General features: G+C 40.9%; 3 protein-coding genes across 3 annotated transcripts; all 3 read left to right on the forward strand.

Annotated features, from left to right (window-relative positions):
• The first annotated feature begins 30,565 nt into the window (after positions 1-30,565).
• Positions 30,566-32,106, forward strand: LOC133806900 (L10-interacting MYB domain-containing protein-like). The gene is made up of 4 exons (XM_062244997.1): positions 30,566-30,664; positions 31,188-31,532; positions 31,619-31,798; positions 31,897-32,106. The coding sequence occupies exons 2-4, from the start codon at positions 31,188-31,190 to the stop codon at positions 32,104-32,106; spliced, it is 735 nt and encodes a 244-aa protein (XP_062100981.1). The 5' UTR covers positions 30,566-30,664.
• LOC133803657 (uncharacterized) lies at positions 31,782-33,677 on the forward strand. Its single transcript, XM_062241765.1, has 2 exons — positions 31,782-32,931; positions 33,012-33,677. Exons 1-2 carry the CDS (start codon positions 32,728-32,730, stop codon positions 33,270-33,272), a joined length of 465 nt encoding a protein of 154 aa, XP_062097749.1. The 5' UTR covers positions 31,782-32,727; the 3' UTR covers positions 33,273-33,677.
• Positions 33,678-47,757: 14,080 nt separating this feature from the next.
• On the forward strand, positions 47,758-58,858 carry LOC133807179 (signal peptide peptidase). The gene is made up of 12 exons (XM_062245350.1): positions 47,758-47,948; positions 48,317-48,443; positions 49,091-49,206; positions 49,294-49,445; positions 49,558-49,643; positions 50,067-50,194; positions 50,502-50,552; positions 50,937-51,023; positions 51,132-51,201; positions 57,754-57,890; positions 58,066-58,143; positions 58,617-58,858. Exons 2-12 carry the CDS (start codon positions 48,404-48,406, stop codon positions 58,686-58,688), a joined length of 1,017 nt encoding a protein of 338 aa, XP_062101334.1. The 5' UTR covers positions 47,758-47,948; positions 48,317-48,403; the 3' UTR covers positions 58,689-58,858.
• Positions 58,859-72,089: the final 13,231 nt, after the last annotated feature.

Below are 72,089 nucleotides of genomic sequence, written 5' to 3' on the forward strand. Positions count from 1 at the left end.
TCCATAGAGTCCTCATTCATGGTAGGCCAGAAATACCCTTGCCTTAGAATCTTTTTGACAAACTCTGCCCCCCAGTGTGATCTACACAGAAGCCTTCGCGAACCTCTTGCATCAGTTCCTTGGCTTTCTCCTTAGAAACATACCGTAACAAAGGCATTGAGTACCCTCTTCTATACAAAATTCCATCGACCAGAATAAATTGAGTCTAATGTCTTTGAAGTGTCCTTTCTTTGTTTCTTTCTGCTGGCAGCAATCCCTGTTTGAGATATTCTATGATGGGCATCATCCACGTGTCTGTAGCTTGAATCACTAGTGAGGATTCTTGTATTTGAATGCTCGGTGCCAACAAATGGTCAACTGGTACTATGCTCAAGGCGTCGGCATCTTTCACACTTGCTAACTTGGCCAAGGCATCAGCATTTGAATTATGATCATGAGGCACTTGTTGGAGAGTATACTTTTCAAATTGTGCCAATAAGTCCTTTGCTTTGTTCAAATAAGCAACCATCCTGAGACCCCTAGCCTGATACTCTCCCATAATTTGATTAACTACTAGCTGGGAATCGCTATATATTTCTAGTGACTTTATATCCATGTCCTTAGTTAGTCTTAATCTTGCGAGCAGAGCTTCGTACTTGTTGACGCCGCTTTTCATCAACAGTGAAAGAAGAGCACGTAAACAATTACTAGTAATGGCCAATTAAAATATGACAATATAAAGCACGATTTTTTACGTGGTTCAGCAGTTAAATCTGCCTAGTCCACGAGTCTCTGTTATTAAACTCAAGATTATCTTTGAAAATTCTTAAGCATGAATTCTTTAGAGTTTTCTCTCAAGGTTCAGAATTTCGATCCTTTACAATGGTGCACGACATCTCTATTTATAGAGAAGGATGCAGAATAATATCTCACATATTTTGGGTAGTTACTCTTTTTGGTGTAAATAAAATAAATGGCTTTAAATGCCTGCGATCCGATATAAAAGGAAATGTCCCCTGAAGACCAGGGGGCGTATAACTAATCGAATAATATCCCATGATTTTATGGGATTTACAATAATAAATGCAGAGCACGCCCCTTATAAACAACACTTATAGATATTCAAAGTCATTATCATTTATCTCCAAGGCCTTAATCTCCTAGGTTTCTCATCAGCTTTCGAGCTAATGACATCTCCCGAGGTCACATGGCTTCGAGGTCGCACGTGTGTCAGGCTCGGCACCCTTGATTCGAGGTCTTCTCTGAGGATAGATGCGTCTCGGGAGCTATCCTTCGAGATCGAGAATATTTTGAGGCCACCGCATTCGAGGTCGTCTCAGTCTTGCAGGCTCGATATTTAGTCCTGGAGCATACTTCAAACTTTACGAGTCCATTCGTTGCGAATCCAACTTTCGAGGTCACATTTAACATAGCTCGAAATCTGGGTATAACATCTTGCCCCCTCAAAATTATTTGTTCGAATCCTAAGAGAAGGAAACTTTTGAACTACTTTCTTCGGGAACTGTACCGTCATACACTTTGAAAATGGACACGCGTCAGCTGGGTATTGCTTATTTTTGGTACTTGAGTACCTTGGGAACATGCCCACGATCATCCGTCTGCCACCTTTTCGGCGCCATCTTGTCATTGACCCCTGTCCGTTGGATTTTATGAGGATTCTAGCCAATGGCCCAGATCAATCCTCTTTATCACTTTTCTTCCTTTATATGTTCAAGGCCTTCTTCTTCCTCTCATTTTACACGCATCAGAAACAAAGAAAAGGAAAAGACGAAACCAGAGGCCATCTCAGAGAATTTTTCTTCTCGCACATGTTCTCTTAGCCGAAAAAACAAAGAACCCCCGGTTTGTTCGAGTCCGTGAGCTCATATTTGCAGCCTCTCCTTCAGTCAACGATCACTCTGCAATCGCCATTATTGTGTAAGTGTGCAATTTTTATTTTCCCTTTTGCTAGTTTCTGTCCATAGTGTTCTTGTTATTTCTGGGAATGCGCTGATATATTTCCTTAGTATTATATGCTAGGAAATTTTTGATCAATAGGCTTCTACATTTACGTTCCCATATTAGGTGTTGAATCTCTGGTTTCAAATCCAATTTTTGTGTAGAACGAACCCAAACATGGCTTCTTCATTTTTGGGTTTTCAAAACTTGAAAAACGTATCTTGCACACCAAGATATTTGGGTACACAATCTTGGTTTTGAAAGAATGCACGATACCCCACGCTACCTTTTCTGAATAACCGCCACCTTTTTTTCCCTGATACTTCGGGATTTTCAAAAAGTTATGTCCACTCTCCTCCTTTTTCCCGTAGAATACACGTTCTGACTTTTTTATTGGGTTTTAGTATCGAGCTCATTTTGTTCCTAAACTCCGAGCTCGCTCTATCGAACTCATAATTCTTGCATGCATGGCCCTCACCATTTTTTCTTTCTCGCTAGATGTCACAGAATCTAGAAAAACGGTGGGGGTCGTTGCTGGCAATCCCTTACTCGCCAAAAACCCCGAGCCCGGATTCACTGTTCGCTCGGAATCAACGCCGGATTCGGGAGTACGAGCTTGCGCGCGAGCAGGAGGATATTCGAGCTCATTATCGCCGTCAGATAGACGAGGTTATAGAGAAGAAAAGGAGAACTCTTCGGGAGGCCCTTTATCCAGAATCCAATTCAGGGACTAGGCCGATTCCCCTCGACCCTGCACTAAAGGTCACTGTCGCATACAATCCAGGAGAACTTCAATTTTCACTAATGGGGGAACCTTCTTCCTCACAGTCGAGGAAAGAAATGTTCGAGGCCGAGCACTATTGGAGCTCGGTTACCTTGACTAGTCAAATAACTGACATCTTGGCCCTCCATGGCCTCAGCTTGTCAGGTTCTTTGAAGTGTCGAGCTCCGGCCGACCACGAACGAAGCTGTTTCGCCCCTGGGGGCTGCGACGCCAAGCTGAAATACGTGGCATGGAGCCAGGAACACATGAGGGCGGGGGCGCTGTTGCCTTTGAAGTCTATTTTCAAGGACTTCACGGATTTCATTGGGTTGGCTCCGTTCCAGCTCAACACCAATTCTTACAGGGTGCTGTCTGCCCTGAGGTCGCTATACCACGAGCTGACGTGGGAAGGGCCTTCGCCTCAAGAGATTTTATATCTCTTTTGTCTGAAAAGCAACCCCTCCCGAGCTCGGGGAGGAGATGGCTTTTATTATCTTTTGAGCTATCCCAAAGAGAAGAAGGTCTTGGAAGATCTTCCCAATCATCCACCTGATTTCAAAAAGGCCTTCTTCTGGACAGACGGTCTGTCCCCGTCTCGACACTACTCATTTAGGCGGATTCGTAAGTATTCCAGTTTTCTTTATCTTTGTGCTCGGGATTTTAGCTGTTATATCCGTACTTAGTTGAAATATGTCTTGTCTTTCAGCCAATCTTCAGCGTCCCACTCCTGACGAGACAATGAAGGGACATAAGGAGACCCTGCTCCAACTCCCTCATGGTAGGAGGTCTCTCCTGTACCTTTTACATGAGGATAAGCTCCGAAAATGCGGACTTTTGGGGGAGGGCCAGTCTACCTCTGACTGGTCCAGTAAAAAGTATGAACACTGGGAGTAGGTGCCTCTGCCCACAAGCGTCCTCCCTCCGAGGAGAGAGGTGAGGCCCCCACTTCCAGTTCGCATAAGGAGTTTGCCGTCGGGGAATGAGGCTAATGACGAAGCCTCGAGCTCAGACTCGGATGAAGGTAAAGCCCTCCATACTTCGAGAATGTGGTCCCCCACCTTACTAAGGCATAAGCCCAATAGGTTAGTCTTATGCCCACATGATAGATACCACTTCTACATATGGAGTTGGGTAGACGACTGTGTTCATAGGTTTGATAGTGAGCTCGGGAAGTATGACACCATGTATACTTCAGACGAGGTGTGGAACGGGATAGCTGTCCAATACGGGACCAACGATTATAGGGACCTTTCGAGGTTATCACCCACCTATAGGGAAGGTACTCCCCCTGCTTCTTCTGAAGATGGGGGAATTTCATGGTCCCCGAGCTCTAGTTCGGGGAAGAGTTCCAGTTAGGTCTTTTCTTCACTTGGTTTTTTTTTTTTTTCCAAGCTTATTATCATTATGTCTAACTCTGATTGGAACTGTGCAGGTGCCATGGACTCCGACCTTGACAATATCATCGAGAGCGGTGGTGCCAAAAGGACCAAGCGTCCCAGGGCACCATCGCGAAGGGTGGACCGACTCACCAAGGTTCCCAAAAGGACCGAGAAGACACCTCCTCCCCCAGCTCCTCCTGTTACCAGCTCCATCACGGCGCCGTCTTCGCAGGTCGGTGCCGCAACTGTGGTATCGACTTCGGAGATCGACGCCTCTAACACGACCGAGCCCCAACTTCCTGCAGTGGTTCGATCGACACTTGGTCCACCTTCTAGGAAGCCTTCGACTTCTCGAGCTCAAAAGCTGTCGATTTCCACCCATATGGACGCATATGTGGTTGACAATGCCGCTGGGTCTCATGGGTCTACGCTGGTCTCGGATGTTATGTCCCGGATCGGCCAGAGCTTTGGCAGTCTCGAAGCTCCCCAATGGCAATGCTTGAACGACACCCAAGACTGCACTGTCCTTTATGAGAAGAGTATCGAGCTCGCCGCCGCGGTAAGTGTCCCTCTACAGTCTTACTTCTTGGTTATAAACACACTGACCTGGAGCTAATGATAGTTTCTTCCTCTACCAGTCTCTTGCCTTTACTGCCCAGCTCAACTATAAGTTGAACCACGAGATCCACTCGAGTAAGTCTCATGCTCAGGAGGTGAAGGATCTCCACCTCAAAGCAAGCGATGAACTGAAGGCAGCCAATGCAAAGCTTGATGCAGGAGCTAAGGAACGTGAGGGCGTGGCCTCCGAGCTCGGGAAGCTGAAAGCCAAGCTCGAGGAGCTTGAGAAGGAGAATGCCGAGCTCACAGATCTTAAGAAGGACGTCACGCGGCTCCAGGAGGCCAAAAAGAAGCTTGAAGATGAAAAGGCTGCCACCTTTGACATCATGGAGGATGAAAAAGCTCGTCTCCTTGCTGAGTACAAAGAGAAGAAGGATCAGGCGGTTGACTCGGCCATGTACCGAATGTGGGCCAACAACGAAGATCTGGATACCAGCTTCTTAGGTCCTCACGAGGCGACACTTCTTGACAAGTGGAATGCTCGGCTCGAGAAGGAAGAGGCTGCTCGGGAGGCCGTTTCGGAGGGAGCCCAGGAGGATAGTCATGCTATTCGTCCTAAGGAGTTCGGTGCTGCTGATACTGAGAAGGCCAAGGAGACTCCTCCTTCTTAAATCTGATCTCAGGGAAATCAATTATTGGGGCTGTGTCCCCTTATTTTTGTAATTATTTTAATTTATGCCCACGGGGCTGATACAATTTCTCTTATGCTTTACATTTCTCTGCTCGAAATATTTTGCACATTTTATATTGATGAATCATTTATGTTTATTTATTCATACAAACATAGTGTGGATTTAGGCTCGAAACTCGATGCATTCATGCATAGTTTATTCAAATTATCCGCTCCCGACCTCGTTATTCATCAAAGTCGGATGTTACTTTAACCATGAACCCGAAAGTGCTTATATGGTATGTAATGTGAATGGTTTGGTTATCTTTTTTTTTTTGCTTAGTTACTTTTCCTCGTCCTCGGTTTTTACTCCAAGGTTAAGAGTTTGAAACTATTTTTCTTTAAGATATTCCAGCCTCGATCTCGACCTATCCCGAAGTAGGTTTAGGTTCCTACTTATCGTCAATTAGTTTTTTGGCTGGTTTGTTCCAAACCTGTTAAGTTTGCACATCTAGTTAACTCCAAACGTTTTCTGTTTTTGATAATTCGGTTATGTCCGAACTATCTAAGCTCGCGTATCTGGTTATATCCAAATACTTTATGTTTTTGATAATTCGGTTATGTCTGAACTATCTAAGCTCGCGTATCTAGTTATATCCAAACACTTTATATATTTTTTATTTTTTAAGCTGATGGTATATATACCAATGATGCCCCCTTAATATCCTATGAGTGTGACCATAGGTTATTAAATTAAGAGAGATTGCAAAAATAAAAAATAAAAAGAGATAATATACTGAACGAAATAAATCTTTATTTGATGGAATTCAAAAAGCAAACAAACTAATACAGATAGAAACTCATGGTTATAGGCAACACTTTTCCTACACTACTGATAGTAAGGTCTAAGGTGTTCGCCATTCCATGCTCGTGGTACCAGGCTCCCGTCCAATCTCGCAAGTTTGTACACACCGGGATGGATGATTGACTCTATCTGGTATGGTCCTTCCCAATTCGGCCCGAGCACCCCAGCTGCTGGATCTCGCGTTGCCAAGAATACGCGTCTCAACACCAGATCTCCCATTCCGAACTTTCGATCTCGAACCCTCTCATTGAAATACCTGGTAGTTTGTTGCTGGTAAGCAGCGTTTCTCAGCTGAGCCTCTTCTCTCTTTTCTTCAATCAAGTCTAAGGTTTCCTCGAGCTGAGTGTGGTTTGAAATTTGATCGTAAATCTGAGTTCGGATCGTTGGGATTTCGACCTCGATGGGCAACATTGCCTCGCAGCCGTATGCTAGAGAGAACGGGGTATGCCCTGTTGATGTTCGAGCTGTGGTCCTATATCCCCAAAGGACTTGGGGCAATTCTTTGGGCCACCGTCCCTTCACTTCCTCCAACTTTTTCTTCAGAGAACTTTTGAGAGTTTTGTTTACAGCCTCGACCTGGCCATTCGCTTGAGGGTGGGCTACTGATGAAAAACTCTTTATTATGTCGTTCTTTTCACAAAAGTTGGTGAACAAGTCGCAATCGAACTGGGTTCCATTGTCGGATACGATCTTCCTTGGTACCCCATATCGGCACACGATGCTTTTTACCACGAAATCAAGGATCTTTTTTGAAGTTATAGTCGCCAATGGTTCAGCCTTCGTCCACTTTGTGAAGTAATCCACGGCGACCACAGCATATTTTACTCCACCCTTGCCGGTCGGGAGAGAGCCTATAAGGTCGATGCCCCATACCACGAAAGGCCATGGGGAAGTCAACATGGTCAGCTCGGATGGTGGAGCTCGGGGTATCGTGGCGAATCTCTGGCATTTGTCGCATTTCTTCACGTACTCGAAAGAATCCGTTTTGATGGTTGGCCAGAAATATCCTTGGCGTATGATCTTCTTGGACAGGCTATGCCCCCCGGTGTGATCTCTGCAAAATCCTTCATGAATTTCTTCAATGATCTTCTTAGCTTCGGGAGGGGTTACGCACCTAAGTAACGCCATGGAATATCCCCTTCTGTATAGCTTTCCGTCCAAAATGGTGTAACGGGGAAGTTGATACATCAACTTTCGAACCTGGTTCCGATCTTTCGGGAGGACTCCATTTTCGAGATAATCAACTATTGGGGTCATCCAGGTTGGCCCTGTTTCGATCATACACACATCTTCCTCTTCTGGCTCGTTAATGCTAGGTGCTGATAAGTGTTCTATGGGTACAACATTCAGCTCCTCATTTTCGGTGGATGTGGCGAGTTGAGCTACGGCATCTGCATTTGAGTTTCGTTCTCGGGGAACCTGTTCGATTGCGTAAAACTCGAAATACTCCAATGCGGATTTTGCCTTCTCCAGATAAGCTGCCATCCTTGTGCCACGAGCCTGGTATTCTCCTAGGATTTGATTAACCACGAGCTGGGAGTCACTGTAGCAATGTATAGCTCTAGCTTTGAGCTCCTTTGCTATACGAAGTCCCGCAAGTAAAGCCTCGTATTCGGCCTCATTATTCGACGCTTTAAAGCCAAATCTTAAGGCAGAATGAAATCTGCTCCCTGCAGGGGTAACCAAAATGACCCCTACCCCCGCTCCGTTTTCATTTGATGAGCCGTCGACGTAAAGTTTCCATAGCTCGTGGGCCGTGGTTATTACCTCGTCGTCGGCTATTCCAGTACATTCCACTATAAAGTCCGCCAATGCCTGTGCCTTAATGGTCGTTCTTGGGTGGTAGGTGATCTCGAACTGTTCAAGCTCAACAGCCCATTTAAGAAGTCGACCTGAAGCTTCTAGTTTAGACAAGATTTTCCTAAGCGGTTGATCAGTCAGCACATGGATGGGATGCACCTGAAAGTAGGGGCGGAGTTTACGAGATGAATGAATTAAACTGAGCGCGAGTATCTCCATCAATGGGTATCTTGACTCTGCCCCCAGTAATATTTTACTGATGTAGTAAACGGGTCTTTGCACCTTCTCTTCTTCTCGAGCGAGCACCGCGCTTATCGCGTGTTCGGTGGTTGAAAGGTATAGGTACAGTATTTCTCCCGTTTCAGGTTTTGACAGGATGGGTGGTTCTACAAGGTGCTTTTTGAGCTCCTGAAAAGCCAGCTCGCATTCCTCTATCCATTCAAATTTCTTACCTCCCCTTAATAAGTTAAAAAATGGAAGACCACGGTTCGTAGATTTCGAGATGAATCTGCTTAGGGCTGCCATCCTGCCAGTCAAGCTTTGGACATCTTTGTGCCTCCGAGGTGAGGGCATGTCAATCAGGGCCTTGATCTTGTCGGGGTTAGCCTCGATTCCACGAGAGTTTACAATAAGGCCCAGAAATTTTCCTGAAGACACCCCAAAAGTGCACTTCTGAGGATTTAGCTTCATGTTATACTTCCTGAGCACGCCGAAGCACTCTTCGAGGTCATCAACATGGTTCTTGTTGAGTTGAGACTTGACAAGCATGTCATCAACATAAACCTCCATGTTGTTCCCTATTTGTTCTGAAAACATCATGTTTACGAGCCGCTGGTATGTGGCTCCAGCATTCTTGAGCCCGAATGGCATGACATTATAGCAGTATAGCCCTTTATCCATGATGAAGCTCGTATGTTCTTGGTCGGGGGCATGCATGGGAATCTGGTTATATCCAGAATAAGCATCCATGAACGACATCAGGCCATGCCCCGCCGTGGCGTCCACGAGCTGGTCAATCCTTGGTAACGGAAAACAGTCTTTTGGGCAAGCTTTGTTGAGGTCTGAGTAATCAATACAGGTTCACCACGTCCCATTGGGCTTTGGGACCAACACCAGATTGGCTACCCAGTCAGGGTAAAAGGCATCCCTAATGAATCGGTTTGCCTTTAACCTGTTAACCTCCTCCTTCAGTGCTTTCTTTCTGTCTTCGTCCAGCTGTCTTCGCTTTTGTTGCTTTGGGGGAAAGCTTTTGTCTATGTTCAGTGCGTGGCTTGCTACATTCGGTCTTATCCCCACCATGTCTGAGTGTGACCACGCGAAGACATCCTGGTTTTTCTTCAAAAAGCAAATTAATTGCTATTTTTCCTCATCTTGGAGGTGTTTTCCGACCTTCACCTTCTTCGAGGGATCAGCTTCCTCGAGCTGAATTTCTTCGAGCTCCTCTAAAGGTTCGAGGTCAACTTTCTCCTCAATCCTTGGATCAATCTCTTCGTCAATCTCTAAGACCGTTCCATCTTTGTTTTGTACGATGACGAGTGCTTGTGCGCTCGTCTGTTTCTTTCCTCTCAAGGAGATGCTGTAGCATTCCCTCCCTGCTAATTGGTCTCCTTTCAATGTCCCGACTCCGCTAGGGGTTGGGAACTTAAGGGCCAGATGCCTTACTGATGAAACTGCCCCCAGCCCGACCAGGGCGGGTCTCCCGAGTAGCACATTGTAGGCTGATGGTAAGTCTACTACCACGAACTCCATCATCTTGGTTGCCGAGACTGGGTAGTCTCCCAAGGTCACGGGAAGTCGATGGATCCCATGCAGGCGGTTCCTTCTCCTGAAAAGCCATACAAAGTAGTTGCACACGCTTTTAGGTCGCGAAGGGAGAGTCCCATCTTCTCGAGGGTTGCTTTGTAAAGAATGTTGACTGAGCTCCCATTATCTATGAGAACTCGGTGGACCCTTTTGTTGGCCAGCTGAAGAGTAATGACCAGCGGATCGTGGTGAGGAAACTGGACATGGGATGCGTCTTCCTCGGTGAAGGTTATTGGTTGTGTCTCAATCCTTTGGCTTTTTGGAGCCCTAGGTTCGGGTTCATAAGGAGACCCGTCCCCAGTCTTCAACTCGTTAACATATCTCTTTTGGGCGTTCCTGCCCACTCCTGCGAGATGAGGCCCTCCCGAGATGGTTATTACATCCTCTCCATCTATCGGCGGGGGCCTGTCTTCTTCCCGAGCTCGGGAACTATTGTTTTGTGTCGTCGAAGGCACGGCTACTCTCTGGCTCGCGGCCGCCTGACTAGTATTCTGGTTTTTGACATATTGCCGGAAGTAACCTCTCGAGATCAATCCTTCGATCTCGTCCTTCAGTTGTCGACATTCATCGGTTGTGTGGCCGGTGTCTCTGTGAAATCGGCAATACTTACTGGAGTCCCTCTTGGACTTTTGATTTCTCATTGGGTCCGAACGCCTAAAGGGGACCTGGTTTTCATTAGCCAGGTATATGTTCTCCCGAGACTCATTGAGCTTGGTGTATACTCTATACACGGAGAAATATCTCTCCCCTTTATTTTTCTTTCCTCCCTCGGCTTCGGGGTTACTACCTTCATTATTTTTCCTCTTGGAGGGGTTCTCCGTGGCAGGCTTTGGAGCTGCTGGGTCCGCCGAGGTTGAGGCAGAGTTGATGTTTATCGTTGTAGTTTCGGGCTGGGAAGTCGCATTGAGCGTCGACCTCGCTTCCTCTACATTGACAAACCTCTGCGCTCGTCTGTTAAACTCGGTTATGGACCTTACCTATTTCCTTTGCATGTCGTCCCAAAGGGCACTTCCTGGCATTACGCCAGCTCGGACAGCCATTAGGTGCCCACTGTCATCCACGTCCCGAGCTCGGGCGACTTCCAGATTAAATCTTGTTAAGTAACTTTTTAGTGTTTCGCCCGGCTGTTGTCGGACGTTAGTTAAGGTGGATGCCTCTGGTCTGACCCCCATCATTGCTCTGAACTGCTTCTTAAAGTCTTTAGACAACTGCTCCCAAGAAGTTATTGAGTGTCTCTTATATTTTTCGAACCAACTTTTGGCAGGTCCTGTCAATGATGCTGGAAACAACATGCACCTGAGCTCGTAACCCACGTTACTGGCTCTCATGATAGTGTTGAACGTGCTCAGGTGACTACACGGGTCGGTCTTTCCTTCAAATGTTGGGACGTGAGGGATCTGAAACCCTTGAGGAAATGGAGTATTGGAAATATGAGGAGCAAATGGTTCGAGCTCCTCGTCGGAGTCTTCATACCGATCATTCCTTTGCTCGTTTTTCAAAAGCTTAAAAGCCTTTTCAAGCTGGTCAATTCTTTCTTGGACTGGGTCCGCAAGAGGCACTGTCTGGAATCGGCTGTCATCGATCACAATCCCAGGCTCGCGTCTCCGCAAGGGATCTCTACGCCTATTCAAGCGATTCCTCAAGTCCGGATTCGTTTGGTCACCATTACCCCGACTCTGATTCAGGTGATCTCGCAGGTCATGACGATTTTTGCGGCTTTCGGTATTCTTACGACCTCGGTCATGCTTACTGACCGACCTGATATCTCCCGACTCATCACTGGTAAAACTCATTGCTTGGTTATTTCGTGATGGATTCTTCCCACGTCGCCTCATCTCCGCCGTGCGAGACCGAGATGTTTGACTTTTATCAGATGGGGCGCCTCTCCGCTCCTGGAAAGCCTCCCCGTTTCCTTGTCTTCCCCCCACATGCCTTTCCCCCTGATCTCGAACGGGTTGAGCGTTCCTGCGGGGGGGCGAAGGATATCTTATGGGCGATGGAGGGAACCGTATAGGCGACGGTGGCTGCCACCCATGTTGTGGCCTAGAGGGTCCAGAATTTGCCCGAGATGGGTCGGTCGCATTTGGTGCACTCCCAGGTATTTGAGTCCGAGCCTCTGCAGGGGTTCGGTTATTCTCAGTTCCTGCAGGCACTTCCACAGGCGGGTTAGCCGGGGCCCGAGCCCGAGTACTCCTCTGGGGCCTAGGTGGAGCGGATGGCTCTGCTGGTGCCGGAGGTTGAGTCGGCCTCCTTGTGGCAGTGTCTTTTCGTGGACGCCCACGGGGTCTACTGGGAGGAACATGCACGTCCCTTGGAGGAGGGACTTGGTTTTCACGCGAAGGCGGGGGCTGAGCCACCTGCACCTCTGCGGCTATCCTTGTCAACTCCTCATTCCGTTTGTTGGCCTCTGCTAACAGCTGCTTCAATTGCCGGTTTTCAAGTTCTACAATAGGAACATACCGCTCAGGATTGTAATACATATCCTCATCCCTTGGTGGAGGAGGTGGTCCCCGGGAATCAGAAGACCCACTTCTCTCTTCAACATCCGGGTTCTCCATTGGCTGTTTTCCAGGACGTCTTGGGTAATTTTCTTCAGGTGTGTTCTGATTGTTAGTGGCCATGACTTTTTAGGGATGAATGCTTAAGGCTCTCAATGAAAGCATCAAACTGTTGACGCCGTTTTTCGTCAACAGTGAAAGAAGAGCACGTAAACAATTACTAGTAATGGCCAATTAAAATATGACAATATAAAGCACGATTTTTTATGTGGTTCAGCAGTTAAATCTGCCTAGTCCACAAGTCTCTGTTATTAAACTCAAGATTATCTCTGAAAATTCTTAAGCATGAATTCTTCAGAGTTTTCTCTCAAGGTTCAGAATTTCGGTCCTTTACAATGGTGCACGACTTCTCTATTTATAGAGAAGGATGCAGAATACTATCCCACATATTTTGGGTAGTTACTCTTTTTGGTGTAAATAAAATAAATGGCTTTAAATGCCTGCGATCCGATATAAAAGGAAACGTCCCCTGAAGACCAGGGGGCGTATAACTAATCGAATAATATCCCATGATTTTATGGGATTTACAATAATAAATGCAGAACACGCCCCTTATAAACAACACTTATAGATATTCAAAGTCATTATCATTTATCTCCAAGGCCTTAATCTCCCAGGTTTCTCATCAGCTTTCGAGCTAATGACATCTCCCGAGGTCACATGGCTTCGAGGTCGCACGTGTGTCAGGCTCGGCACCCTTAATTCGAGGTCTTCTCTGAGGATAGATGCGTCTCGGGAGCTATCCTTCGAGATCGAGAATATTTCGAGGCCACCGCATTCGAGGTCGTCTCAGTCTTGCAGGCTCGATATTTAGTCCTGGAGCATACTTCAAACTTTACGAGTCCATTTGTTGCGAATCCAACTTTCGAGGTCACATTTAACATAGCTCGAAATCTGGGTATAACAGTACTCGACTTCATTGTTGGACGCTGCAAAGTTGAATCTAATTGCACAATGGAACCAATGTCCTTTGGGTGTGATTAAAATCAAACCTGCTCCTGTATTATGCTCGTTGGAAGAGTCCTCTATGAACAACTTCCAGGAAGGAGCTTGATGTTGACTTTTAGTTTCTTCCATCGGTTCGCTAATTGGGATTCTGGTGAATTCTACGATGAAATCTGCTAGAGCTTGTCCTTTCACAGCTGCTTGTGGAGAATAAGAAATTTCGAACTGCCCTAGTTCAACTGCCCATTTTAATAACCGACCAGCGGCTTCTGGTTTTTGCAAGACTTGCCGTAATGGCTGGTTTGTGAGTACCACAATGGGGTGAGCTTGAAAGTAGGGTCACAGTTTTCTAGAGGCCAGAATCAAGCAATAGGCCAACTTTTCTATGGGTGGATACCGTAATTCTGCCTCCACTAGCGTCTTGCTTACATAGTATACTACTTTCTGAATGTTTTCTTCATCTCTGATTAGAACAGCACTAGCAGCATACTCTGTGATTGCCAAGTAGATGAACAAAGTTTCCTTTTCAACTGGTTTGGACAAGATTGGTGGTTGCGACATGTGGGATTTTAATGCCTGAAAGGACTGCTCGCACTCTTCTGTCCATTCAAACTTCTTGTTACCTCTGAGTAGATTAAAAAATGGAACACACTTGTCCGTTGACTTAGATACGAATCTACTCAGGGTGGCAATCCTTCTAGTTAGGCTTTGAACATCTTTAATCTTGGTAGGAGACTGCATCTCGATCAGTGCCTGAATTTTTTCAAGATTAGCTTCGATTCCTCGTGAGTTTACTATGAATCCCAAAAAATTTCTTGATCCAACACCAAAGGAACACTTGAGAGGGTTCAGCTTCATCTGATATTTGTTCAAGATGTTGAAGCATTCTTACAGGTCCTTGATGTGTTCTTCAGCCTTCTTTGACTTAACCAGCATGTCATCGACATATACTTCCATGTTAACGCCGATCAGCTCTTTGAACATATGGTTGACTAGTCGCTAGTAAGTCGCACCAGCGTTTTTCAAACCGAAGGGCATTACTTTATAACAGTAAAGTCTCGTATCTGTTCTAAAGCTAGTGTGACCCTCATTAGGTGGATGCATACTGATTTGATTGTATCCAGAGTATGCATCCATGAACGATAAAATTTCATGCCTTGATGTAGCATCGACCAGCTGATCGATTCTTGGAAGTGGGAAACAATCCTTCGGGCAGGCTTTATTAAGGTCTGTGAAATCCACGCACATCCTCCACTTGCCATTCGGCTTGGGAACCAGTAGGGGATTAGAGACCCAAGATGGATAAAATGCTACATTGATGAATCCATTTTCCTTCAGCTTCTCGACTTCTTCTTTTAGGGCCTTCAATCTGTCTTTGTCAAGCAGCCTTCTTTTTTGTTGCACAGGTGGAAAGTTTTTGTCTATATTTAAGACATGGCTGATCACCGCTGGGTCTATCCCAACCATATCTTTATGCGACCAAGAAAACACCTCCTGGTGCTCTTTCAAAAATTCCACCAATTTGTTTTTTGTTGTTGTCTCTAAGTTTTTACCAACTTTCACAACCCTGGTCGAATCTGCTTCTTCTAATTGGACCTCATCGAGGTCTTCCACAGGTCCAACGTTCTCTTTAAAATCCCTAAAGCGAGGATCTAAATCCCTATCCTCACTTTGGGCAACACCTTATTTGGTGACATGACTGGGCTTGTATTTCATTTGTCACCAACAACCTTTTCCCAGCTTTTTCTTCTGATCCGCCTCTTTTCGCTTTTGTGATCGAGGAGTTATAACATTCCCATGCTTCTCGTTGGTTTCTCGACATGCGTCCAATTCCTGCGTCGGTTGGAATCTTCATGGCCAAATGCCATACTGAGGTCACTGTCTGTAGATCGACGAGAATGGGCCTTCCAATCACAGTGTTATATGTGGAAGGACAACCAACTACTATGAAAGTAGCGAGTAATGTCCTATTTGCAGGTGCAGCCCCTGCTATGATTGGAAGTCTGATTGACCCGGTTAAGTCCTTTGCCGGAAAAACCATAAATGGTTTGGTTGCATGGTTCCAAATCTTGCACTGATAATTTCATCCTTTCCAGTGAAGATTATACAAAATGTTGACTGAGCTTCCTTTATCCACCAACACTCGCTTGACCATCATGTTGGCAATCTGAACATCCATGACCAGAGGATCTGAGTGGGGAAATCAAACATGCTGAGCATCTAGCTCAGAGAAAGTTATTGATTCTTCCTCTGTTCGAGATTTTTTGGGAGTTCGCTCCTCGACGTTCAGCATTTCAATATCCTGATCGTGACTTAAGGTTCTGGCATATCTTTCTCTTGCCTTCCCACTGTCACCTGCTATGTGTGGTCCTCCGCATATGATCAGCAATGTACCAGCAACTGGAGCTGGCTGTAAAGGAGGCGATCATTGGCGTACAAGTGCTTGCTCGTTGCCTCCTTGAGCCTCTTGCTGAGAACCTCCAGTCGCTCGCACATACCTCCTCAGATGTTCATGTCTGATAAGGAACTCAATTTCATCCTTGAGTTGGTTGCACTCATTGGTGTCATGGCCATTAGTCATTATGAAAATGACAAAACTTGGTAGTATCTCTCTTGGATATATCTTTCCTGATTGGGGCTGGTCGCCTAAAGGGAACAGTAGTGTGACTGGCCTGGCATACCTCCGCTCTGCTATTGACTAGGGCTGTGTAATTGGTGAACCACGACTCGTATCTATTCTATTTTGGGTGCTTGTTATCAGACGTTGTCAGCTCGTGGTTCACCCTTTTTCTCCCATTCTTCCCATTATTTTTGCCATTGCCATTGGTTCTCCTAGATCCATTGGCAACTTTGGTGGGATCTTATTTCAGGCCCTGGTCGTCTAGAGGAGACTTTCCTTCATTGGCAATGGCCTCCTTAAGCTTGATATACCTGTCTGCTCGATCCAGAAATTCCTGAGTGCTCTTGACTCCATTTCTTAGTAAATTGTTCCAAAGGGATGAGTGGCATCGCACCCCAGCAGTGAGAGCCATCATCTTTCCCTCATCCCCAACTATCTTGGCCCCAACAGCTGCTCGCATGAATCATTGAATATACCCCTTCAGGGTCTCTCCTTATTTCTGGTGTATTTCGATTAGCTGATTGGCCTCGGTCGGATGTACTCGACCAGCATAGAATTATCCATAAAATTCCTTTACGAACATTTCCCAAGAAACTATACTGGCCGGAGGGAATTTGAAAAATCACTCTTGAGCAGTTTCGGATAAAGTTGTCGAAAAAATTATGCACCGAGCATCGTCTGACACCTTTTGGATGTCCATCTATATCTCGAATTTGTTAACGTGAGATACAGGATCCTCGAACCCAGTGAAGTTGGGCAAGATCAACATTTTAAATTTGCTTGGAGTCTCTACCATAGCGATTCTATGCACAAATGGGGTGCCCTTTCTCCAATCAAATTCTATATGGGATGTCTGGTTCCAAGCCAGCTGCTGGACGACCTGATTTAAGGCATCTAACTGGGCCTGTACAACATCTGGTACTGCTTGAGCGACCGGTGTTGGGGGGAAATACTCGTCGTGCCTTCCCCTTCGATCATTGAGAACATCCCTCAAATTTTCATCCCTACGCTTTTGCTCGCTCACACCTAGTAGGTCAAAGACATTAGGTTGTTTAGGTTGCCCCCTAGCATTCTAGCTTATTGGTCGGTTCTCCATTGGCAGAGGGTTCTGTCCTTCACCCCTCTCCTCTTGCCGTCGACCAACATTCCTCCTGCCAGAATCCGCCTCATTATAATCATGGCCATCTCTAAATTGTGACCTATGACAGTGCGACCTACTGTTCGCACTATTTCCCTCTCTCCCTGCTGGAACGTCCCGATAGATAGGTGGAGGCCTACGTTGGTCGGTAGGTCCCCTGGCATTGTTATGTCATGAGGAACCACTGACCGCAGAGCCTGAATCTACCTGCCTTCTGCCCCTCGAAGAACGTTGTCCTCTGCTCGGAGGGTTTTGTTCCTCAAACGTCTGGCGTCTAGGGCTTCTAGGATGCTGTCCGGCCCTATTCTGCCTTTGCAGCTGGGTGTTTTCTTGACCAGCGCGAGAGGGTGGTTGCTGCTCAGGATCCTGGAAAGGCCTCTCCTGCTGAGCAGCAGGGGGTTGCTTTGGCCTCTGAGGATGCATTGGTTGTGGCGGATTGTGGTGATGCTGGGGATGCTCTGAATGTGGATTTTGTTGTGGGTGAGTACTAGGTGGCTGATCTAGTTGGCAGGCAGGTGCAGGCTTTCCTCGTGCCAATTGAATGGCTGCCTCCAAGGCTGCAGTGGCATCTCTTTGTCGATGGTTCATGTCAGCTTACCGCTTATTCAGTTCTTGGCGTTGCCAGTCAATCTCCCTCTGCTGCAACACCATTGTTTCAGCCACATTCTCTTGATTAGCTCTCAAATTAGCTAATTTTTCTTGCAGCACAATTAAAGTCTTCCTTAAGGTTTCAGCATCCATCTCCTCCTCTTCCAATTCCACCTGTGGCTCATCCTCAGCTACACCTTGTGGATGAGGTTGAGTTGGCACATTCCTAGAGGTTTGCCCAGTTTTCCTAGTTGTTTTCGCCATTTGATCTTCTTGGAGGTCTTGAGTTCAACTCTCAATGAAAGCACCAAAATGTTGACCCTTGATTTGGTCAATGACACAGAGTCAAATAAAACAATAGAAATTAGATGAATTCAAGTCAAGAAGATAAATGACACAAGGATTTATAGTGGTTCGGCCCCAAGTGATGGTAACGACCTAGGTCCACTTAGTGTTCTTATTAATGTAAATGGAACCTATGATCAGTAAACAAGGGTTTACTAAGTTTCACAAGCTCAGTAATAGATACAAAGAATTATGTAAGAACAATTATTTTCTCTCTCAGTCTCCAAAAACCCCCTCTCATGAGCCATTTCTGTAACGCTCTGGATAACCAAGACCATTACACTATGTGTTTATAAAGGTGCAAGACTTGCTAATCAAGTCGTTTAGTTGAAAATGTGTCACTAAAACCATTATTGAACTAGGGTTAAAAGATTTTGGTCATAAAAGATAAATTTCATTTAAATAAGCATTTGATACATGGGATCCCAAAAATAGGGTTAAATAACAGTTTACAAAATTTCCAAAGGTTATGTACAACCACAAGCCACTCTAATGGTAAAATAGGCATTTTAGGGTCTCCTGTCCCTGTATCATCCCTCGGTCGTGGCGACCGAGCAGTCGACTATGTACGTTCTGCCCCCAGAGCTCTCTAAATCAGGGTTGGTCCAGCTTACCCCTTGCCTTTACCTGCACCACGTAGCACCCGTGGGCCAAGGCCCAGCAAGAAAACCATATACAGAACATAACCAATAACAATAATCAAACAACTCATAATTCATTAATCAAATACTCAGCAGACCACATCGTTCACAAAATTAATGATATCAATCAACAAACCAACAATCTATCATCCAGATAATTAACATGTCATACAATATCTAGGGTCGACGCCCTTAGGCCTCACCCTCTGTTTATCCCACTGACTCATGCTCACTTAGGCCGAGCTCAGTGATTGTATAGTTAACCTTAGCTACTAGTGGCCGAGCCGCGTCCTGTGCGCAAATATTAATTCTGGCACTCTTAGGTCATTTATTTCATGCTCGCATGGCATAATACCATCATACAACATTGCATTAAAGTATAGGGAACTCTTTATCCCAACATAGCCACACAACCGGGTGTAGTTTTCTTACCTATGATTCCAAGTAGAGAAGGTGAACTGGTTCCGAGCACGATCCCTAACCTCGAGCCTTAGCGACAAACCTAGTCACAAGAGTCATTGATATCTATCAACTTCCAATTAGAAATAAAATACCTAGGGAGCAAAACTAGCCTCCGAGACCTCAATTTCTACTAAACCTGGTAGTAAAAATTGTCCTGAGTTCCTAGGTTCGAACCCCTGAGCCCTAACAACACTAAGAACTCCTCTAAGCTTAAAACTCCCAGGCAGGTCGCGACTTGGCTCAACAAGTCGTGACTTGCCCCAAGTCAGAGAGCAAGCTTGTAACGCGTCCTTTCTTAACATACATATGTAGTGTAAAAACAAAGTTTAACCTGAATACGACAATACTGAAATTTTGAATTTACAAAAAACTTTATTAAACAATACATAAACAAATGTTCATAACTTCAAACCATACAATACCCACAAACTAAATAAAAACTGTATCTTACATACAAATCTTAATACTTTTATAAATAATTTTCGTGGCGTTACTACACCTTAACGTAGAATTAGAGATGTATTAAACCGATAAATTTAAAAGCTTTATGTAAATTACAACGTTCATGAAATAATTTTAAAGTTGTATGTAAATTATAAGGTTCACAAAATACTTTTTATGAAATATAAATAAAAAATCAAGTTTCTTGTTTATTTATAAAATAGCATAGCAGAACTCCACTCCCTTCAGGTCAGCCCCATATGTACAGTCATGTTGGCTCCACATATACTCATCAACGATTTATATTTGGGGCCTCTTACCTATAATACAAAACATTATCTGATGAGCTAAGGCTCAGTAAGCAGAATAGCTACCTCATATGCATTAAAATAAATGTGCAACATGTTATGTATTTTTTTTCTTTCACTTTCCTTTCTTTTGGGCCCTAGAGAATGCTGCTGCCGGCATTACATAGGGAATCACATTCCCACCTGTACATAAACATGATAATAGGGAATTTCTCCCTTATAAACATTCATTATATAGGGAAGTACATCTCCCTCCTTACAGTTTTGGGACGTAGGTCTCCCAAGCAGCACCTCTACTTTAACGCTTTCAATAACTTGTTTGTGAACATTAAGCCTGATTATGCATAAGAAATATAACATTCTTAAAACTAACTTATGCATAACAACATGGCAGAATAACATATAAAGCATATAAATGCACATAAGACACATAAAAGACTTGTATTGTAGATGAGGATTCTACTTTCCTTGCGTCTTGATAAAACAACCGAAATTGTTAGCTTCCTGATAAAAACACAAACTATTAACTTACATAAAATCTACATGATGTAATTTTAGTTTATAATTGTTGTTATTATATTTTTCTTATTTTATTGTTTATTTTATGTCCAGGCAAATGGTCATACTATAGTTGTCCATGGCAAGATCCCGGTCTAAAAGTCGTGGTCATGGTCATACGGAAATGTCCAGGTCATAGTATCAGTCCATAATAATAGGGAATAAGGTCATATAATAAAAGTCCATAATAGTCCAAAGTGTGACCATAGCCTATATAAATTTAGTATTATAAAGATGCATAAAAAAATAGTTTATATTTCAATTTTGGCATTGTAAGTTATGACGACATGGTAGAATAATCTATATATAAATTTTGGCATTTTAACGGCATGGTAACATAATCTATATATATAAATTTTGGCATTATAACAACATAGTAAAATAATCGATATATAAATTTTGGCATTATAACGGCATAGTAAAATAATCTATATATAAATTTTGGCATTATAACAGCATAGTAAAATAATCTATATATAAATTTTGACATTATAACGACATAGTAAAATAATCTATATATAAATTTTGGCATTATAACGGCATAGTAAAATAATCTATATATAAATTTTGGCATTATAATAGCATAGTAAAATAATCTGTATATATATAATAACTAAATAACTGAAATGAAAGGCTCGGGAAAGAGCTTACCTAAAAGGTTTTTCGTAGGCTAGCGTTACAGACAGAACTTCGCCTAGATCTTCGAGGTTTAGAACTTTAGAAGGGTGTTAAGAAGATTTTTGGGTAGAGTGAGAGAAAGAAAATGAGGTTTTGTGATTCAAAATGAGTTTTGGAATGGCTATTTATAGGAAAAACTTGGGATACTATGCTAATAAAATATTTAAAATATCAAGCATAGTGGAATAATAAAATATTCAAAATATTAAGCATGGTGGTTTGCTATAGTCATCATTGTATCACTACTGCATCATCATGTGGGAACCATGGGGTGGACCCTGCTGTGGGACCCATGTGGACCCTATTGTGGGACCCACTATGAATAGTACCCAGTGAATAGTAAAAAATGAAAATTTCCTAATCTTCTTATATTACTTAGTCCAGCATTTTTGACTCACAAACTTTTCTGAAAAAGTTTCGCTAACATCCATAAATTAATTATTCCCACCTGTTAGTTACTTCAACAACTTAGAATTGTTAAAATCCTATAATAGAATACAACTATATCCCCAACGGCCAGGTTACTGTTTCCAACAGTCGGGTCACTATTCACCAACGGTCATAACGGCTAGTTTTTGTCCTATAAATACTTGTTCCTTCAACCATTTACTTGCACAACTTCTTCATCTCTTAACCTTCTAGATAAAATTCATCATCAAATCATGAATTTCTCTTTATTGTTCATAACTTTAGTGATTGTTTGCTTGTATTTAGCATCATTCTATGGGTATTATACTAATGAAATGCCCATGAATATTATAGTTGCGTATTCATTAGTTATTCTTCCATTTTACTTAATAGCTCTAGCATTCGATTAACATTGTAATGCACTCAAAAGTATGAATAAAAACATCTTCTCTTATTTTTCATAATTGTTATAATGCATTTGTAGAAAGAAGTGGGAGTTACAAAGCTCTCACGCCAAAGGGGAGGCGGGTTGCGACTTGGCCAAGCAAGTCGCGGTGCGCCCCCAAGTCAGAGAGCTCCCACGGCTAGAAGGGCCACACGCGTCACGGCACCCCCAGGCTAGGTCGCGGCGCGCCCTGTGAACCCAGAGAAAACCTGGGTTTTCTCCTCCTTCTCCCAGCCATGAACACACAAACTTACCCACAATTTTACTCAACATCTTTTCCTAATTCAAAACTAATTAACAACAAACTCAGAGCTAATTTACACATTTTAACTACTCAAAAACCCCAATAGCATTTCCCTCACTGATCACCTCAATTCAACATTCAAGAACCCAGCAGCAACCCTATTCTTAAGCCCCAAGCTACTCAACTTAACTCTACATAGCTAACCATAATCATCATCTAATCACACCCATAAATCCAGCAACAATACAAAGATGAAACTAGAGCTCTTACCTCAAATTAGCTGATTCTCCTTCTAAGTTTCTAGCTCCAACACCCAACTTGAATCTCCTTAACTTTCTGTCTAAATCCCCCAAGCTTCAAGCCTCTTCAACAACCAAGAGAATGAAAACCAAGGTGAAAGGGAGAAGAGAATTCGTGAGTGAGAGAGAGAGAGAGAGAGAGCAAGCTTTATGTTTTCCTCCTTCCTTTCCTTAATTCTTCTATACTCTTCTGCCTTATTCTAACATAAAGGCTGAACATATCCTTGACTTAGGAAATGACCATTATGCCTTCCCAAACAAAGTAACCCTTTAACTTATTCTAGGGGTAGAATGGTCATTTATTCCCAATTCCCGCTAATTCCTCAAATGTTCCTAATATTTACCACTTAAATCCCATCATCCAATTAATCACCAATTATTTACCCAAAGTCTAATAATCTTCAATAGATCTCCTAAATTCCCGAAAATATCCCAGGCTCCCCCCGAGCTGGGTATAAATCCTTGCCGTGACTATTTCGCCAAACCGCTCACTAGGACCGTCTCGAGCCATATGCTGCAAATATATCCACATAATAATGTAGTCTCAACAATTTATCACATATAATCACATTTATGCCCTCAACGGGCCAAAAATTACAAATATGCCCCTATGAGCTAAACAGGGCCCACATGCATATTAATACTCATAAACATGCATTTCACATATCCATATAATCATATAAGCATGCTTATCACATAATCATGCATTTAACCATTTAAATCACACATAAACCAATTATGCCCTCCCAACATACTAATCAAGGCCCTTAAGCCATATTAGTGATTTTGGGTCGTTATTCTTTCAGTCTTATTTATAGGCTCAAGGATCTACCTATGGGTCGATGGGCCTTGAATACATTTAATACAAACATATCTGAATAATAATGAAAATTACACTTTTTACATAAATACATGATCAAATATCTCTAGAAAATATCTGACATACTGCGACCAGCCTTGGTTGCCTATGAAATATCCCCTTTGCCGTGTGAATTCTCCTCTGGTCGATGGTCGACCAGAACATAACCACTTAAATTGCCACGCGCATCTCACGTGCATACTAATCTTGCCATGTCATCAAGTGAATCTTTTTTGGGTAAACACATATTATCAAACAAACATACAAATTCCTAGAACAAGCTCCTATGAAATTGACATAAGCACAGAGTAAAGTTATTAGAAACTTACATTGCATAGCAGAACTGGAACAACTCATTCATTCAAGTTTTCTAACCCTTGAATCCTGGTAGTAGCAGGGTATAATCAAGAACCTGAACTGGATCAGCAACACAGTCTTCCTCACCAAGTCTTTGATAAACCTAGAACTAGTGTGAGCTTGTTCTCAACACATGACATAGAAATCTAGAAGAGAAGAAGAAGGAGGGGTTAGAAGAGTGTAATTCTAGGGTTTTCTATGACTCAACACTTACCAAAACTTGTCTTTTGTCATCTGAAAACCCTAGCTATAACACTCTATTTATAGACACATCCATGAGCTTATTTTCTTAATTAAATAAATTAAAAAACCAAATGTAAATAAAGCCCGATCATGGCTGGCCCACACCATATGGGTTGGGCTCATGATGTATGTCCTAAATTTAAGGCCCAATGGACAAAAATTCAAGACCCTTTTATTTATACATTTTATAATTAATTAATTAAATTCTTATTAAAATTAACTATTTATAATATGTAACTTGATTTAATATTATTTATTAATATTAACACCAATTTGTCATTATTAATAAATATGCCCAATATTTTACAATAACTTTCTTCTTTTCTCTAATTTATAATTCATGTAAATATCACAAAATTGACCTAGTCAATTCAATTGAGTGGTTAGGTGTGATGTCTCATGGTGGGGACAGTTCGCATGTGGATGTGGATGGGTCTTTCCCGCGTGGTTGGGGCGGTTGGTGAGGTGTTGCTCCTCGCTGGGGTTTAGAAGATTGGTTTTGGAAATGGGTCAGTGTTGCCAGCGAAAGATGGTGGGGGGAGGGGGGGGGGGGGGGGCATTGTGGAAAGTTTTTTATTTTTTTATTTTATTTTTCTGTTTAGTTTTTTTTGTTCAATAATGATGGTTTGTATTAACCACTAACGCTATTTTTGTTTCGTAGAACCGCTTAGTGTGTCTATGTAATACTCAAATAAATATCTTTAAGATCTAGACTTGGGCATTGTTCATTTGTTTATTGATCTGATCTATCAATGTAATGCATTGGTTATCATGAGTCTGGTTGATCATTGTTTTATTTTCTATAATTTAAGTCTACATAATGGAATTTTTATTCCCCGTACAATCTTTTGAACGATTATTGGCTTGTATTGGTGGGGTTGATCTGACTTTTATCTATTGTCTATTTGGAAAGAAAACTTAGTTTACTTCGCACTCTTTGGAAGCTTGATTGCTTGCACTTTATTAAAGAATGTTGGGCCCGTTCGGTAACCATTAAAAAAATGATTTTTTATTTTTTTAATTAAAAATATGAAAATATAATTAGGAAACACGTTCGGTAATATAATTTTGTTTTTATTTTTTTTAATTTAAAATCAAAATTAATTAAATTTTGAAAACATTATTTTGAAGCTTTTAAAAAACATGAAAATGTATTTCGTCTCTGAGCTTCTGAGCTTCACCTTTCTCAATCACAAGTATATCCTGGATTTGTTCATGAGAGCTCAGTCAATCAACTGATCTTCTGAGCTTCACCTTCCTCAATCAACAGAGCCCAGGGCGATTTCTATTATTAAGGTATGATTTTCTATCATTTTCAATTTTAGGTCTGTGCCATTGAAATTGTTTTTGTATTTCTCTTATTTCCTCCCACCCAGTGCCGAAACCATCGCCCCCAACTTGTTCCTTACCATCTCATCTTGTTTCTCATGACCTCCATGGATCTCACTCGCCCCCAACTCGAATATTCTCGTCAAAACCTCAAACCCCAAATCATCTTCTTTGATTTCACCATTTGGCAGTGTTGTGACTCTTTGATTTCTCCTTATCCTTACTTTTAAGTACTATGAACTCAGTTTACACCAATTAAAAAATATTCACACTCCTGTTTTCTCAAGAACGTAGAATTAAAGAATCACTCAAAGCAACGAATCCCAAAACTTTACTCTAAAAAATTCAATGGTTGTATTATCTGTTTCTCTATTATATAAAGGAGAATATATGCCTTTATTTTTTAAGTTTGAACCCTTCTGTCTTTGTGTTTTTCAGAAGAAGAAATGGAAAAAAAAATCATTTAGTTATGTACTATATCCTGTAGAGCATCAATAGTATTAGTCATTGGTTAAAAGCTTGTTATAAAGAAAGTATATATACATACATATGAGATAAATAAAGAAAGTATATTGTTATCCCCAAAAAATGGAGATCGATGACGTGGCAATAGAGGTGACAAGTGGCAGTACATGGTCCGTAAAAGACACATTAATAAGTCAATAAATATATTGGCTCCTCAGAGTTGTGATAAAATTTTGACTGGCTTGAGAAGTGTCATGACCGACCAGGCATGACCTTGTCCGACCAGGCATGACCTTGTCCGACCAGTCACAACATTACTGCCCAGGAGTGACATTGCTGCCCAAGAGTGGCATGCTAGACCGGAGTGCCATGTTAGAGGAGAGACATGGCATGCTAGACCAGAGTGCCGTGTTAGAGGAGAGACATGGCATGCTAGACCAAAGTGCCATGTTAGACGAGAGACATGGCATGCTAGACCAGAGTGCCATGTTAGACCAGCATGCATGTGTTCGACCAGCACTTGCATATGTCCAGCATGCATGTGTCCGACCAGCACTTGCATATGTCCAGCATGCATGTGTCCGACCAGCACTTGCATATGTCCAGCATGCATGTGTCCGACCAGCACTTGCATATGTCCAGCATGCATATGTCCGACCAGCAAGTGCATGTCTTACCAGCACTTGCATGTGTCCGACCAGCACTTGCATATGTCCAGCATGCATGTGTCCGACTAGCACTTGCATATGTCCAGCATGCATGTGTCCGACCAGCACTTGCATATGTCCAGCATGCATGTGTCTGATCAGCACTTGCATATGTCCAGCATGCATGTGTCCGACCAACACTTGCATATGTCCAGCATGCATGTGTCCGACCAGCACTTGCATATGTCCAGCATGCATGTGTCCGACCAGCACTTGCATATGTCCAGCATGCATGTGTCCGACCAGCACTTGCATATGTCCAGCATGCATATGTCTGACCAGCAAGTGCGTGACTGTCCAGTAGAGGTGTGTTCGACCAGCTTGAAGGAGATATGGGTCGACCAGATAGAGGAGGACTAAGTCAAGATTCCCATAAACGGCTTCAACAAGCACCGGTCTTGGCACATGCGGGAATCTCTCATTCTTCCCACAAATTGGGTGTTCTGTTATATTTTGAATATTTTTGTAATTTAAATGTAATAAATATAATCAAATATCCCGATTCTAGGGGATAGCAGATGTATGATCCTAAGCCTATAAATATATGGCTTATGGGATTAGAAAGGGTCTTCTTCTTCTTTTGGGACTTTTGGGAAATTTTGGGTCTGAGTTTTCTAGAGAGAGAAAGTGCGTGCATCTGAAAGAATTCTTGTATTCTTGCAATCTGTACTGAAGAAACTCAGTTGGCTCAGTTCTTCTGATCTTGAGTACAGATCTATAATCACAACTCTAAGTGGATTAGGCTATTACCAACATATTGGGGCTGAACCACTATAAAAATTGCGCGTGTTATTTATTTTCTTTTCAAACCCGTCTGTGTCGTTTTATTTCTCTTGAAGGTTTCATCGTTTTTGACGTTCTCACGTCGTTGGCCAAAAACGCGGCCAACATATATAAACATACATTTGAGCGAAATTTCAGATCTTAATGCTTATAAATAGAAAATAATTCTCTGGTCTGAAGTCTGTCTAACTCTCTCTCTCTCTATATATATATTTATGTGTATGCATATATGTAACAAAAAGGCTCTGGCTCAAGCTCAATATTAGCAGTGAAAAACTTTCAATATCAGACCACACATTGCATGCTTCTCATGAAATGAAAAAGAGTGATGATAAAAAGCCATATTTTACTTGCTGTCTTTGTCAAAAGTCTTTGGAGATTAAAGAGATGCGTAAAATAGTTAAAGGGTATATACACAGAGATATATATATATATGTATGAGTGCTTTGAGTATAGTTCTTCTATTGACTAGCTAGCTAGTGGTAATCCTAGATAGTTTTATTAAGAAACTGACTAGTAAAAGTTTCTTTTACTGATGAACGTGTGTTGTAAAGGGCAATGATCGAGCAAGACAAATTGCTATAGTGCTATATTGGGGTGGGATATGGGAAGTTGTAGTGGTCCAGCCAGCCATTTATACAAACAATTAATTAATTAATCAGCTTGTTTAATCAGCCAGCCATTTGGGATATGAGAACGTGTGTTGGGAAGTTCTCTCTCTCTCTATATAAATCTAAGTTGTAAGGGCATCTATTGTAGTCGTCAGCCAGAACAAACATGGTTCAGGTTATGTAACAACTTATCAGAATAATCAAACCTCTTTACATTTTTTAATCCGAACTTACAGTAGTGGAAGCTGATCATGTAAGTCTTCTGGCTGAAAAAAAAAAGTACTAGTTTGAATATAACACCTTGTGGTGCAATATTCATGCATAATGCACAAGTATATTTCCATTTTTCCTCTCTGAGGTACTCATTAAGATTCTTTGCTTGAAGTCAAACCTTTACTCATTGTCCTCTTCTCTCTAGACCATGCTCTGGTCATGTGATAGTCAACATGTGCCATGTGCTTTATGTCTCAACCCTGCAACACCGTTGCTATCATGAGATAGAGATAGAGATAGAAATATAAAGGCATGTGATATCCTCGAAACATGTATCGTGTATATATGATGCCCATTCTCATGTGAGCTTTAGTATTTTCCTTTGTCTTTTATACTCATTTAGTGGTCAAATGAATGGTTATGAACTTGGGTTGTTTTCATCGACATGGTTTCGTTTATGTTTACATGACCAGTTTGGAAATATGTAACCTACCAATTCAATTAGGGGGTGAAAATTAGTATTATTGTATAATGATAAGAGGTGATAAGAGAGGTGGAGATTTTAGGAGAAGTGGGTATGTTTTGAATGATTTTGATGGAACTGTGGTCAGATGTGGGGTGGCTGCTGTGAATAGAACATACCAACATTATGTTTACTAGAACTGTACCAAAGCATCTTATGCACACTTTCTGAAAATAATTTTGATTAAGGACTTTATTATGTTAACCAAGCTGTCATTAATGATAATCTTTGATACACTTTAATCCAAACCCATTCTATAAAGTGAAAAATAAAATTACAAATTAAAACAATCATGATCTCTCTCTCACCTTGTTATCCAAAAAATTAGCATTGATGACGTGGCAAGTGATCCCTGGACACGTGGCTGACACCTGGAAGAGCTTTGCTAGGGTATCGACCAGAGGATGCACTAGAAGCAGTAAGCAGCCCAGTCTTACCTGCGACCAGTCTGGTCTATAGTTCCGCATGCAGTGTCATATTACTGTAAAGATCTTTGTAGATCCCAAATTTAACTCACACAATCTCCTGAATATCCGATTATTTATGAGAGAATATTGGCAACAAAATCATGTAATCCCCCTTGAGCCTATAAATAGGAAAAAATAGCTCAAGGAAGGGACCTTTTAGCTTTTGAATTATTTGAGATTAGAGTAATTCTCCTTGGAATATTGGATTGTTCTTCAGAGGTTAGTGAAACTCATTGAACCCTTGTTCTTTGATCACTCCTTTGATTCTTATATCAATAACAGTCTAAGTGGACGTAGGTTATTACCAGATTCTGGGGCCGAGCCACTATAAAAATATCGTGTTCTTATTACTTTTCGTCACTTGATTCTTCTCAATACATTCATTCACATCAAGCATATTCTGACTCCGTGTCAGTTGACCAAAATCTGGGTCAACACACCTCATCTCACCAAATAAAAAACCTTAAACTAAGTTCCAAAAACCAATTAAAGGACAAAAACCAAAACCCAACAAAAGAATAAACAAAACACAGAGAATCAGGGCCATGTCCAAGATACTTCTTTTCTTTCCACAAGGACAAGGACTTGGGATCACATGGTGTCACTAACTTTAGCTCATCTACCTTACTTTACTTTATCATTCAATTACAAAAAGCACAGAATAAGTATTCCCACAAGATTAAAGGAGACCCCATTTGGATGAAGAAACTTATATATATCCTTTTAATTTATCATCATCCTTTTTTACTAAAGGAAATCAAAAACCATCCCAAGAAAAATATCAAAAACACCTATGATGTTAAAAGGGGACTATTTATATATTATATCATATCATATATAACAATAACAGTAATAATAACAACATAAAGATCCTATTAGCCAAACTGCTTGCTTTTCCTCCTAATTTTGAAAAGGAACAGTAGTAGTAGAGATTTGTGTTGTTGTTGTTGTTCAATTCAATTTCAAGCTCTATTTATGTCTATGGTTGTTCTTTTCTGCTGCAATGGAAAGTAGCCTTGAACTCTGCATACAGTGAAGCTTGTAAAGTTTGTAAACATTGGAATCAAGTAGTTCTCTTTTTTAGAAATGATTGTACTGTGGGAAGCTATACAGTACTGAGTAAAAGATACGCTCAAGAAAAAATATGAGATAACCCTGTTATTTTATGAGAGAGCAGTACTGTAGTATTTTAATGCCAAGGAAAGATTAAGGTTGGATAATATTGGCAAGTTAAGACTACCTGCAATTACTACTGTAACTTTAGCTTAGTGATAGATTCTACTCCTCTCTTGATAGATTAGTGCCAAATAGTATTTTCAAGCTCTCTTTTTTCCTTATTTTTCATATGAAACAATGTTATGAATTGTTCAAACATTTATTATTAAATTTAGCTTCATTCAGCCTCCACTTATGGGAGGTATGATGGCCAACTCATCTTTGTCTTTAACAATGTTGATCTTTTGATAGATCCATATTACATGTTGCATTAGTTGCTATCACATTCGACATAGCATTAGGTTATGTTGCTGTAAATATGAAGTGCTTACTCTCTTATTACATGTGCTTTATGTAGGAGAATTGATGATCTAAGCTTGGAAATTTCAATTTCAGATCAAAGACCTCTTTGGCCCTGATCCCTTTGCTTTACTAAAGGTACACTCTCTTCCAATCCAATCATATAAATATATTACATATTTCTTTCATTATGGCTGTTCCTCCATTGTAGATCTGCGATAAAGTTTTGCTGCCACTCTTTGTAATGTCTTATATTTGTGTTAAAATATATGTTTCCACCAGTAATTTAGTTCAACTCTGCATTTATTTATTTGTGTTAAAATATATGTTTCTCTCTAAAGAGCTCTAACTAATGTACTTGGTGGTTTGGTAACTTAATATTATTGTAACAGATTTTGTTAGGATTAATAAAAGATTAACTTAATATTATTCAAATTCTGGTCTTAATAATGTTTAGGAATGTTTAGTCATTTAAATAATATTATTGTAAGAGATTCTGTTAGTGTTAATAAAGGATTAACTTAATATTATTCAAATTTTGATCTTAATAATGTTTAGGAATGTTTAGTCATTCAAATAATGTTCTTGAAATGGTTGTTTCTTTAGGAATAGGCTTATATTTGCATTTAGAATTCTTATTGAATCTTTAGGTCTTACCTAGATGGCAGGCGTTGATAATGAAGTTCTTATTATTGAGAATAATGATGAGGCTTCTGTTTGGACTCAAAAGCATGAAGAAATTTTCATTGAACTTATGGAAGAAGAAGTCTTAAAGGGAAATAAGAATACCATAACCTTTACCAAGCAATCATGGAAATATATAAAGGAGGAGCTTTGTGGACGAGCAAAAAGAAATTATAGTGATATGCAACTAAGGAACAAATACAATCAATTAAAGCAAAAGCATAAGGATTTTAAGTCTTTACTGAAAGAGACTAGTATGGGATACAATGCAGTGACTGGAGAAGTTAGTGTGACAGATGAAGTTTGGGATAAACTTATTCGGGTAAAAATTATTTAAAATGGATTTTATGCTTGATTTATTTTGATAGGTATTAGTATATTTTATCAATATAATTTCATTTCATGTAGGTTAACAAGTCTGCTAAAAGATTTAGAAAGAAAGGTTGTAAGTTTTATGAGAAATTATGCACTATCTTTGGTGATACTACTGCAACTGGTTCCAATGCTCATCCTTCAACTCGAAGTCCTTCTAATGATGATGATGCAATGTTGATAAGTGTTTTGATGAAGATGGTAACAAAAGAAGAGGTAAATCAACAGCCACTTCGAACTCTCGATCAGTAAAAAGAGCAAAGTTCTCATCAGCTTTGGCAGATGCACTGGCAACATATAATGAAACTGCAAAGCGAAAGACAGAATTGATAGAGAGATCAATGGCAACATCTGCATCACATTACTTATTGGATGAGAGTGTTGAAGCTCTTAATCAAATTGATGGAATTAGTGGAGAAGTATACACAAAAGCTATTGAGAAGTTTGAGAACGAGGTGTCCAGAGCATTATTTCTAAAGATGCCAGAGCATAGAAGAATAGATTGGTTGCTGAATTTGAAGTGAAAAAGTTTAGACTTTGTTTAGCTATGAACAAGATGACTTTATTTAGCTATTAACTTTAGTTTTGTTTAGCTTTTGACTGGATGACTTTGTTGAGCTATTGACTGGATGACTTTATTAGATATTGACTGGATGACTTTGTTTAGCTATTGACTGGATGACTTGTTAGATATTGACTGGATGACTTTGTTTAGCTATAGACTGGATGACTTGTTTTGCCTATTTTGTTTTATGGTTTGACTTTGACTTTGAGTGTTTATATATTTTTTATATATTGAATGTAAAATTTAAAAAAAATTTCTACTATCAGGATAAAATGTCTTTAAACGTTGCTCGGTTCAACAAGGATAATTTACTGGACGATTCAGATGATGAGTTTGGAGAGATTTTGCTATATTTTTCTTGCGAGGAATATAATCAATTATATCTATCTAAACAACCTTGTAGAAATTCAGCTCTTTCAGGCCATGAATACGTTATGGAAGTGTTGCACGGGCATTGGAGTAGGTGTTATGATTTGTTCAGAATGAACAAAGATGTCTTCAAATTATTTTGTGGTGTTCTAAAAGAAAAAAAAATTTATTGAAGAACTCACGATATCTGTCTGTTGAAGAACAAGTGGCTATGTTCTTATTTGTGATTGGCCATAATGAACGACATCGTGTGGTTGCTGAACGATTTCAGCACTCCATCTCAACCACATCACATTATTTTAGGAAGGTTTTGAAGGCAATATGTCGTTTATCCAAAGAACTAATTACTCCACCTTCATTTGATGTAACTCCTCCACAAATTCGATTCGATCCAAGATACTATCTATTTTTTAAGGTACAAAAATTTGAATTATTATTTTTTCCTTTCTTTCAATATTCAATAAAAACAATCTAATAATTTATTTTGTATTTTAGAATTGTGTTGGAGCTATAGATGGGACTCATATTTCTGCACATGTTCCAATTGATGAACAAATACCATATCGAGGTCGAAAAGAGGATACAACTCAGAACGTTACGTGTGTATGTTCATTTGACATGAAGTTCACATACGTTGTTCCTGGATGGGAAGGATCAGCTAATGATGCATGGATTCTTCTAGAATGTGCCACAAACCCAGATTATGGATTTCTAATGCCGCCCCAAGGTAAGTATTTATCAAACTTATTGTGTTGATTGACATTATTTTATATTAAACATCTATAAGTAAAAACTAACATAAATTATCATTGGACCAGGAAAATATTATCTTGTTGATTCTGGCTATACAAACATGCCTGGTTTTCTTTCACCATATCGAGGAGAAAGGTATCATTTGGGCCAGTACACAGATCATAATCCCATAGGCAAAAAAGAGCTCTTCAATTATCGACACTCTTCCTTGAGAAATGTCATTGAGCGGTGTTTCGGCGTGTTGAAGACTCGCTTTCCCATCCTAAAACAAATGCCTTCATATGATCTAAGAATACAAAAGTACATTGTCATTGCTTGCTGCGGGATTCACAATTTTATAAGGACAAATGTAGAAGCAGATGTATATTTTGATGGAGGTGAAGGAAATTCTGAAGTACAAGCCACTACTTTACAAAGCACAGATGGAACTTTGACTGATAGGGGGTGTTTGGTATGGGGGTTTGGTTTGGTGGGAATGGGAATGTCAAATCTAACCCATGTTTGGTAAATTTATTTTTAATGACTTTAGGGTTTGTGTTTCCAAGTGGGTCCTATTTTTTAACTTGATTTGATGGTAATCTTAACCCTTTTAAACACTTGAGTTTCACATTCCCTTAATCTAAACCCCCTCTAATTCTACTCTCTCAAACCCAAACCTCCTACCAAACACCTCCATAGTGTAGAGTTCAGTATTTCTAGAACTCATATACGTGAAATGGCTCATGTTCGTGATGAAATTGCTGATCATATATGGAGAGCTAGTTGACGATAGTGAGATTGAGTAAAGACATTAGTTGATTGTTATGACTCGTTTAATACTTTACTTTAAGTTTGGACAATTATCAGTTCATACGTTTTTTATTTTACTATGTAAACTTTCTTGGATAGATTAAGTTTTAAAATTTGAGATTACTTGAATATTATTAATATGATCTTTTTTTACTATAACTTTCATATTTTTTATTTTAAAATAATAAATAGTGGTCACAAAAAATATTTTTATTTTTTATTTTAGAAAATGTGTACGCCCTGTTTTTCCCACGGGCTGATTAGCGAGCTGAGCTGCAGGCCTAGTCATGGTCATCTTGTGGACGCCCCCGCAACCGGAGCTGGGTCATAAGATCATACCTCCTTAGCTCGAGGTAATCTAAGGGGTCGCCTCTGGCTGCTTAATGACAGAGTCCGGGCTCTGAAGACCGAAGGTCGAGTCAAGCATCCAGCCCGTAGTACGAGCTGGGGGCGAAGGCTCTGACCCTTTATAAAGTCAGCCACGCAAGGTAAACGTGCATATATCAGACATCACGTGTCTGATATATCCCTGACTTCTCGGACACGCAGCAGGAACGTTCGTATTCAGACACCCACGATTGGGTTGGGCCGTGCGACCCATTATCTTCTTACCAACTCCTAGGTGCCTTCTCCTATAAATATGGAGACCCTGGGAGTTAAAAAGGGTTGGATTCTCTCTTGTAAGAAATACCCTGTAATCGTATACCCAGAATATAGCAATAATATTGACTAGTGGAGTAGAAGGATTTTAACCTTCGAACCACTTAAAAAACGTGCCTTGAGTAGCCATTTCATTTTCCTAAGATCATATATCTGTTTCGGTTCAACTTTAAGCACTAATCCCTTTCTCTCCTTTTCTTAATTACCTGTTGGCGAAGAACCGCGTCAACAGTTTGGTGCTTTCGTTGAGAGCAAATTCGATTAGTGCTGTTGCAAACATCCAACTATGGTGACAACTCGATCCAGGCACGGTAATGAGGCAGAGCAACATGATGGGCATGAGGCTCATCATACTGCCATCCCTGGCGAACAAGGTCCTGAAGTCCAGCAGCGGCCCGGAAAACAGCCGGCAGGCCAAGATGATACTGGTAGTTCGGCGCCTCGACCGCCTAATCCAAACCCGTGTTACTACACGGCGGTGGAAATGGAGAACGCTCAGCTGAGGAGCCAGTTAGCAACAGCTAGCCAACAAATCAAGGATATGCTGGCCTGACTACCCCCTCTCACAACCGACGCTAACGTCGGAGAGAGGCAAGGTGAGGCTTCTAAGTCTCGCCGGGATAATCGGTCCAGGCGTAGCCGCTTAGACAGACTTCTGACGCCCAACTCCATCCCTTCATCACACCATCGAGAAGCAGATTCCAGAGGAATGCCTAGAGCCGAACAACAGCAATACAGCTGTTCGGTCAGGACGTCGACTCCTAGCTTCCAACCATCCTCGAGGACGCCCAGAAGAGCTCGAGGAAATTCTCGAAGGAGATCCGGAGCGGGCTCACGACATCAGCCCGTTCCCAACAACCATCCTGCGCCTCGTCCAGATCGCCAGGCGCGGGACCAGCAGGTTGGCAGGGCCGAAAGGCCCCCACCAAACTTGATCCGTCTTGACGGAACTAGGATAGCCTCCCCAGTCAGGCATCCTCCTTCTCCAATCAGATACCCGTCTCCTCCTCGGCCCGTCCGAGACATCCCAGCCTATGGGAGTAGTTAGAGAAATCCGCCATCGGCAGGACCTTCCCGGCGTAGCAGGGCGTCGAGGGAAAGCCTAGATCCTCAGCACCAGAGGCGGACTACAAGCCTATCTAGCAGGAGCCATTGGACCGACAGTATCGGAGTGATCCCTCTGGGGGAGACCTATGCCAGCGTCTGAGTTCGGCGCAAAGTCATCAAACCACCTAGGGAGGCGACCTGCGAGATCGCCTCAACTCTCATAGAGGAGAACAAGTAGGAGGAGATGGCCATGCTCGCTCAAGGGGGGCTCTGTCCGAAGTACGTAACGGGGGGAATGTCCCAGATAACCTATCTCAAGATAGGAGGGGCAATAACCCACCAAATATGTACAATGGATCTAAAGCTGTTGAACAGCCCCGGAATAACCAAGGACATCAAGACCAAACCCTCGAACGCTTGACCCAGATGGAGGAGCTGATGAGGAAGCTCCTATCAGAAAAAGAAAAAGACGAATATGATTCGGGGGACGAGATGGAACTCTTCGCCCCCAGCATAGCAGCAACGGCATACCCATCTGGTTTTCGTATGCCTCACTTGTCAAAGTTCAATGGGGACGGAGACCCATCGGACCATCTAGGGATGTTCAACACCCTGATGATGGCCCACAACATTGGCCCCGAGCTGAGATGTTTAATCTTCCCTTCCACACTAACTGGACCTGCCAGGCAGTGGTTCAAGCAAAGTAAAAGACAGTCCATCAGCTCCTGGAAGACTTTCTCAGCAGATTTCAAAAGGGCATTCCGAGCCTCCCAGGCCGCCGTGTTCAGGCCGACTCCCTGGCTAACGTAAGACAGCAGCCCGGTGAGACTCTGAAGGCCTACTTGAGCAGATTTGCGAACGTCGCTGCTCGGGCCAGAGACGCAGATGATAGCTCCAAACTCATGGGCATGAGAACTGGAATCCTCATCGGAGGAGATCTCTGGAAGGATATACAAAGAAAGGGAGTCAGCTCGGTTAACGAATTCCTTAACAGGGCCCAAGAATGGATAAACTTGGAGGAAGCCAAAGCCTCAGCTGCGGGAACCAGCCAGGTCCCCGAACAGCCCGCTGGAGTGGGGACGGAGGTCGTGGCAGCGACCCAGAACATCACACAGAACAACCAGCTCGGTGGAGGCAAAAGAAAGGGTAATGGTGAGGGCAGCCAACATGGCCAAAAGAAGAATAAGTCCATAGACAAGTTTAAGCCCGTCTTCGTGACTTATACCGAGCTCACCCAGTCTAGGGAGAATATCTTCCTAGCTAACTTTGCTCGAGTCCCTTGGAAAAGGCCGGAGCCATTAAAGCACCACAAGGGGAAGAGAGACGCCTCCAAGTTTTGCCGCTTTCACAACGATGTCGGCCACAACACCGACGATTGTAGGCATTTGAAAGATGAGATCGAGACTCTCATTCGAGCCGGCCCTTTAGCTCAATACGCACGGAACAGGGTCCCAGCAAGTCGACCTGCTCCGGAAATCCTGGCCAGTCAGCCCGGGTCTCAAGTAGACCAGGATGTTCCTCCTCCTGTGGTAGGAGGAGAGATATCCACCATCTCTGGAGGTCCACACATGGCCGGCATGAGCAGAGGCGCCCAGAAGAGATACGTGAACGAACTAAAGGCTCATAACGGAGTGGAGTTCATTCCGAAGCAGCGCCTGCCAAAGCAGCAGCGATTGGAGAAGCAACCAATCATTTTTACAGAGGAAGATGCGGGCCATGTCCAGTTCCCTCACAATGACCCTCTGGTCGTAGCAGTCCAGCTCGCCAATCGGAGAGTGAGGCAGATACTGATAGACCACGGGAGTTCGGTGAACCTCCTATTCCGATCCACCTTAGAGAAGATGGGTTTGACTGTTGTCGAGCTGAAGGCGACCTCCATGATGTTGTATGGTTTTTCGGGAGAAGGTTCAGCAGTGATAGGGACGATCGAGCTGGTGATCACCCTAGGCGAAGGATCTCGGACAGTCTCCAAGCTCCTCGAGTTCATGGTCATTGACTGCTCCGCTGCCTACAACGCCATTTTGGGGCGACCTACGCTCATAGCCTTCGAGGCCGTCACGTCCATTCGCCACCTCGCGATGAAACTCCCTACTTCGACGGGAATCTGCACTATCCATGGTGATCAGCTCGCTGCCAGGGAATGCTACAGCATTTCCATGAAGGGAAAGTCTAAACCCGGGCAGCTGGCAATGGCCATCCAAGGTGAAGAGGAATCTCGGGAACCCTCAGCGGATCCTGAGATTGAAAAACCTCAAAGCACCGAGGGGGAAAATGTCGACTTAAGTGAGGACATTGACCCCCGAATAGGCGAGGACAGATCCGAACTCCAGGCGATTGAGGAGCTCGAGGAGGTGAACCTTGATCCGCAGAATCCATCACGAATGGTCAGGCTCGGGAAAAACCTCTGTAGCAAGAGGAAGGCGGAGCTGACCAAGTTTCTGCAAGACAACCTGGACGTGTTTGCCTGGTCCCACGAGGACATGGTGGGAATCAGCCTCACTGTCATCATGCATACACTTCATCTAGATAAAAGCGTCCCTGCCAAGTCCCAGAAGTAAAGGCGTTTAGGAACAACTCGAGCTGAAGCCCTAGAGGAAGAGGTAGCCCGACTCAAGAAATGCGGCTTTATCCGTGAAGCCAAGTTTCCAATATGGGTCGCCAACCCCGTGCTGGTCCCGAAGCCTAACGGGAAATGGCGGACGTGCATCGATTTCTCCGACCTGAATAAAGCCTGCCCCAAGGACTGCTTCCCATTGCCCAGAATCGACCAGTTGGTGGATGCCACGGCGGGGCATGAGCTCATGTCCTTTATGGACGCGTACTCGGGCTACAATCAGATCGCGATGAATCTGGCGGACCAGGAGCACACCAGCTTCATGACCCCAACTAACGTCTATTGTTACAAGGTCATGCCGTTCGGTCTGAAGAACGCCGGAGCTACCTACCAAAGGCTAGTAAATAGGATGTTCGCAGATCAGATCGGAAAAAACATGGAAGTGTATGTTGATGACATGCTACTCAAGTCAAAGATTGTCGATAACCATGTTTCCGACCTGGAAGAATGTTTTAAGATACTACGGGAATATGGCATGAGGCTAAATCCACAGAAATGCACTTTTGGAGTCGCGTCAGGGAAGTTCTTAGGGTTCATAATCAATACCCGAGGAATCGAGGCAAACCCCGACAAGATCAGATCACTGCTCGAACTTCCTTCGCCCAGGTCGCGAAAAGATGTCCAAGGCCTGACCGGAAGAGTGGCAGCCCTCAACCGGTTTATTTCCAAGTCCATCGATAAGTGTTTGCCATTCTACAACCTGCTCCGAGGAAACAAGAAGTTTGAATGGACAGTAGAATGCGAAAGCGCATTCCTCGACCTGAAGGCACATCTGGCCGAGCCGCCCGTACTGTCCAAGCCCAAAGCAGGAGAGCCTCTTTTTCTCTACATGGCAGTCACTGAGGACGCAGCAAGTGCCGTTCTGGTTCGAGAATTCAGAAGCCGGTCTACTACATTAGCAAAAGACTTCTTGGAGCTGAGTCCCGATACCCGTTGATGGAGAAATTGGCGTTCTGCCTCATCACGGCCTCTCGAAATCTCAGGCCGTACTTCCAGTCGCACTCGATTCGCGTCATGACCAATCAACCTTTAAGGCAAGTTTTGCAAAAACCTGAAGCATCGGCACGTTTGTTAAAGTGGGCCATCGAGCTTAGTCAGTTCGAGATTCTGTACACTTCGCGAACTTCCATAAAAAGTCAGGCCCTGGCCGATTTCATGGCAGAATGCACGGGATTCCAGGAGGACCTCGCAGAAAACTCACCCCAAAACAGCTCGCCCCTGGCTTCGTGGAGAATCTTTGTGGATGGTTCATCCAGCGAGAACGGCTCCAGAGCTGGAATCATTCTGATATCCCCTGAGGGACATAGATTCCACTCGGCGCTAAGATTCGGATTCAAAGCCTCCAACAACGAGGCCGAATACGAAGCTTTGCTGGTAGGACTGAGGATAGCCCAGGAGTTAAAGGCGAGCTCCGTCCAATGCTTCAGTGACTCCCAGCTCGTGGTAAACTAGGTTCTGGGCGAATATCAAGCATGGGGACCCAAGATGGCCGCCTATCTGGCGAAGGTAAAAGTTGAGCTGTCCGCGTTTGAGCGAGGCTCGATCGAACAGATACCTCGGGAGCAAAACGCTAACGCAGACGCTCTTGCCAAGCTCGCCACCTCTGGGGAAACGGAGACCTTGGGGCTAGTACCAGTTGAATTCCTGGAGAAACCAAGCGTAGAAGATGTCAGGACGGAGGTCGAGATGATCGATGCCAAGCCGACCTGGATGACCCCCATCCTTGAATACCTCGTCGAGGGCAAGCTACTTGAAGGACGTAACGATGCACGGCGAGTCCTGTACCAAGCTCCTAGATATACGGTAGTCGATGGGGTGTTGTACCGACGTGGGCACTCCTTACCTCTCCTCCGGTGTGTTCTTCCAGGCGAAGCAAAGTCCATCCTGCAGGAAGGATTTTGCGGAGACCACACTGGGGGGCAAAGCTTGGCCTTAAAGGTCCTGAGGCAAGGATATTACTGGCCAACTTTGTCCAAAGACTCGATCTCGTACGTGAAGAAGTGCGACAAGTGCCAGCGGTTCTCTGCAGTTGCCCGAGCTCCTCCAGTCGAGCTGAAGATGATCTCGTCCCCATGGCCGTTTTCCGTTTGGGGGATAGGCTTAGTTGGCGCCCTCCCCACTGGAAAAGGCGGGGTCCGTTACGCCGCGGTAGCCATCGACTACTTCACTAAGTGGGCTGAGGCAGAACCTTTTGCAACGATAACGTCCAAAAAAGTGCTTGACTTCGTGGTTAAGAGCATTGTCTGCCGGTTCGGCCTGCCTAAGAAGATCGTTTCCGACAACGGCACTCAATTCGACAGCGACCTGTTCACCGAGTTTTGTGAAAGATACGGAATCGTAAAAAGTTTCTCCTCCGTGGCCTATCCTCAGGCTAATGGCCAGGTCGAAGCTGTCAACAAGACCCTAAAGGCGAGCCTCAAGAAGAGATTAGACGAAGCAAAGGGGGTCTGGCTAGAACAGCTCCCCCAGGTCCTATGGGCATACCGGACCTTGCATCGGACTCCTACGGGTCATACTCCCTTTTCCCTAACCTTTGGGAGTGAGGTAGTCCTCCCCGTGGAAGTTAAAGTGCTTTCGCATAGAGTCCGGTCTTACGACCAAGTTCGAAACCACGAGCTCCTGTGCAATTCCCTCGATCTAGTTGATGAAAGGCGAGAGGATTCGCAACTCCAACTCGCCCATTATCAGCAGAAAATCACTCGCTACTTCAACACCAAAGTTAAAAAGCGTGCCTTTAGCGTGGGCGAATTGGTCCTAAGGAGAGTTTTCCTAGCCGGGAAAGATCCCAAAGATGGAGTTTTGGGACCAAACTGGGAAGGACCATACCAGGTCATCGAAGTCATTAAGGAGGGAACTTATAAGTTAGCTCGACTTGATGGAGGGGCGGTCCCGCGCATTTGGAACGCCATCCACTTAGAGAAATATTATCAATAATTCACCTGTAAGGCTTGGAAGGCCACTTTTTATGTATTAATGAGAATCAGTTTTTATGTATGTTTGCAAGAGTAATCTAAAGTAACCACGAAAGACCCTTTCCCAGTTACTTGGGGGGCATATGGTACCTGGATATAACCAGGTCTCCTTAATGACTTAGAAGTTGATTCATATCGATTGACCGCTGTTTTTCTTAAAAAACACGAGATATTGATAAGGATTAACGCTATCTAAGTCCTATCCTGGTTTTAACGGGGTCATAAAACTTAGAAGTTAATTTAAATCTATTGATCATTGTTCTTCCTAAAGAGCTCGAGATATGGATAAAGGTTAACACGAACTAAGTTTTCAAAATAAGTTCCTGGTCATAGCTGAGTCATAAAACTTAGAAGTTAATTTAAATCTATTGATCGTTGTTCTTCCTAAAGAGCTCGAGATATGGATAAAAGTTAACACGAACTAAGTTTTCAAAATAAGTTCCTGGTCATAACCGGGTCATAAAACTTAGAAGTTAATTTAAATCTATTGATCGTTGTTCTTCCTAAAGAGCTCGAGATATGGATAAAGGTTAACACGAACTAAGTTTTCAAAATAAGTTCCTGGTCATAACCGGGTCATGAAACTTAGAAGTTAATTTAGACCTATTGATTGTTGTTCTTCCTAAAGAGCTCGAGATATGGATAACGGTTAACGCGATCTAAGTTTCTTAAAAAAAAAATTGTAACCAAAGTGCGCAAGGACAAGAAAGAGGATCAATTTAAAACAAAAAACCAAATTGTCTCGAGGTGGAAGCACCTCATGCAAAGGTTACACAAAAAAAATATATAATAGTGAAGGGCATAAGAGAGGAAAAGCCCTAAGCTCCGCTAGGTGGCCCCTTGGAGGTCGCCGTCTCACCTTGCTCAGCTGCGCCAGAGCCTTCCCCGGCCTCGGAGGGCGCCTCTTTATCGAGGCGAGCCTGGAACTTCACCAGCAGACGCTCCCAAAGACTCGCTGACAGGAAGGATTAATCAGCATCCGGGTTGTAGGCCCAACAATGATAGAATAGGTCTTCCAAGGCCTTTTCTGAAGTTGCCTGCTCGACCTCCAAGGCGGCCTTGGCCTCAACCTTCGCGGTATCTAGGTCTGTCCGCGAGGTGGCGAGGGAGGTCTCGAGCTCTTGAACCTTCGAGCGGGTCTTCTCCAACTCGGCCTGCGAGGTCGCCAAGGCATCCTTAGCAACCTGCAGAGAGGTTTGGTGCTCGTTCCTCATATCCTCGAGCTGCGTTTTGGCCCTGGCGAAACTCCGATGAAGAGCAACGACACCCTGCGAGAAATGAGAGATAAATTGCCTTAGGAAAAAATAGGGCAAAGTGTAATACTAAAAAGTCATAAAAGGGTGAGTTAGCTTACCGTTAGGGTCATGCCCATTGAAGACTCCATCACGCCCACCGGGCTCATTGTCTCAATGGCCCGGAGCTCCTTCTCGGTGAACTTGTATATGTGGCTGGCGGCGTAGTTTGCCGACTCATACACCGTTCCCCGGAAGGCCTCTGGGATCTTCTCCAGGTCCTGGGGGTCGACTGGGATGCATACCTCGAGGGGTACAATCGCCGAAGCCCCGGCCTCCATTCTTGCGTCCCGGGCGGTGATAGGAGCCCGCGGAGGAGGTGGGGGCATGTTGCTCCCACCAGCAGCAGGAGGATTAGTTCCCGTGACTTGAGCGGCGGGGGGCTGCTCCTTTTCCTTTGCAGGAGATTTAGTGGGAGTTCCGGCAGTTTTCTTCAAGATTCGGGGCTTCTTCATCTTTGGCCCAGAGGCCCCGGCAAACGCACCTCGAAGGCTCTCTTCGGGCTGAGACATCTCTTCTGTCAAAGCAAAAACATGGTTAGTACGAGATTTAACAATCATACAGAAACAAAAACAAAGGGGGAAAAAGAGTAATTAAAGTACATGCATACTAAAGGAAGCCCTACCCCCCGGGCTAGAAGCAGAACCTATGGTTACGACCATCGGTTCCGGAGTTTCTGCGGGAGAGTCTAAGTCAATTATTTCCCGAGCTGGAGCAGGTTCTGGATCCGACTCCGGTTCCGGGCTGGATTCTTCTACATATTGCCTAAGTCCCAGAGCCACGGCACCTCTCCTGAGGGATGGCCAAGACCTAAGGTTGGTCCCATACTCCTCGAATAGGATTGACCTAAAGGACGAGGTGCTATCTACGACTACGGTACCCCTAGGTCGGCTATCTTGATAGTCCAGCACGAGCTGGTCGACGCAGTGGAGCAGGATTGTGTCCAGATCCGGATCACTTCTGTGGCGATGGACGAGCTGTCTGGGGTTGAACCTAGCTAGCTGGGGGTCGGCAATGGCCCTATCTAAGTTCCTAAACATATAAAGGTTACCTTGGCCAGAAGGACCCGCGGCTGCTCCGGACTAGGTCCTCTCCTCGTCTGTTATCTGGGCGACCTCCAACGCCCGCTTCCTGTTTCTCACAAGTGGAGTCTCGTCCTTCTCGTCCTCGTCCATCGCGACCTCCTCCACGATGATGGGCCTAGAAGTACGAGCTGGGGGAAGCCCCCGAGGCCTCCTTAGATTCAAAGTCTGATTTGGGAAAATCAGCTTACAGGCCACCATTGTCTCGTCTGTCACGAGCACTCGGTAGTCCTTCTCACTGGGGGGCAAGCCCGCCAGTGTCTCGTATTGACCCCTGAGGGTCGCAGATTTCTCTGTCCTCGCGAAGATATCTGCAGGATTGATCTAAGTCAGATAGGGACACAGGAATTGTATGAAACTTAACTTCCGAGCTAAAGATAAAAAGCACTTACGAGGACGGTTGAAGTAATGGAGCTCGCAGTTCCTGACCCCCGTCGACATAAAGAATTGATCTTTAAAGTCATTGGGGTGGCTGGGCAGCTCGATGACCGCAGCCGTGTTGGGAAATCGGGTTAGATAGTAAAACCCATCGCCTCGCCCCCGCTGATCCGGGCTGGCCTTGAGGCAGAAGAAATACAAAATATCCGCAGGAGTGGGGACCTCCCACTCGTGCCTCAAAAATAAGTATCTCAACCCCGCCAACAATCGATAAGAGTTGGGGGGGAGCTGGAAGGGGGCCAACTTCACATAATTCAGGAAGTCAGCAAAATACTGATCCAATGGCAGGAAGGCCCCTGCCTTAAAATGCTCGTCGCTCCAAGCCGCGAATGATTCGTCGAGTGGCGCGCAGCTCCGCTCGCCCTCTACGGGAGGTCGGGCCACTATAGATGCCTTCCCCAGCGCGATGTTGTGGGAGAGGAAGATTTTGTTGATCTTCGCCTGGTCGGTGATCTTTGAGACGATCCTCTCTGTCTCAAAGAACGCGTCAGGAGGCACCTCGAGCTCCTGCTCCACTGCCGGCCCAAAGCTGGGGATCGGAGAGTCCGGCATCACCGATTTTCCTTTGTCCTACTGAGAGGCCGAGCTGCCGACTGTCTTCTTTGGAGCGTTCCTCTTCGGTGCCATCTAGTCGCCTAACGAACAAAAGAAAAGATTTCAGAAAAGGCGACCTAAGCATAGGGAAGAATCAAATTGTTCTTTACACGAGCTGAGGTAAGCCCAGCCCGTGGAGAGTGAGACCACGCAGTTCAATGAACACGCGCCTGTTCTCCAAACAAATCCCCGATTACTAGGAATTCGTGTGTCAGGAGGGTCAGATTAAATTTTTGCCTTGGAGGGAAAGTTCCAATTGGCATGAAAGGCAAAACCGCCTGTGAAGCGTATCCCCTAAGCTACCCGGTTTTGCACCCAAAATATGTCAAAAATCCTACCTAGAAATCGTCCCCAGAAAAGGCATCCTGTAAACCATACTCTTAAGTGATTTCCTACAGCCAAAAATACCATAACCTAAAAGGCTTTCACCCTTCACTCCCACAAAAAACCAGTAGACCCTTGCATGTGACTATAGTAAATATTTACCTAAGCCACAGTGAAAAATATTTTCAAAACACGCATGGTCAGGAAACTTACAGGGTATTTGATTGGGAGGTGGATGAATGTGTCGCCTAGGTGGGAGCTTCGCCTGAGTATTTGTCCAAAGCTTTGAAGGAGTCCTCACGTCGGAGCTTCCTGAACGCTGAGTGTAATAGTCGCAGAGAAGAGGGTTTTGTCTGAGATAAAGAGAGAAGAAGGAGAAAAGTTCTGAGAAATTTCGAATGAAAGGGTGGCCCATGCGTAGGGTGGCCACCCTTTTTTATATACGTAAAGGGTCGAGTGTAGAGGGCCGTTGGATGGCCCTGATGAGGGATCCGAGGCCCTCAACTCGAAATACGAAACGACGGCTGGACATAGGCTAGGCCATTAAATGCGGTTCTCGTAAGACGTACCGTCACCAACCACGATGTTCCACGTATCAGGCGCCTGCGTAAGAGGTGGAATATGAAGAGTTCATGGGGAAGCCTAAAAGCCCCTACTGTGGTCTTACCCGACGTGGCATACCACGGGCAGGGGCTTGGGGGGCAGATGTACGCCCTGTTTTTCCCACGGGCTGATTAGCGAGCTGAGCTGCAGGCTTAGTCATGGTCATCTTGTGGACGCCCCCACAACCGGAGCTGGGTCGTAAGATCATACCTCCTTAGCTTGAGGTAATCTAAGGGGTCGCCTCTGGCTGCTTAATTACAGAGTCCGGGCTCTGAAGACCGAAGGTCGAGTCAAGCATCCAGCCCGTAGTACGAGCTGGGGGTGAAGGCTCTGACCCTTTATAAAGTCAGCCACGCAAGGTAAACGTGCATATATCAGACATCACGTGTCTGATATATCCCTGACTTCTCGGACACGCAGCAAGAACGTGCGTATTCAGACACCCACGATTGGGTTGGGCTGTGCGACCCATTATCTTCTTACCAACTCCTAGGTGCATTCTCTTATAAATATGGAGACCCTGGGAGTTAAAAAGGGTTGGATTCTCTCTTGTAAGAAATACCCTGTAATCGTATACCCAGAATATAGCAATAATATTGACTAGTGGAGTAGAATGATTTTAACATTCGAACCACTTAAAAAACGTGCCTTGAGTAGCCATTTCATTTTCCTAAGATCATATATCTGTTTCGGTTCAACTTTAAGCACTAATCCCTTTCTCTCATTTTCTTAATTACTTGTTGGCGAAGAACCGCGTTAACAAAATGAAAATAAAAAATAAAATTTCAAAAAAAAAATTTACCAAACATGTTTTTTATTTTTTTAAACAAAAAATAAAAATAAAAGTTACCAAACACATTTTTATTTTTATTTAAAAAAAACAAAAAACAAAAATGGTTACCAAACACATTTTTATTTTATAAAAATAAAAAAAACATAAAACAAAAATATATTTTTATTTTTGAGTATAAAAAATTTAAAAACAAAATTTTTACCAACGCAACTGTTACTTTTACATTTTTTAAAAAATATTAATAAATAAATAAATGTACACATTATCACAATACGTTTTATTTTTTTATCAAAAATTTAATTATTCCAAAAAATTTCCTGACTTATACACATAAGAGAAAAATAATAAAAGAATAAAGAGGAAATCATAAGTATTACTTTGTTACCCAAAAAAGTTCTCATTTTATAATGTTAACATGGTTTAGTTTTTTTTTCTTCAGTAAATAAATATATAATATAAATGAATGAAGTATTTCTTATTAGCCGAATTTGCACAAGTGTCACGAGGGATCCATTCTTGCAAACAAACACAACCTAACATCATACACAAGATCCTAGTTGTAAATAAATTGTTACTTTTGTATAGTTATATCTTTTGTTAAATTCAAATAATATAAAACTCTTTTGTCCAAAATAAATAAATAAATAATATAATATAAGAGCTGTAATTACTCTTCATGAGTTTGTTCCATAGACATAGTTGTGTTCTTTTATAATAGGGAGAGATTGGAGAATCAAGCAAACCCAATATAGAGATAAAATGATAATATTCAAATTAGGAGGAAAAAAAATCATATATAAACATTGATTTTATCAAGAAAAAATATATTGATTTTATTTTAAAATATAGGAATGATAAAAGCTGTAAATGAAAACTATTTTTGTCCTTTAAAAAAAAAAGAGAAAACTATTTTTGTATTCTTACTTTGAGATAAATGACAAGAAGAGGGATTGGGTGAATAGACAAAAAAAAAAAAAAAAGCTGAAAGATATTTTGAGTTTTCATTGTACGACGTGGCACAATACGATTGGCTAAGACACCTCATTAGGCGTGGCTTTGTTAAGAGGATCCAACTCGCGTCAACTTTCTGACTAATACGGTGCGGTTAATTCAAGTTGGATATACAGTACAAATAAAACAAATTACAGCGACACTACTCAACGTAACAGCTCATTCTCAAATCTCAACGTCACTAACCAATGGGATAACGCCACGTGGTTCACTCTACGCCTCTGCTCTCGTTTTGTTAACCCAATTTTTTTTATTGACAGTTCCAAACCATACGTCACAGTCCTGTTCTTACGACTTTAACCTGCTCCAGTGCTCAATAACTCCACCATGGCTTCCCTCGGGTAAAACCCTCAAATTTGCAAATTTATCAAAATCCCCAAATATTTCTCTCTATCTTTCTCTTTCTCCCGGGCTACCCTTACGAAGTCCGATCTGCGAGAGGAGGAAATCGCTGTAACTGGTACTCGGATAATTTCGTTTGCTATTATAGGAGTAGTTGTTCTTCACCGTAATTATATTGATTCAAAGTAATTATGTGTATGTATTTGTAATTTTTCAATGATTTGCTATATATTTTATGAAGGAATTGGGATTTTTGTTTCTAGTGTGATCTGGGAAATTTTTGTTAGAATTATTATTATGTGATGAGCAATATGGGAGGTATGTTTTCTACATTCCCAAATCGATGCCCTAAATAAAATGTGATCTTGGATTGATTGTGAGCATTAATTGATTGTGAAATCTGTTTTGAGCATTGATGATGCTTACATTATGTTTACAAACTAAAAATTTTTAGTTTGGACGCGACTTGATTAATTTCCTTGGTAGGGTTTTTGATTGCGGAGAAGGGCTATTTTGGTTGAAGATTTCGGTTTCGTTTGTGGAGGTGATTCAGTTTTAGAATTTTTACTAAAGATGAAGAACGTTGAACGTGTAGCAAATTTGGCTTTAGCAGGTTTGCCGTTTCTGCTTTTCACGTTTTATTATGTTATTTTGATTTGTTTTTTTCGTGGGGGTGATGTATATTCTTTTCGATTAGACGTAAGCACTAATTTATATAAGCTTTGTAAGTCACTGGTGCCATTGTTAGGAAAGTAAAAGATCTGGTATCACTTGTTAATATAAATAAGATTAGTATCCTTCTTTCACCTTGGAATCTTTTGCACCAGATCTTCAGCCTTGCTTATCATGAGGAAAAATAAGGTTTATGCAACAATGCAATGCCAAGATTTAGAACTGTTTCTAGCATTTGATGCCAACTTTATGAAGTATTGTCTTGAACTTTTGATTAAAGAGGTGAGATTGTTTGTAAGAAATGAGAGTTATGCAAAATATGGTGGTGAAATTCTGTCTCCTTGGCATAAATAACTGTACGACTGTGGTGAAGCAGGAAATAGTTGCAACTTGATGCCATGATGTGCACCTATTTGTTTCTTTATTGACTATATGTCTTTGTAGAAGTTCTGTGGAAGGGTTAAGTGAGAAAAGATAAGAATAGTTAAAACTAAAATTATTTACAGTAGTCTGGTTCCCATTCTTATGCTCAGTGGTATGGACGGTTTTCACTCTCTGTGACTCACCAAGCATTAAATGTTTCTGCAGGTTTAACATTAGCACCACTTGTTGTGAAGGTAGATCCCAATCTAAATGTTGTTTTAACTGCCTGCCTCACTGTTTTTGTGGGTTGCTACCGATCAGTGAAGCCAACGCCACCTACTGTAAGTACAGTAACTATGTTTTATCTTGTATGTGAACTTTTTTAACAAGCAAGATTAAATTTTTATGGTGGATCTTCACTGGTGCAGGAGACAATGTCAAATGAACATGCCATGCGCTTCCCCTTTGTTGGGAGTGCGATGCTGCTATCGCTATTTTTACTCTTTAAGTTCTTATCCAAAGACTTGGTTAATGCTGTATTGACAAGCTACTTCTTTGTTCTTGGGATCATTGCTCTCTCGTATGTTCTATTGCTGTAGCATCCGTCTGTCCTTTTCTAACTTGTTATATCTTTTTGTATAACTAAGGGAAACATTTTATTGGCCTTATGAGATCAAATTTGTTTTGTACAGGGCAACATTGTTACCTGCTATTAAACGTTATTTACCTAAGCATTGGAACGAGGACCTTATTGTATGGCGTTTCCCATATCTCTGCTGTATGTAATCCTTTTCCTTGTTATTTTTGAATTCTCACACTAAATAATTATCTGTGGAATGTTGAAGTTAATTTGTACTTTGTGCCTGGCTAATCATATTTATGCATTTTGCTGGAGTCAACTTGTTGGACAAGTATGATCTCATTTTTCTAATTACCTATAGATTTGGTTGCCATGATTGGGAGAAACTTTGATTCTTTATTTCTTCTTTGGGTGGTTCTTTTCCCTTTCCTTGTTGGGAAGAAGCTTCTTATAGTTTTATATAAGATCTCTTTGAATGTGCCAAAGTTGTTTTTGTTGTCTTTAAAATGATTCTGCCTCCATAGTTTAGCTCTTACAACACTTGATTTCAATTTGAACTAGTTGACATTATCTCACTGTATTATGCAGAATAATATTTTTCCTTACACCTTTGTTACACAGCTTTGGAGATTGAGTTCACAAGATCTCAGGTTGTTGCTGCAATCCCTGGAACCTTTTTCTGTGCATGGTATGCTTCACAGAAGCATTGGCTTGCTAATAATATATTAGGCCTGGCCTTCTGCATTCAGGTTTGCCACCTTACAGTCATTTGATATGATTCTCGTTTTTTGTTGTCAGTACATATGCAATCATCCTTTGGTTCTATTTTTGTTGTTAAACAACTAGTTATCTTATCACCCACTTTCTTTGTTATATCTTGTTTTCTGTATACATAGGTGATATATGTCATGTAAATTAATTTTTTCTTAGTATTCACTGTTACTTTTGTGTTATGAAAAGGTTTGTTTAATTATTTTTTTTCTTCCTTTCATGTGCAATATAACTATTAAGTTAATGTGCATCGTGCTCATAGGATTAAAATTTTGTTATTTGCAGGGAATTGAAATGCTTTCTCTTGGGTCTTTCAAGACTGGTGCTATCCTCTTGGTAAGAAATTGGACTCATGAATTATAATAATTAGTTAGTAGTTGCTATGTCTCTTTTGCTATGGTTGCTTGGCATAAATTTTAGCTTATGTAATTATCAATTCAGCATGCATGGGTTCTTGCTGTGAATCATTCTTGTCATTTCATAATATAGCGTCCTAAATAGTAAATATGTTGAATTATCCTTTTTATACGAGTGTGTTTTAGAAGTTTGTTGTACTTTTCAACCTGGAGTTTTGCTTATAAAAATATCATAAACCTTTAGGTCTGTCTAGCCAATTAAGAAACATATAAATTTTCGTTTTATGATACAAATATATGGATGATATTTCTTTTACTTTTTTTCCCCTTAAAATTTCATAGTTCTCCATCTAATGTTATGCAGGCTGGACTTTTTGTGTATGATATTTTCTGGGTTTTCTTCACTCCAGTTATGGTTAGCGTTGCAAAGTCTTTTGATGCTCCTATAAAGGTTTGTATTCCAACTTAGTCTATTCATTTTCTGACAAAGATATATCTTCAGATGCTCTGACCACATCCTACATTTCATGGCATCCTTGTTCCCCCCCCCCCCCTGCAGCTTTTGTTTCCTACAGGGGATTCTACACGCCCATTTTCTATGCTTGGACTTGGTGACATAGTGATCCCTGGTAAGATATGTACTTTTGCTGATGTTATGATAATATTTTCTACATGACTTCATTAGCTGTGAACCTTGGGGTACTGTTACTCCGTTATATATGCATAGCAGTAATAACAAGATATACCATTCCATAAAATACAGAGATTATTGTTTTAGGATTTTTTTTTGGTAATATTAGAATTTGGAAAATATCTAGTATGGTTGAGTGGGTTGTGAGTAAGAGATCTGGGTGTTCAAACCCCTGTTTTGGCTATTAATATGGGTAACAGCTAACGTTTTCTTATAAAAGTAATTGATAATCCAAGAAGAAGAACATAAGTCCAGATGTTACTACTGCCTTCAAAGAGTGTAGTACGGAAATTTATATTAAACAATTAATGTATTTCCTTGAAAGTGTAGGACAAGTGTAGCACAATTTGGAAATTTAAATGACAAAGGAAGTCACCATCTGTCAACTTTAATGGCATGTTTATTCATGGGTGAATGGGAATCTCATCTGTATGGTATTGATTTCTATTCATTTGTTTACTAAAATTCGGAAGGAACGAGAACAATAATTTAAAAAGCATTTTTAAGCCTTAGGCGTTTTATTTTTGTAAATATTTAATTGAAAAAATTATCCTATAATATTTAATTGAAGAAAATATTTCTAAACACCTAAAGATATCAAGGATGATAATTTAGAGTTATAAAGTCTCGTCAAACTTAAACATGCATAAAATGTCTCATAAAAACCATACATAGCATAAAATATCTCGTAAAACTAACATATGAGTCTCATAAATTGTCCAAAATTGTAAAATAAAGATAAAAGTTTTTTTTTTTTCTAAAACTAGAATACTAAATTCTACTATCCTAGAACAACTTAAGTAGTGGATGGCAATGGCTGCTTCTTTTTTTTATTCCTTGTGTTTGTTGAAGAGGGGAGTGGGTAGCTTCTAAAATTAAAAGTTTTACTTATTTTTTGTTTAAAATAGTAACAATAATTCTTGCTCTTTTTTTACTTTATTTAATTAAGCACTTAAGCCTTAAAATTAGGAAGCCCAAGTTTGTACTTTAAATGAGCGGCCCAATTTGAACGGGCTAAAGTTATTGGTCCGAAAGCCCAATTTTTAGAAAATTGAGGGAGGCGTATGCCTCTTTACCCATCCTCAAGGTGGGAATTCTGATCGCCTTAATTTGAGGTGTGCCTCAAAAATTCCTTTTCAGTGAATGAGAATGCTTCTCCCTCCAATCACTTAAGGAATGCCATTACTTAAGGTGAATGAGAATCATTTGCGTGGTAATGAATAAATGATAAATGATTCCCATTCATATGTTTATTAAAATGAGGAATGAGAGAACTTGGTGGGATAAGGGGGAAAATAATGAGAATGCTTCTCCCCCAATCATCCAAGGAATCCCTTTACCCTCAGTGACTTTTATTTTCTTTGAAAAATTTCTTTTATTAAAAGTAAAAATCACAAGACAATTTTTCCCTATAGAAACTATCTCACCAAAATACTAATTTATTTTAATTAAATAAGTCAATTTAAGAACCCCAATTATGTAAACAACATAAAATGATTCTAATTATCGTTCTAGTTAGTTTTAGTAAACAACACAATGCAAATTATGATTTTAATTATTCTATAATTTATTTCTATTCATTTTCCCGTTAGTTTATTCCGATTATAGTTTAGTTAATGTGCCATCAATGACTTCTATTTCTTTTTATTTAACTTTTTTAAAATCAAAAATCAAAAACACAATTTTGTCATTTAAAAATCCATCTCACTCAAATACTACTATTATTCTCTTTATTAAAAGACAATTTAGTCAATTTTAATCATTTCGATTACGTTTTAGTTATGTAAACAACATAAAATGATTATGTGTCTCTTTCTGGTCAGTTTAAGTAAACTAATTCCCATTCTTCTCTACTTTAATCCCATTCTTTTCTCCATTGAATTATTTCGATTTTAATTACTAGTAAACTTGCCATAAAGTTAAGGTGGAAAATGATTCCTGCATGCACAAAAGTTTATATTATGACATCTTGTTGCCTAGCTTTCTTTTCACAAAAGTATCAGATGTATGTATAAGATATATACATGCATGTATGTATAAAAGATACACAAATATAATTACCCATATGATTTGTTATGCCAAGTTGAAGTACTAGGTAAATACTAAAAAACAACCTCCTCTACTATCTTCACACTAGTAATAACAAGTCATTGATTCTACGCATGATTTGTGCTTTGGGTGTTTGACATTGTTCCCTTGGAAAACTTTGCTTTATTGAAAGGCATTGGATAATGTGCTATAGGGTAACACAATGGGCCCAAGGACTGGAACCTCATGCTCTATATTTGTTTGTAGCCCATTGATGAAAGTAGAGTCCAAAATTTGTTCCGATATCCCATCCAGAGACGATGCGAGAAGTTTGAATTTTTTACGATACTCCCGTCCGGGGGAGCAAGGAATTCACGATACATAGAACCAATAGGAAGAGGTCGAAATCTTCTCACCATTTGAGTCTTCAGATCATTATAGGTCATAAAGGGTCGCCGTCAGTGTTCCCTCTAGAACCAAATCAGCGCCTCTCCCTCGTGGAGCACCTTTCTGCCTTTAGAAGCCATTGGACTAGGTTATCACCATCAAGGGAGGAGAGCTCGATTCTCCTTGGTAGGATGTCCCATCGTGCAGCCGTGTGAGGCACACGATACCCACCAGAGTCTGAGCTCCTACTGCCCACTTAAATTGGTCCACTGAAATTGGTCTTCTAGACGCGAGCAACCGTGGCCCTTCACCCACCTTAGCCACTTTACCCGATGTTGTGAACTGGTCGGGACCCTATACACCGACTTTGGTTGGCGTTCCTCTTGTTGTTGAAGAAATAGGTCAAAGCGATTAACAAAAAGTGGCAATCCCTTGTTCCAGAGCAAGTAACTTCTTTAGTTCCTCAGTTATGGCACCGATTTCACATTGCATTGTTGACACCCTCTCTTCCACTGCTTCTACTCGTGTTTCTATATTGCTTGTCATGGGTTTCGATCACAGAGGACGCCAATTGATAACTAGAAAAGTAATTGGGAAATAAAGGGAAAAACTTTATTGAAAAACCAGAAAAATAAACACTCCCAGGATATTCTAGAGACTTGTTTCTCTCTAGCCTAGGGCTCAATTACATCAATCCAAGCATGCCCTAACCCTTCCCATCTCATCCTATTTAATCCCCTTAACTTTTCTAGCAAATTTGAAATTAAACTAAAACAAAACAAATAAAATAAGTAACTAAAACCACCAATTTTCCCTAAATGTTTCATTCCAAATCTGTCATTAATCACCATCTCTCCCTAACATAGATGTATAGGCAGGTGGTGTATCATAATTTTACCCCAACTGCGACAACGACCTCGCAATGTCAAGATTGCTCTTGCATGAAAGGGTCGAGCGTTCAAGCACAATTAATGTATGTTACTTTAGCATTGTAATTTGTAACTATTGTGATTATTTCATTAGTTAATGTTCGTAGTGGTCACCATTATGTTCGAATTATGTAGTAACATTCACCTACTACTCTATAAGTAGAACTCAATAACAATTTTAGCAGGCTCGATTGATAATAAGGAAAGGAGAACGCTATTTTGACTGTGGACGTTAGCTCGACCCTTTCTTGGCGCTAGGAGGGCTCATTCGAGGACATTAGACAAAATTCAAAACTAAAGAAAATTCTTGCAAAATACATATTTTTTATTCCAAAAAAAAAATCAATGAACCAGTAGGAGGAAAAGTAGTCGGCTTGGGTTGCTTACCAAGGGTCAAAACGAGGAGAATGATGAAATTGGAGAGGCACTGCAAAGATGAGGACGAAGACGAGGCTGGCGACGCATCACAAAGTCGGGCCTCGGATCAAGCTCTAAATTGAAATGGATTGTGGCCTTGGATTCTTACTTGAGAAGGCTTGCTTGCGCCCATCACAAAGTCAGGCCTCGATGTCTCCTACATTTTGCAAACTAGCGCTTGCGAGAGAAGGGCACAAATAAAGGCTAAATGGAGGTGCTTGCGTATGGAGGCATGAACATGAGAAGACCAAATGATCTTGTAGATCACAGTGTCACAAGACCCAATTGCACGAAGCAAGTACAATGTCGACAATGGAGATGCACGAGGCAAGGGAGGTGGATTGACCTCGCACAGAAGCAAGGCCTTGGCATAGATGGTAGTGGATATGGTGGTGATCAGTTGAGAGGGGAGGATCGAGGAATGTGGTGGTCGTAGAAGCAGAGGGTCTCCATTTGGTACGGTGGTGCATGGAGGCCAGCGTGGGAGTAGAGATGCAGAAGGGAGACCAAGCGTCACCCATGGTGTTCGTTGTTCCATTGGGTTGAGGAACCTTTATGGGCACCTTTATGTTGTCAAAATGACTTGTGGAGATAACCACGAAGCCCAACAAAAGAAACTTATTTTGGGCCTTGGGTTGGATTTCAAAGGAAGGCAGGCCCAATTTTATTTTTCAATTAGTTGGCGAGCCTAATACATGAAGAAAGAGTCAAAGTAGGACCCAATTGAAGACCTCCCAAGTGCATGGGCATTTAAAATATAAATATTTGTGTATATATACAAGTGAAGAAGCATGGGCGTGGAGTACACCTCCATGGACGGGCCCATTCATTCATTTTTAGGTGAGGACATAGCCCCCAAAGGCATGCCCATTTCATTTTGGGTGGAGATTCATTTTGCTTTTGGGCAAGGAGGTGGACACCAATAGGCTGGCCCATTTTTGCTAACTCTAGGCATGGATGTGGTCTCCAAATGCACGTATATAAAAGCTCCCAAAGTGCAAGCCCAAATAGCTCCCAATGCGCAAAATGCTCAATTACGTGAGAACAACCTTGCGACCAAAATAAATGAGTTTGCTAGAAGCGACCTATTATTACATCAACAATGATGAAAGCAACTTCTCGCCAAGTCAAGAAATGTGGGCAGCGACAGTGCGCCCATCGTAACGAGGCCTGATCGACTTTTTAGTCAAGGCTAACGTAAATGCTTAGATACTTGTGAATAGTTAGCGTTAGGGGTGTTTGTGGTGCGGTTTTTCTCTAATTTTTTAGACCGCACTGTATATGTGATTTGAGCAAAACTGCACCACGAAAATGCGGTGTGGTGCGGTGTGGGCGGTTTATACCTATGACCAAATAATTTAACAATTAAATATTATAATTAATAAATAATCATAATAAATCTCATAACCATAGAGTTTTTAACAAAATAACTAAATGTACATTAAACTAATAAACTTTTTGCAAAACACTAATAACAAAGAAAAAATGTAATGTAGAAGTAAAGATTTTAGTTGATGAGAAATATCTTTAGATTGAAGTAGAATATGTGTTAACATGTTATAAAACATTATATATTTTACTCTATAAATATTTATGCATTAATTTTAAATGTGGTAAAAAAGAAAAAAAATAAAATAAAAAGTTAATATATATAATGATGCAGTGTGGTTTGAACATCATTTATAAAATTTAAAATCGCAAGTCGCACTGCACCGCGTGGTTTGACAAAAATACAAACCCAACTGCACGGCGAAAGATTCTAAACCGTAAATTGTGGTGCGGTGTGGGCGGTTTTATGAACACTCCTAGTTAGCAAAGACGTTTAAACTGCTACCAATGTGCGAGCCAAAGTGCTCCCTACATGCGAGCTTTAGTTTCAAAAATGCTCCCAAAGCGCGAGCCCAAAGTGCTCACATATCGCTAGCTTTATTTTCAAAGAGCTCCTGAAGCGCGAACTCTATGCTAAAACAAGTTCCCATAAGTGCGAGATTGATATACAAGTAAACAAGCTTATTTCTAAACCAGTGAAAGGGAAATAAGCATACTCCTACAAATGTATTTAGTTCTCTAGGACAAAGCAAGCTATCCTGAAGTACTAGGGGCTATTGTTATAGGGTAATTTTACCCCGGCTCTTTGAATGACTTCGCAATATAAAGATCTCTCTTGCATGAAACGGTCGAGCACATGCACTATTAATATATAGACGCTACTATAGCGTTGAACTGCTGTGATTATTGTATTCATCAGTATGGTCGAATTGTTTTGTAACGTTCACCTACAACTCTACAAGTAGATGAACTCAATACCGAATTTGGGGGGCTCGAATGATAATAAGAAAAGGAGAACACTATTTGGACAGTGATTGTAGGCTTGACACTCGAGCTGAACCACTATAATCTCTCGTGTCATTTTCTTTGTTACCTTTTACAATTCTTTCACAATTCACATGAGTTGTTGGTTGACCAAAAATCGCCAACAACAACTGATTGCGTGCATCTTTATAATTTGAATAATGAATCCTTATGCAAAATTTTGAGGTTTCTAAAAAATTGGTTCAACTATGTGAATTTTCCTTCGCAATCTTGTTTATAACAGATTTAGATCCTGTGCAAAGTAGTCAATATCATTTTTTTCTACAATCAACATTTGAAAATATTAATCGTTAGGGCCGCATGATATTTTTGTACTTATTACTTACATATCTAGGGTGTTTGTTTTCTCCTTTCAGGTATTTTTGTAGCCCTAGCTTTGCGATTTGATGTTTCTAGAGGGAAAAAGGGCCAGTATTTTAACAGTGCGTTTTTGGGTTACACAGTTGGTGTGGTTCTTACCATTGTAGTAATGAACTGGTTTCAAGCTGCACAGGTGACCTTCTTCCCCTTGTACATGAAATGCTGTGTCCTCGTTGTCAAATTCATTCTTAAATCTATGGCTGGCTTAACACCAGTGATAGTTCATAGCGAAGGTCATTGCTTTTATAATATATATTATCATTTGATCTCCTGCATGCCCTGACTTGATTCTTTTTATTTGCTTTCAGCCTGCACTGTTATATATTGTACCAGCTGTTATTGGTTTCCTGGCCGTACATGTTGTATGGAATGGTGAAATCAAACCGGTTTGTTCACTTATCTTTTATGCTATTTCCATGCCTTAATGATTATTAAATACAAAAACTAGATCTTAGTAGACTTTATGGTATCAAATGTGTCGTATGCTTTGACGATCCTAGGGTTCAAAATGTAATTTTATAGGATTTTCCATAGTTGATTTATTTAAAAAACTTACTAGTATTATTTCATTCCCGAGTTATTACCTTTTATATAGTCAAGTTTTATTATAGAGTGATGGTAGTAGAGACTAGAGATACAAAATTGTACAGCAAAACTTACACTCATATTATTAATTAAAGATATGCCACACTAATACAATTGCAAGTGAATTTGAATGTGTACTAATTACAAGTTTCTTTATGTTATGATGTTTCAGAGTCCCATAACAGTTACAAAATTCTCATTCTGATTCAATAGTGATTGATTTGTTTTCGAAGTTGAAAGATACTGATTTGTTTACATCCCATGGTTTATACAGTTGCTGGAATTTGACGAGTCAATGGCCTCGCAAGAAGATGAAGGTGACAAAATTTGCAAGAAAGTGGAATAGTTTGAGAAGCTCAGAACCTAAAACTTTCCTACTTAGATGAATACTTCTCTTTTTCTTTTTTCTGAGGTCCCAAAACGGCCTTTAGAGCGCATCTTGGCTAATTTATATGCTACTCCATACCCATGTAACAGATTTTTGAATGAAGGAAATAATATTTTCAGCTCATATAACCATGCTAGCTTTAATATATACATATTTTTTTTATAAAACCTTTATTTGGTCAAATAGAAGAAAATGGTTCAAATCTGTTTCACAGTTTTCAAGTTTTTTCATTTTTCTTTTAATAAAATAAAAAACAATAATTAAATAACAAGTAGAGAGAGATTCATTGTAGGTCAATTTTATTTATCCTCGTTTTAGAAATCCATGCCGTTTACTATACCTAATCTTTATGTAGTTTTTTCTAGTGAATTTTATGGTTTGCTTTGTTAAAGCGTCGCCTTCTCTAATTTTTATCATTGTTATTATTTTTTTTTCTTTCTGGACAAGAAAAAGGATCTCATCTCATCTGTGTTGAAAAGAAAATGAGCTGGGTAGGCCAGAACCATGAACTCACCCGGTGAGGCATTGATTAGAGGATTCTATTATTATTTAAGAACATGATCCGTAACGATAAAATAATAATAATAACAAAAAAAGTACGAAAAGTGTATCAGTTAGCAGTTGTTAAGTCCATTGCCATTGTTGAGGAGTTCGAATAAGAAAAAAGGCGGACTCGGAGCCGGAATTTTAATATTGAGGAAATTCATGCTTATTTAATCCTCCAACTCATCCTCTTCTTACTCCTAACACAACTCTACTTTTTACACTATTTGTGCTCTATCTTTATTTCATATCCAATCCAATACACCAATAATCACACTAAAAATTATATTCTCTTACAGATATATAATACTCGTTTTATTTTATTAATTAAATTCAAATAATTTTTTAGACTTTACCAATTATATTGTACTTCTTTACTTTATGATAGTTTTTATATATAATATATTTTTAATTTTTGTGTCATCAAATTTTTGATGTTTAATATTATTATTTGAGTATTGTTTAATTTAATTGAGTTAATAACTAATTTTAATTTATTATGTAAAAATAAATATTTAAAATAATATTGGATTAAAAATATATTTATTAAAAAATATATGGTAATAATTATAAATTTATTTAAAAAACTAAAATTTTTATGTATATAGAAGTTATTTATAATTTTATTAAAAAATAGAGTAATTGACAAACTATTTAAAACAAAATATAAAGTCTTATTGAGACTATCTTGCCTCTATTGCAATACAGGCTGCTAGGGGAAACCCCTAAGCAAGCTCTCCTTCTCTATAATCTCTAACAAGGTTTTAAGCTTAAGAAAAGTTATTAAAATTAAACTATCAATCTAATGGTCACCACTCTACTAAAATTGTAACACACCTATAATTATTTCTTATATTTTTTATCTTTTGTATAATTTACATTTTTACATTCCGTCTTATTAATAAGAAATAATTGCGGCAAAACTACTTAAATAGTTACAAATTTTGTAATTAAATACCTATGTAAAAAATTTGATAGCAAAACTACTTAAGTAATGGATTTTCTTGCACTTAACTTCCTTCCGTTAAGTCAACTATTAAAATTAACCTTGTGGGACACATATCAGCCTCCAATTCGTACAAAATATTTTTAATTTTTAAATATTTTAAAATTAAAAAATATTAAAAAAATCAGGAAAAAAAATAAAAAATATTTTAATTCCTAAAAGTTTAATTTGTAAATATTTTAAAAATATTTAAAAATTCAGAAACAATAAAATAAAATATTTTAATTGAAAAAAATTAAAACAAGTATTTTGCAAACTAAAAAACATTAATTTAATGAAAAATGTAAATAAAATCATAAAAATTTCATTTTTATTTTGATTGAAATCTAAATAAAATATAATTTCATGTTGATTAAAAATGAATATTTTATGATTTTATTTGGGTAAATAACCATTTGGTACCCTGTGTTTTATCGAAATACAAACTTGATACCTTATGTTTTCAATAATACTCATTTGGTACCCTATAATTTGAAATTGTACAGATTTAGTACCCTAGACTCAAATTTGCTCAATAAAATTTTATCAATATGACCAAACTATCCTCAATTATATGTAATAAGGAATTAAATTTAAATTTGAAACTCATAAAATTGAGGGCAGTTTTGTTATATTGATAGAATTTTATTGATTAAATTTGAGTCAAGGGTACCAAATATGTACCATATCAAATTATAGAGTTGCAACGCCCTCGATAACCAAGACCATTACATTGTGTGTTTAAAGTAGTGCAAGACTTGCTAACCAAGTAATTTAAATAAAAACGTGAATCTAAAGACATAAACAAGTTAGGATTAAAAGATTTTGGTCATAAACAGGTCGTTTTCATTAAAACGAATGTTTAGTGCATGGAATCCCAAATCAGGGTTTAAAAGACATATTTACAAAATCTCCAAAAGTTATAAATAATCAAGGCCACTCTAATGGAAAAATTCACATTTTAGGTTTTCGTCCCTGTACAAATTCCCCCGACCGTGGCGGCCAAGCAGCTGACAATGTACACCTCGCCCCCAGAGCTCTCCAACCCATGGTCGATTCATCTTACCATTGCCTTTACCTGCACCACGTAGCACCCGTGAGCCGAGGCCCAGCAAGAAAACTATGACATCATAGCACAATCAGTATCAATAACCAAATAATTCACAAAGCATAACCAGATATTCGGTAGTCCACAACATTCACATAATCAGTGATAGTAATTGACAAATCAATAGTCTTTTAACCAAGTATTTAACATGCCACAATCATTAGATTAACACGGTAAACATATCATGCAATAACTAGGGTCGACGCCCTTAGGCCGCATCCTCTGTTTATCCCACTGACTCCGACTCGCTTTGGCTGAGCTCAGTGATTATATAATTAACCTCAGCTACCAGTGGCCGAGCCGCGTCCTTGTGCGCCAATATTAATTCCGACACTCTTAGGCCGTTTATTTCATGTCCACATGGCATAATACCATCATATGACATTACATACAAGTATAGGGAACTCTTAGTCCCAACATAACCACATAACTGGGTGCAGTTTTCTTACCTTTGATTCCGAGCGGAGAAGGTGAATTGATTCTGAGCATGGTCCTTAGCCTCGAGCCTCGACGATAAACCTAGTCACAAAGGCCATGGATATCTATCAACTTCCAATTAGAAACGTAATACCTAGGGAACAAAACTAGCCTCCGGGACCTCAATTTCTACTAAATCGGGTAGTATAAATTTTCTCGAGCACCTAGGATCGAACCCCCGAGTCCTAACAACACTTGAAATACTTCCAAGACCAGAACTCCCATGTGGGTCGCGACTTGCCCCAAGTCAGAGAGCAAGCTCTCTTGACAAAGGGGAGGCGGGTCGCGACTTAGCCAGGCAAGTCGCGGCGCGCCCCCAAATCAGAGAGCATCCCAGGCCAGAAGGCCACACGCGGCGCGGTGCCCCCTGTCGAAGTTGCGGCGCGCCTCTTCGTCCCAACGAAATCCTGGATTTCTCTTCTTCTTGCTAGCCAAGAGCACCAACCCATCAACCCATAATTTTTCCCAATTTATCCCTTAATTCAGCCCCAAATCAACTACGGATTTTAAAGTAATTCACACTGTTTAACCACCAAAACCATAGAAATTTCACCAAGGTCACCAACCCAATTATCAGGCAGAACTCATCATCAAAGAACCCAAACCAACTGTTCAATTCACTCAAAGCTAACTACCAAACTCATACTCAAGCCAACCAGAATTTCTAGCACAAGCCTAATAAGAAAATCAAAGATGAAAGTTTAGAATTTACCTCAATTGTATCTGAGTTCTACCCTGTTTACTAGCTCCAATTCCCAGCTTGCAACCCCTCTAGATTTCCTTCTAAGACTCCAATTCCATGCCCAAGCTTCAGCCCTTCCTTCACCCTTAGCTTTCAAGCCTTAAACTTCCTTCAATAGCCCCAAAAGTTTCAGTCATCGAGAGAGAGAGAGAGTGATATGTGAGAGTGGTATGAAGAGGCATGGAAGGTTCTATTCTCTTTTGTTTTCTTCCTAAATTATCAATGTATATCCCTTCTATGGAAAACACCACTTTGCCCCTCCACATACCCACTAATCCTTTATTTAATCTAAGGGTCAAAATAGTCATTTACCCTCAATTCCCGCTATTTCCTCGAGTATTCCTAATATTTACCAATTAAATCCTGTCATCCAATTAATCACCAATTATTTACCCAATATCTAATAATCCCCAAAATAATTACTAAGTTCCCAAAAATACCCCCATGCTCCCTCGAGCTGCGCCCCGCCGTGACTATTTCGCCCATCCGCTCACTAGGACTGTCTCGAGCCATATGCTGCAAATATATCCACATAATAATGTGGTCTCCACAATTTATCAAATATAATTACATTTTTTGCCCTCAACGGGCCAAAATTACAAATACGCCCTTACAAGCTAAACAAGGCCCACATGCATATTTAATACTCATAAACATGCATTTCACATATCCATATAATCATAGGATCATGCATATCACATAATCATGCATTTAATCGTTTTTTCACATAAATACCAATTATGCCCTCCCGACACACTAATCAAGACCCTTAACCCTTATTAGTAATTTTGGGTCGTTACAACTATCCCCTCCTTATAACAATTTCGTCCTCGAAATTTATGCGAACACATCAGGTGATAAATCTCATACTTCTGACCGTAATACCAGAGCTAAATTCTTTACCTTTTATTCGTTAGTAACACTCTTACTAGAGTGACAACTTTGTTCCACAAGATCTTACCTTATGACTGTAATTTCATTAACCCTTTCTTGCACAATAACTTTGCTGAAATCCCAGGGTCTGCTTATCTCATCAACGATCATTTTTCCGTTTTGTCATTGATGCCAGTAAAACTCATAAGCCACCACCCATACTCGGGCAAGGCTAGCTTGTAGGCCCTCAGCCTAATCCTTGATACGTTTTGTCATTGGGTTTTTTTTCCAAACCAATACTGAACCATAATACCCACTGCCTTCCATTTCTTCACCTAGAACCAGTACCTCTCGCTTTCTATCTTAGCATGTCCGATGCCGTGTCACCTTAGCTGTAATCCAGCATTCATCACTGTGACTGTTTCATCAAGGGACTATACCTTCTTAATAACCCAATTATTTGCACATTCAATACATAATCCCTTAGAATAACCATTAAGTTTTCAGATTTCCATACTGTCAGTAGTCAACCAATAATTCCAGGTTCCAACCTTATTCCCTTTGTTCTTTAACTTCTTTCCAAAACTTGGAAAACTAAAGGGTCTCAACCCGGCACATCAATTACCATGCCCTGTCACCCGTTCACACGAACCAAAATATGTTAACTCAATCTGCTGAGTTGCAACCTTCCATGTCCAATCATCTCACTTGTAGTATAATACGGTCCATTCTTACAATCCACCCCTATACCATTTTACCTTCCAATATCCGAATATTAGATCTTATCATCCATTTAAACTTCTTGACTATCATATAATTAAGAAGGTAGTACAATGTTCATTCAAGATCTCCACACCAAATTCCATCGGATCACTCCTCCGATCTCCATATCTTAACTCATATTATACTGGTAGGGTTCTTCATTATTTCTACAAGATCCTCACTCTGGGTTCCATTGTCCAAAGAAATATATATATCTGTCCATAATAAATTACTGATACCATACCAATCTCAATCGTTATCTTGTCTGACCTTACTGTAACCTGTGATGTCTTATCCAATCGACCCAGGCCTTCCCAAGTAAGAGGTCAGCTTCCAAGTTAATTTTCTCCTTGTACGGTCAAGGGTTTCTAACATGGTTCACCCACTAAGTCTCACTGTACCTTGGTCTTAGGGTTATCTTTCTTACAAGTGACCAAACGTTCAAATCCCTTACGTTGTACATTTACCATTAACTTGATGTCCATGTATACTGGCCATGTTCCCATTCTTTTACCTCCCACAAGCACAAACCATCATCCTTTCAGTCTATAACTGAGCGCGTCTCAGCCTTTGATGTACTGCTTACAGTTTCACATCTTAACAAAAATGAAGTCCTTCGTGTTACCCCTCCTTGTCCATCCATTACATGCAAATTCCTATCTCACAGGGTGTTAACCAATCCTCATTCTATAAACTGAAAATCTGGTTCAAAATTATCCATTCAGTCTACCCTTAGGTTCTTCTGTCGTTCTAATCTCTAGTGTAGCTACCTTTAAAAATACCTATGTAGCAGATGGTATGTCCACCAGTCTCATTGTACATCTTATCCCTCAGGTATTTTTTAGTAACTTCCTTGTGGCTTCTGCTTGAACTCCTTCATACTTGATCCCTTCTCTTCCTGTAGCATAACCTTGAATACCCTTCAAGAAACGAAATTGATACCTTCTGGAACCTTACCTGTGACCCTGCTGCTTCAATCTTAGTATCATCAGTGTAGTAGTCGTCCACATTCTGTTTCTAATTGGGAAGTAGATCAACGCATCTCTAGCATACCTGAAGGTGCCTCACCCAAACTGTTTCTGTACTCTCCGCTTGTTGAACTTACCTGTGTTGTTGAAGTTTGAGTCAGTTAAGAACCTTTACTAATAATCCATCACACCCCACTGGGTACAAGTAATAACTCCTAAAATGTATTTTTCCTTGATCCTCAGCTGGTAATAACCAGATCAAAGATCAATTCCTGAAGACATTGTCCTGTCTTGTAACTGGGCATTTGAACTCTTTATCCTTAATAGGCGATGACAACAAATCCCACGATACGATTCTCCGTAAAATCTATCCTTAATTCAAAACTTCTTTAACTGAACCAATAATTCTTTCTGCCAAACTAATACCATTCTTCATAGTGTCCCTGATACCGAGTTTTCTCATAGCCCAATTCTAAAGCGTATCCAACAATTCCTTACATACCCATCTGAATCCCTACTGACTAACTCAGTTTCCATCCAGTTCAACTAATATACTTCAAGTGATGTCCCTTACTATCCATGGTTGTCTCTTATCTAACAAATTAGCTCCCACTTTGGCTCATATCAAGGCTCCCATGTGACGAGCTCAATTACTTTCACTACAAACCTCTTTATCCGTTGCGTCCCAACTCTTCTCTGAGAAGTTTCTAATTCATTCCCAACACACCCTAATATCTTTAACCCCTCATATAATAACCTTGAGGCATAAATTTCATATATGAACCTCTCCTGAGGGATGCGCAACACTGACCTCTATCATCTCGTTATATAACCAAGAACAAGGATTAACACGTCAACTGATCACCTCCAAGGAGCTAGCCTCGGGCTTCGAATGTAACAAGGCATTCCAATTTTCATTCTCTAATCCTAAACAATCTCTAGTTCGACCTGACATACTGAACCATTCCATGTAGGAAACGTATCCTTACCTGACGTCTTTCCAGATGGTGTCTCCTGCTTCCGGTGCATATAAAATAACTTCACCAGGCCTCATCACCGTCCTGACGGCTAATCTGCAAACTAGACCCCTTCCTGTCAAAACCAAGGGCCATAGAATTGTCAGGGGTCCTCCTATTCTGATTACCAAAAATCTGTCCTTACCAATTTCCACCAATGGGAATACTTTCGTCTGCATCTCTTGCCCTACGACATTTACGCTCTATACCTCATTCCTTAAACCTTAAGTAACATGGCCCTCCTTGCTGGCCAAGCACAAATAAACATCTCATGCACTGGAGCGGCCGTGATGCTCTGGCCCATCCTAGAGTTTAATCCTTAAATAAGTCATCATTTCCGGCTACATCCACTTGTATCAACTTCCAAAGCGGATTAATTAACTCACCAAACTTGTTGACATACTCTGTTGTTGTCTTACCATTCTAAGCCAAGTTCATAAACTCATTAGTCTGCGCAGCTCCAACTACTTCATAGTAATCTCTTTTATCAAATCCCTGCCTGAATTCCTCTCAGCCCATTATGACAACAATTTGGGTCTGAGTGCCACTTCCAGGCATCCTTCTGCCACAATTACTTAGCGCAACCACTCTGTCACGACCTATCATCTTTATGTAATCAAGGATGGGATCAGCTATGCCCATCCCCCGACCAATTCTTAGGCAAATCCAAACCTTCCTCAAAACCAGAGGATAATGCCTCCTGAGCTTTCCATATGGTACTTTTATCTGTATATATCTTCAAATTAAACCAACGCTAGTAACCCTATTATCAAGATATACAAAGCAGCTCTTTCCCCAGAAAAGCCCGCTGTTCACCCATCTAGTCTCCTCTATCAAACCTCACAACTTTACTTACCTACCATGAATGTTTGCTGCGACTTTCAGGGGAAAATGGAGGATTCCAATCCCAGCTATCATCTGTAACCCTTACTATAACCATATCAGGTCCACCAACCCATTCTGAGCACAAATAATCTGAATTCATCCACCATCACTGACTAAACCCCTCAGCCCCGATGTTCATACCCAGAACCATCCCACGGCCAGGTCCAAGCAACCACAATAATCATGCACACATAAAGCATAATAAACACCAATCTACAACACTATGCATTTAGTTATCAAATTTCATTGCTTCCAAATACATTCATACTTACCATGCTTCCATTACCCAATAAACATATAAAGCATATATACATTCAATTTAAGCAATTCACCACATACAGTCAATATACCAACCATTATCCAAATATTCATCCACATACAATAGCAATGCTAATCAGCACGCCTCAATATCATCACACAGCAGTCAAGGGCCAGGCCTTATCAGTTCTTATGCCCCTATTAATCAAACAACTTAACACATTCATATTTTCATTCAAGCACTTAAGCATATAATCTCAGGTATTCAATTACAAAACCCTGAGTCAAGCTTGTCTTTAGCGGCGAGTGTACATATCCAGCCAGTCTTCAGGAACCTTTAAACCTAGACGGCTCTAATACCAAGTTGTAACGCCCTGGATAACCAAGACCGTTACACTGTCTATTTAAAGTAGTGCAAGACTTGCTAACCAAGTCATTTAAATAAAAACGTGAATCTAAAGTCATAAACAGGTTAGGATTAAAAGATTTTGGTCATAAACAGGTCATTTTCATTAAAATGAATGTTTAGTACATGGGATCCCAAATCAGGGTTTAAAAGACATATTTACAAAATCTCCAAAAGTTATAAATAATCAAGACCACTATAATGGAAAAATTCACATTTTAGGTTTCCGTCCTTGTACAAATTCCCCTGACCATGGTAGCCGAGCAGCTGACAATGTACACCTCGCCCCCAGAGCTCTCCAACCCATGATCGATTCATCTTACCCTTGCCTGTACTTGCACCACGTAGCACCCGTGAGTCGAGGCCCAGCAAGAAAACTATGACATCATAGCACAATCAATATTAATAACCAAATAATTCACAAAGCATAACCAGATATTCGGTAGTCCACAACATTCACATAATCAGCGATAGTAATTGACAAATCAATAGTCTTTTAACCAAGTATTTAACATGCCATAATCATCAGATTAACATAGTAAACATATCATGCAATAACTAGGGTCGCCGCACTTAGGCCGCACCCTCTGTTTATCCCACTGACTCCGGCTCATTTAGGCTGAGGTAAGTGATTATATAATTAACCTCAGCTACTAGTGGCCGAGCCGCGTCCTTGTGCGACAATATTAATTCTGGCACTCTTAGGCCATTTATTTCATGTCCACATGGCATAATACCATCATATGACTTTACATACAAGTATAGGGAACTCTTAGTCCCAACATAGCCACATAACCAGGTGCAGTTTTCTTACCTTTGATTCCGAGCGGAGAAGGTGAATTGATTCCGAGCACGGTCCTTAGCCTTGAGCCTCGATGATAAACCTAGTAACAAAGGCCATGGATATCTATCAACTTCCAATTAGAAACATAATACCTAGGGAACAAAACTAGCCTCCGGGACCTCAATTTCTACTAAACCGAGTAGTAGAAATTTTCTCGAGCACCTAAGATCGAACCCCCGAGTCCTAACAACACTTGAAATACTTCCAAGACCAGAACTCCCAGGCGAGTCGTGACTTGGGTCAGCAAGTCGCGACTTGCCCCAAGTCAGAGAGCAAGCACTCTTGCCAAAGGGAAGGCGGGTCGCGACTTGGCCAGGCAAGTCGCGGCGCGCCTGCAAATCAGAGAGCATCCTAGGCTAGAAGGCACACGCGTTGCGACGCCCTTGTCTAAGTCGCGATGAGCCTTTTCGTCCCAGCGGAATCCTGGGTTTCTCTTCTTCTTGCTAGCCAAGAACATCAACCCATCAACCCATAATTTTTCCCAATTTATCCTCTTAATTCAACCCCAAATCAACTACGAATTTTAGAGTAATTCACACTGTTTAATCACCAAAACCATAGAAATTTCACCAAGGTCACCAACCCAATTATCAAGCAGAACTCATCATCAAAGAACTCAAACCACCTGTTTAATTCACTCAAAGCTAACCTCCAAACTCATACTCAAGCCAACCATAATTTCTAGCACAAGCCTAATAAGAAAATCAAAGATGAAAGTACAGAATTTACCTCAATTGTATCTGAGTTCTACCCTATTTACTAGCTCCAATTCCCAGCTTGCAACCCCTCTAGATTTCCTTCTAAGACTCCAATTCCATGCCCAAGCTTCAGCCCTTCCTTAACCCTTAGCTTTCAAGCCTTAAACTTCCTTCAATAGCCCCAAAAGTTTCAGTCATCAAGAGAGAGAGTGATACGTGAGAGTGGTATGAAGAGGCAGGGGAGGTTCTATTCTCTTCTGTTTTCTTCCTCAATAATCAGTGTATATCCCTTCTATGGAAAATACCACTTTGACCCTCCACATACCCACTAATCCTTTATTTAATCTAAGGGTGAAAATAGTTATTTACCCTCAATTCCCGCTATTTCCTCGAGTGTTCCTAATATTTACCAATTGAATCCTGTCATCCAATTAATCACAAATTATTTACTCTAATAAACCCCAAAAGAACTACTAAGTTCCCAAAAATACCCCCAGGCTCCCTCGAGCTGCGTATAAATCCCCGCCGTGACTATTTCGCCCATCCGCTCACTAGGACCGTCTCGAGCCATATGCTGCAAATATATTCACATAATAATGTGGTCTCCACAATTTATCACATATAATTACATTTATGCCCTCAACGGGCCAAAATTACAAATACGCCCTTACAAGCTAAACAGGTCCCACATGAATATTTAATACTCATAAACATGCATTTCACATATCCATATAATCATAGGATCATGCATATCACATAATCATGCATTTAATCGTTTATTCACATAAATACCAATTATGCCCTCCCGACACCCTAATCAAGGCCCTTAAGCCTTGTTAGTAATTTTGGGTCGTTACAAGGGTACTAGATAATCATTATTGAAAACATAGGATACCAAGTTTGTATTTCGATAAAACATAGGGTACCAATAGAGTATTTACCCTTTTTATTTAGATTTTTCATTTAATTAATGTTATTTTTTAATTTTTAATATACTTGTTTTAATTTTTATGAATTTAAAATATGTTAATTATCTTTTGTAGGAATTAAATTTTTTTTTTATTTTTTTTCCTGAAATATGAATTATTTTTAATTAATTTAAAAATATTTAAAAATTAAAAAAATATCAGACGAATTGGAGGCTGCCACGTGTCCCATATGGTTAGTTTTAATAGTTTTCTTAACAGTAGGGAATTAAGTGCAAGAAAATTCACTACTTAAGTAGTTTTGTCGTCAAAATTGTTACATAGGTATTTAACTGCAAGATTTGTAACTACTTGAGTAGTTTTTCGATTAAGAATGTTACATAGGTATTTAGCTGCAAGATTTGTAACTACTTGTGTATCCCATATATGATTAATTGATACTAAGATTTTGATAATAACATTTAGAAATAATATGCAATGCCTATCAAAATATACCACCATCATGCAAGCAGTACTAGTCAAAATATCACATCATGTGAATTATTTAAATTTTATGAAGGACTATGAAGAAGAAGCTCAGGCGTTAACTTTATGATAAAGAGGACTTTATGATAAATAGGAGGGGTTTTTAATAGAATGGGCAATTTTGTCCAAATAGAAATTTCTCAATAATAAAGGGGAATTTGGGTATTTATGCATTAAATGGGGCCCCATAACAAAAATATCCTACCCACTATAGACATCTCAATTTGATCCTATTGTCTTCCTTAGCTCCAAAAATACCCTTGACATTTGTTTCCCACTTTCTCTCTCTACTCTCTCGGACTCTCTCTATTCTCTCCCTCACTCTTTTGATCTCGAAACCAAAATCCCAAAATCCCTCACTATCTTTTGGCATTCACTGTCGGAACCCAAGGAAATTTGTGGGCATTGTCTTCCACGACCATGACCGCACATCAATTGCAAGAAATATCACCAGAGGGGACGACTGGAGTAGGCAGGTAGGTGAGAAAACACCAAAGATCGACGAAACAACCCCAAAGTAGGCAAAGGTGAGGGATTTACTTGTTTATTATGCAATAAATTGTTTGGGCCTGGTTTATTTGTTAATTTTTTGTTCATAGGATAGATCGAGGATGGGGAATGAAGAAATCTGAGTTTTTTTTTCTGAGTTTTTTTATTCACCTCGATAGAAATTGATAGGCCTCGACGAGTGATACCTCAACATGCCTCGATTTAAATTGGAAAAATTGGGTATTATAGGAGTTTAAGTACCTCGATAAGTTTAGATAGTGCCTCGATAGACCTCGACAGGTTTCAATGTAGCTAGAAAAAAACTTAATGTTAGTGGCACCTTGATAGGCCTCGACAGGTCTCAATAGACCTCGACAGGTGACAAGTTTCAATGTAGCTAGAAAAAAATTGAATGTTAGTGGCACCTCAATAGGCCTCGACAGGTCTCGATAGACCTAGATAGTTTTATAATTTCGACAGACCTTGACAGGCCTCGATGGGCCTCGACAGGCCTCAATGATTGCTTTATTTAATTGTACCTCGATATGCCTCGAGAAGCCTCGATGTTCCTTGATCAAAATAATTTTTTTTGAACATGTATTGCCTCGATATGCCTCGATGGTTACTAGATTGCTTAAAAATGTTATTAACAATTTTTTTTTATTATTTCAGATGCCTGACCTTATTGTGTCGTTGGAGAAGAATTTCCTGCTCGTGTTACTTATAGGGGTAGTGCTTACTTGGATACCTTTATAGAGCACTTTCAGAGGCATGGGATGATTGAACGGGCAAAGGCATGCACATTGGGATAGTTCTTTAATGCGAAGGCCTCTAGTTTTTCTGGGGTTCTATTG

This window comes from Humulus lupulus, chromosome X, assembly GCF_963169125.1.
Source record: "Humulus lupulus chromosome X, drHumLupu1.1, whole genome shotgun sequence".
In the NCBI taxonomy this organism is placed as follows: domain Eukaryota; kingdom Viridiplantae; phylum Streptophyta; class Magnoliopsida; order Rosales; family Cannabaceae; genus Humulus; species Humulus lupulus.

What these genes read in the sequence shown, in the direction of transcription:
- LOC133807179 (XM_062245350.1), top strand. Translation starts at nt 48,404, where the DNA reads ATGAAGAACGTTGAACGTGTAGCAAATTTGGCTTTAGCAG. An exon ending in TGAAGCCAACGCCACCTACT is followed by an intron (nt 49,207 to 49,293) that starts GTAAGTACAGTA and finishes TCACTGGTGCAG; the next exon opens with GAGACAATGTCAAATGAACA. An exon ending in CTTGGGATCATTGCTCTCTC is followed by an intron (nt 49,446 to 49,557) that starts GTATGTTCTATT and finishes TGTTTTGTACAG; the next exon opens with GGCAACATTGTTACCTGCTA.
- LOC133803657 (XM_062241765.1), top strand. Translation starts at nt 32,728, where the DNA reads ATGTTCTTATTTGTGATTGGCCATAATGAACGACATCGTGTGGTTGCT. An exon ending in GATACTATCTATTTTTTAAG is followed by an intron (nt 32,932 to 33,011) that starts GTACAAAAATTT and finishes TTTGTATTTTAG; the next exon opens with AATTGTGTTGGAGCTATAGA.
- LOC133806900 (XM_062244997.1), top strand. Translation starts at nt 31,188, where the DNA reads ATGGCAGGCGTTGATAATGAAGTTCTTATTATTGAGAATAATGATGAG. An exon ending in TTTGGGATAAACTTATTCGG is followed by an intron (nt 31,533 to 31,618) that starts GTAAAAATTATT and finishes CATTTCATGTAG; the next exon opens with GTTAACAAGTCTGCTAAAAG. An exon ending in AGATGGTAACAAAAGAAGAG is followed by an intron (nt 31,799 to 31,896) that starts GTAAATCAACAG and finishes GAAACTGCAAAG; the next exon opens with CGAAAGACAGAATTGATAGA.